Below are 72089 nucleotides of genomic sequence, written 5' to 3'. Positions count from 1 at the left end.
GAGACTGAGGTCGGAGGATTGCCTTGAGTTTGAGGCCAGCCTGGGGCTACAGAGTGAGTTCCAGGTCAGCCTGAGCTAGGGTGAGACTCTGTCTCAAAAAAAAATATATATATATATATATATATATATATATATATATATATATATATATATATATATATATATTTGGGTGAATATCCCAGGTATGTATGTTGCTTTCTGAGTAAATCCCATTTTAGATGGAGAACTTAAGTCCTTTTAAATTTATTGAAATTTCTTATGACCCCAAGGTAGATAGAACTATCTTGCTGAACATCCCATATGAATTAAGCTTTTTTCCTGTTGGCTGAAGTGATCTATGAATGCCAATTAGATAAAGTTGGTTGATAATGTCATTTAGAATGTCTGTATATGCACTGCCTTTTTGTTTGCTTGCTCTTATCACTTAAAACAGGGATAGGGGGATGAAGAAATAGCTTCGTGGTTAAGGGACTTACCTAAGGACCCATGTTCGATTGTCTAGGTCCCACATAAGCTAGATGCACATGGTGGCACATGCATTTGGCGTTCATTTGCAGTGGCTAAAGGCTCTGGTGCACCCATTCTCACTCTCTCTCTCTTTCTGTCCTGTCTGTCTCTAATAATAAATAACTAATCAGAAAAAAACAGGGCTAGGGAGCTAGAGAGACTGCTTAATGGTTGAGGTGCTTGCCTGCAATGCATAAGGACCCAGATTCGATTCCCCTGTACCCATAAAAGCTAGATGCACAAGGTGGCCCCTGTGTCTGGAGTTTGGCTAGAGGCCCTGGCATGCCCCTTTTCTCTATCTGTGCCTCTCTATCTTTCTCACCTAAATAAATAAATAACTTTTTAAAAAAGTGTTAGGGTTGGAGAGAGAGCTCCATGGTTAAGGGTGATCTCTTGCAAAGTTTCCTGGTCCAGGTTTGATTCCCCAGTACTCACATGAAGTCAGATGCACAAAGTGATACATGCAGCTGGAGTTCATTTACAAGAGGACTTGACTCACCCATTCTCTCTCTCACAAATTAATAAAAAAAAGTGATTTTTAGTATAAAACAGTTGTGCCTAAAGAGATGCTCAACATCTATACTCATCAGGGAAATGCAAATGAAACCTAATCTGAGATTCCTTCTCACTGCAGTCAGAATGGCAACCATCAAAGAATCAAATGACAGCACATGCTGGTGCAGGTGTGAGGAAAGTGGACCTCATGCACGGCTGGTGGGAGAGCAAACTTGCACAGCCACTGCGTAAGCCAGTGTGGGGAATGCTCAGAATGCTGAGCGAGAGCCACCATTAGACCCGCTGTACCTCTTCTGGGACTATACCTTAAAGAGTCTACTACATACCACAGAGACACTTACCCGCCCATTTTATTTTTATTAGTTTTGTACTCAGTGAGTACAGTCAAGTTGGTACCATCGTTAGCCTCCTCCCTGTCCTCCCCACTCCACAAGGACCCTCCTTGGGGAATATGGATAGGAGTTATTGGTAGGAGGCAATGTCTCTGTGTATCATGACCCAAAGTGTGGCTCTGACATTCTTTCCACCCCTCCATCTGCAAATTTCCCTGAGCTTCATCGGGTTCGTTTTAGGTCTGCTTCAGTGATGAGGTCTTGGGAGCCTCTGTGTCTCTGGATCTCTGGTTTGGTAGGAGTTGAGTGTTCTCTGTGTCTGTCTCCTTCACCCTTGTGCTGTTACTAGGTTCACCAAGAAAGCAGCACTCTTTCTCATTTCCCCAAATACTCTTAGTTTCAGTTGGGGCCCTTTTGAGGTATGATGGCTGGTTCTGTCCTTAGGATCTGCATCTATCTGAAAAAGAGAAGCAAATTCTCCAATGGAGAGTAAAGTCAACAGCAGATAACTGGGAAAACCATTGTTTTTTTTTGGGAGAGAATTTAATAGGTGTAGGCCCACTCATAGCCCACAATTGGTGGCAGCTTGATAATGGAGAGCGGGCTCATTTTCAGATATGGTTCTGACTTGTTTCCCAGCACCAGCTATGGGTCCCATTCCACTGAGCGGATCAGTTAGGCAAATCAAAAGCAGTTGGCTTCCCACCATGGCTGTGTACCACTATTGTATTTATGTGAGCACCCCATCAGGTTGTTTGCTGCTGAGTAGTTTATACCATGAGTTGCTTGGACAGATATTGGTCATTTCCCCCAGTCACTCATGTAGCACCTTGTGGCACTAGATGAGCTAACTGTCTGGGGATTGACAGACGCTCTTCCAGCTTTGAGCCATGTCACTCCACGTTACATGCCAATAGCCTATGGTGTCTTCAGCAGTAGGGTCTTACCACCAACCTTTGGTAGGTCATCAAGCACTCCGGGAGAAATCTGTCTTCTTTTGGAAAACCTTGTAGGTCTCTCTGATCAAGAGTTCATTGTGGATGATAGCCACATGCTGGTACTGAGAGTTATGGGTCAGTGTCCAAGAAGAGAAGGAAGAAAAAGATAAGTACTATAAAAGAGACAGAGAGAAGAAAGAGTGTGAGAGAGAAACAGAAACAGAACATTAAGGTTAGTCTTCATTGTACTCTCTCCAGGGCCTTGTGACTCAGGTGTTCCTTCTAAGCGTCTGGTGAAGGTTCAACCATTTAGTCTGTCTTTTAGAATGTAGAATTTTATGGTACCATTGCTATTTGGGCCCAGTTTTTTTGTTCACCCCTCCTTCCCCCACCTCCCCACCCACCCAATTGTCTAGTCCTCGAGATGCTTTTTAGGTATGTTGGTATCTCCGGTAGATTCAGGTTAGGTTGCTTAAACATTTTCATTGCTTCTCTATTCACAATAGCCAGGAATTAGAAGCAGCCCATATGCCCAACAACGAATGAATGGTTGATGAAGATGTGGTATATGTACACAATGGAATTCTATCCAGTGGTAAGGAAAAATGAAACAATCTAATTTGCAGGAAAATGGAGGGACTTGGAAAAAACCATGCTGAGTGAGGTCACACAGGCTCAGAAAGACAAATGCCACATGACCCCTCTCATATGCAGTTACGAACCTGGTCCAGTGTCAGTTAATTGTAAGCCATAATAAATATCTGCAATATGGACATAGTATTAGAATGAAGTTAGGAAAGGGGGGAGGTAGTGAGGGAAGGGGGAATGGGCAAATGGATAAGTCAATGATCAGCAGAAAGAAAGGAAGAAAGAAAGAAGAAAGGGCCGGGCGTGGTGGCGCACGCCTTTAATCCCAGCACTTGGGAGGCAGAGGTAGGAGGATTGCCATAAATTCAAGGCCACCCTGAGATGACAGAGTTAATTCCAGGTCAGCCTGGACCAGAGTGAGACCCTACCTTGTAAAACCAAAAAAAAAAAAAAAAAAAAAAAAAAAAAGAAAGAAGAAAGGAAATGAAGGAAGGAAGGAAAGAAGGAAGGAAGACAGGTGTATGGAAAAGCCTAGGGGGTAGAGGAGGCATTAGGGGGAATACACAAAACTAACAGCAACATAAATCAGTCCCATAGAAACTTTCTTCAGGATACCACTCTATAAGTCATTACCCTCTGTAAGTGGGGAGGAGGAGGAACTGAACAGAAGAGCTCCAAAAAAGGTGGAGAAAGCATTACCTTAAAACTATGGGAGCTGGCTGATAATGTGTAGAGCCAGAATTGGGTGGTGGACCCAACTCCACCATGAGCTGTTGGTCAGGGAGACATGAGGTCTCCAAAGTAATACAGGCAATTGCCAAGACACTTAGTTACCTGCAAGACCTGAAAGGTAAGTCCCTATTGCTGAGGACTCCACAGCCTGCAGCCATAGGACATCAAGTGACCATGCTGGGACTGAGAGGGAATCCAGTTCCCTCCTGGATGGCCCTCAGAGTGCTGAAAGTGCTGTAAGACCGGCTGGAGAACAGTTGCCAATTGATTGGTTAATCAGGAGATCCTGCCAGTTACAAAATCAACCAGCCGAGCAGGAACTCTAGGCATGTGCAGTAGTGGCACACAGCTGATAAAGGTTAGCAGCTGCCCACAGATTAGACGTGAGATCGCTCAGTCAGCGTGAACCCATGTCTAGGAACCAAGCCAGATTCCCAAGAACAGGAAACCAATAGGCTCCAGAGAGAACATCACTGCTCTCTAAATAAAGAGAATGAAAATACACATCAATATATCTTTCTAATGACTAGGCTTATCCCCTTTTATTCAAACTGTCTCACTTTTGGTTGGAGAATCTGTTTTATATTACAGATAGAGGAGAATACTGGAGAGAAGAAGGACATCACTACATCAAGAAGAGTGAGCCGACTATCCACCAGGAGATGGGTCACCTCCACCTCATCTGCCCAGGCCTAAAAGTCATTAAAGGGGAGGTGGTGACATGAATACTGCTCTCGCTGCTAGCCTGAAAGCCAGTTCCAGGAAAATGGCAATAGACACTGTGGTCACTCAAACCTCATCAAACCAGATATCCAGAGTCTACAGAGAAAACAACACTAAATCAGATCCCTATCTTACCCACCAAGGCTCAGGGAGTATTGCGGAAGAGGGGGCGGAAAGATTTCAAGAGCCTCAGGGCGTGTGGGAATGGCCCAAGACACCATGTTTCCCCTGACCCTGCAAAGACTGGCTGAGGCCTCTTGGTCCCCACAATGAATGCCAATAACCTTACTGAAGACCCTCAGCAGAATGAGATAGGGAAGAGGGGGTCTGTGGTGCAAACTTTTACAAAAAAAAAAAAAATTGGTAAATTAAACAAAAAATCAAAACAGCGTTAATATCTCAAATAGTTTTGGATTTATTTGTCTCTTTAGATGTAAGTTTTGTCATGAAGGACATGAGCTATTTTTTGATACTAACACAGCCACCATACTTATTAATATTTGCATGATAGCATTCTTTCATTTCCTAATCCAGCTTTGTCTCTGTATTTTAAATGGGTTGCATCAAGGTATGGGGTTGTGGTGGTTTGATTCAGGTGTCCCCCATAAACTTATGTGCTCAGAATGCTAGGTCCCCAGCTGATGGCAGTTTGGTAATTGAAGCCTCCTGAAGGCAGCGTATTATTGGGGGTGGTCTTATGGATGTTATAGCTAGTTTCCCCTTGCCAGTCTTTGCCACACTCTCCTGCTGCTGTTGTCCATCTGATATTGGCCAGGAGCTGATGTCTATCCTCTGCTCATGCCATCATTAACCCTGCCATCATAGAGCTTCCCCTCAAGTCTGTAAGCCAAAATCAATCCTTTCCTTCCACAGGCTACTCTTGGTCAGGTGTTTTCTGCCAGCGATATGAACCTGACTGCATCAGGGTACACACTCATCATCATCAGGGCTGAGTCAAATGCCTGCCCAAAAAAAAAAAAAAAAAAAAAAGCCCAGGAAAATGGCTTAGAGGTTAAGGTGCTTGCCTGCAAAGCCAAAGAACCCAGGTTTAACTCTCCTGAACCCATGTAAGCCAGATGCACAAGGTGGCGCATGTGTCTGGAGTTCGTTTGCAGCGGCTGGAGGCCCTGACACGCCCATTCTTTCTCTGCCTCTTTCTCCCTCCCTCTCTTTCTCAAATAAATAAATAAAAATAAAATAAATAATAGTACCTGGCATGGTGGCATATGCCTTTAATTCCAGCACTCAGGAGCAGAGGTAGGAGAATCTCTGTGAGTTTGAGGCCACCCTGAGATTACATAGTGAATTCCAGGTCAGCCTGGGCTAGGGTGAGATCCTCCCTTGAAAAACCAAAACAAAAAGTAACAACTAACAAAGTAAAACAAAATAAAATGGGTTGCATAAAGTAACCAAACTGAAGGATAGCAAAGAAGAGAACAAATCAACACAACTTCAAAAAGTGTTGAACTATGAAGTGTACTAAAGTAATAGAACGAGGAACTGTTCAGTAGTCTCAGCTTGTTGACTGCTCAGGTCAATTTTCATGTTTTCTTTAAGAAGTACTGGAAAAGACACATTTTTTCATGCAGCCGTTGAGAACAATGTCCTGTGTATTTTTAATGAACTGAGGCTAATTTGTGTTTGAAATATATATCTCAGCATTTGTTTGCTTGTTCCCTCAATGTCTGAGAAGTTTGCTAAAATCCTCAATAGTATTGTAGACTTATGCTTTCCTTTTTTTGTTTCCAGGTTTCTTTTTCTTGTTTTTTTTTTTTAATTATTTATTTTATTTATTTGAGAGCGACAGACACAGAGAGAAAGACAGATAGAGGGAGAGAGAGAGAATGGGCGCGCCAGGGCTTCCAGCCTCTGCAAACGAACTCCAGACGCGTGCGCCCCCTTGTGCATCTGGCTAACGTGGACCTGCGGAACCGAGCCTCGAACCGGGGTCCTTAGGCTTCACAGGCAAGCACTTAACCGCTAAGCCATCTCTCCAGCCCTTGTTTTATTTTTTTTTAATGTTTATTTATTTCCAAGCTGAGAGTGAGATACAGTGAAGAGAGATAGAGAGAATGGGTGTGCCAGGGCCTCTAGCCACTGCAAATGAACTCCAGGTGCATGCACCACTTTGTGGATCTAGCTTAGGTGGGTACTAGGGAATTGAACCTGGGTCCTTAGGCTTCACAAGCAACAGTCTTAACAGCTAGGCCATCTCTCTAGCCCCTCCCCCTTTGTTTTGTTTTTGAGGCAGGGTCTTACTCTAACCCAGGCTGACCTGAAATTCACTATGTATTCTCAGTCTAGCCTCAAACTCACAGCAATCCACCTACCTCTGCCTCCCAAGTGCTGGGATTAAAGGCGTGCACCACAACATCTGGCTTTTCTGTTTTTGTTGTGTGGTTCTTTTCAATTTAAGCTTTTGACCTACATATGAAAGGAATTATTTATATATATATATTATTTTTAAAACTTATTTTAAGGATTCATACTAGCATGCATTTATGCTAAGCATATTCCTCTGATTTCCTTACTCTGCCTTTTCTCATGCCTCTCCTTTGTTCCTTTTGTTCCCCTAGACAATTTCACTTACATTCTCATGTCATATGGACATATGTGATTTTATATATCTCTATAAAACCTAGGGACTAAGGCTGGGAAGCTGGCTCAGTGGTTAAAGGTACATGTGGTGATGCCTGTCAGTCCAGGTTCACCTGCCCAGTACTCACATAAAAGCACATACATTTGGAGTTCATTTGCAGTGGCAAGATGCCCTGGTGCATCCACACTTTCATTCACTCTTGAATAAACAAAAAATATATTTTTTTAAAGTAGCTAAAATGTAGGAACTACAAATGAGAAGAAGCATGCAACATTTATCTTTCTAATAACATGATTATCTCCACTTGCAATCATTTTTCTCTAAATGACATAACTTCATTCTTTACAGCTGAAAAAAAATTTATTGTATCTACACACCACATTTTATTTATCCCTCTGTTGTTAGACATCTATGTTGGTTCCATAATAGCTACTGTGAATAGTATAGCAATAACCATCAATGTGCAAGTATTTCTGAAATATGTTGACTTGGAGTTCTTTTTAAAAGATATTTATTTATTTATTTGAGACAGAGAGAGAGAGTGAGAATGAGAGCACCAGAGTCTCTAGCCACTGCAAACAAACTCCAGACACATGCACCACCATGTGCACCTGGCTTCTGTGGGACCTGGAGGATTGAACTGGGTCCTTAGGCTTCACAGGCATGAGCCTTAACCACTAAGCCATCTTTCCAGTTCGATTTGAAGTTCTTTGGGTAAATACCTAGGAGTAGTATACTGGGTCATATCATACATCGATTTTAAGTTTTTTTAATATTTATTTTTATTTATTTATTTGAGAGAGAGAAAGACACATAGAGAGGGAGAGAAAGAATGGGTGTACAAGGGCCTTCATCCACCGCAAACGAACTCCAGATGTGTGTGCCATCTTTATGCATGTGGGTACTGGGGAATGGAACCTGGATCCTTTGGCTTTGCAGGCAAGTGCCTTAACTGCTAAGCCATCTCTCCAGCCCTATTTTAAGTTTTGTTTTTTTTTTTTAATATTTTATTTGGGCTGGAGAGATGGCTTAGCAGTTAAGCACTTGCCTGTGAAGCCTAAGGACCCTGGTTCGAGGCTCGGTTCCCCATGTTCCACGTTAGCCAGATGCACAAGGGGGTGCACGCATCTGGAGTTCGTTTGCAGTGGCTGGAAGCCCTGGCAGCCCATTCTCTCTCTTTCCCTCTGTCTTTCTCTCTGTGTCTGTCACTCTCAAATAAATAAATAAAAAATGAACAAAAAAATTAAAAAAAATTTTATTTATGCTGGGTATGGTGGCACACACCTATAATCCCAGCACTTGGGAGGCAGAGGTAGGAGGACTTCCATGAGTTTGAGACCACCCTGAGGCTACATAGTGAATTCCAGGTCAGCCTAAGCTAGAGTGAGACTCTACCTCAAAAACCAAAAATAAAATAAAATAAAAAATGTTATTTACTTAATATTTATTTGAAAGAAAGAGAGAATGGACACACCAGGGCCTCTAGCTGCTGCAAATGAACTCCAAATGCATGTGCCACTTTGAACATCTGGCTTATGTGGGTATTGGAGAATTGAACCTGGGTCCTTAGGTTTTGTGGGCAAGTGCCTTAACTGCTAAGCCATCTCTCCAGCCCTATTTTAAGTTTTTTAAGGAACCTTCATACTAATTTCCTAATGGCTGGACTAGTTTACATTCCCATCATCAGTGTATAAGGATTCCCTTTTGTCAACATCCTAACCAGCGTTTGTCATGTTTCCTTAATGACTGCCATTGTGGCTAGGGTAAGATAGAATATCAACATAGTTTTGATTTGTAGTTCTATGATGGGATTTCCAGTGAAGGTGAATTATTGGCCACTCATATTCTACCTTTTGAGAACTGTCTGTTCCTTACATTTAGTGTCAGGGATATAGCTAGTAAAGATTCTCTCCCATTCTGTAGGCTCTCTTCACTTGATTACTGGTTTTTGTCCTCTATAGCCTTTTATTTTCATGAGGTTCCATGTGCCTTAATTCCTAAGTGACCAAGAGTCTTGTTCAGAAAGTCTGCCCATTTCTTCATCTTGTAGTATTTCACCTACTTTTTTCCTTATCAGTTTGAGGAATTACATTTGGGATTGAATTTTGTTCTGGGTGAGACAGAGATCTAGTTTCATTCTTCTACATGTGGACATCCAGTCTTCCCATTTGTTGAAGAAGCAGTCTTTCTCCAGTGAGTGTTTCTGACATCTTTGTCAAATATCAAGTGGCTATAGCTTTATGGGTTTATACCTGGGTCTTCCATTCCACTGACCTATGCGCCTGTTTTTGTGCCAATATCATGCTTTTATTACTCTGAACTACAACCTGACACCAGGTATAGTGGTACCTTCAGCACTATTATGCTTTTTGCCCAGTATTGCTTTGACATTCCGGGGTCTTTTGTGCTTCCACATGAATTTCAAGATTGTCTTTTCTGTGAAGAATGGCATTGGCATTTTGAAGAGGAATGCATTGAATCTGTAGAATGCTCTTGGTAAAAGACATTTTCACAGCATTAATTCTTCCAATTCATGAGGATAGGAGGTTGCTCCAACTTCTAACTAGTGTCTTCAATTTCTTTCTCCCGTGCTTTTGTTCTCGTGGCAATCTTCCACTGCTTTGATTAGGTTTATGCAAAATATTTCTCAAGGTATTTGGGAGCGGGATTATTTTTCTGATTTCTTCCTCAGCATGTTGTTATTGGCATATATGAAGGCTACTCATTTCTGCATGTTTTATATCCTACCACTTTGCTCGAAGTGTTTCTGTGAAAGTCTTGTGGTCTCAGGAGGTGCTGGAATATATAGTGTGTGGAGTGTTATGTGGGAACTCCATTTATGCAGCTGTGGGGAAACTCACCCACACTGGGAACTGTCATTATTTTGGGGATCACCCATGCTTTGGAAGTACTCACTAGCTCCCCATGGACAGGGGGTGCAGTTCACACACGTTTTGCATCAAAGTAAGGGATTTTCTTCAGACTTCCTCCGCGGGTCCTCTCCAGCTCTTCTCAGCCCTCCTTACTGCCAAGTCCACCACAACGGGAGCATTCCTGTGTTGAAGGCTGTTGACAGTTGGCAAAACCCTATCATCTGACCTAAAATGACCTGGGGAGCCTGGTGTAACCTGAAGGACCAGAACAGGGCTTCATGACTGGGACTAGAAGTGAGGGATGCTGTCACTAGCTGCAGAAGGGATCAGAACTCCCCAGAGTAGCCAGAACTTCTCAGTCCCACGTCTCACTGCTGCCTTCACCTGAGGCCCGCACTTCCTCTCACCCCAGATGCTTAAATCCACTCACCAACGGCCAATCAAGGCATGCTTCCTGCATCCTAGTCAAAAGTTGGTGCCATATTATTACTTTCTCTGGGCACCAGTCCTTACTCTTATAGTACTGCCTTCTGGGTTATCTGAGTATGCCTTTAAGTTTAAAGCATAAAAGTTCCCATCTGGGCCAGGCATGGTGATGCGTGCCTTTAATCCCAGCACTCGGGAGGCAGAGGTAGGAGGATCGCGGTGAATTCGAGGCCACTCTGAGACTGCATAGTTAATTCCAGGTCAACCTGAGCCAGACACCCTACCTCGAAGAACAAACAAACAAACAAAAAATTCCCATCTGGGGTTGGAGAGCGCTCAAGGGTTAAAGGCACTTGCTTGAAAAGCCTGCCAACCTGGATTGGGTTCCCCAGCACTCACATAGAGCCAGGTGGGTACTTGTTTGCAGCCACCAAATATCTGGCACCGCCCACTCCACACATACCAATAATTTCTCTTTTGACTTACTGAGTTCTAAATTTACCACTTGTACTTCTCATTTTCACTTTTAATGTGTGGGCATGTGTGCAGGCCAGCTGTCCACATGGGTGTGTTGCTCACTCTACCTTCGAGACTGTCTTTCACCAAACCCAAAACTCACCAGCCTGCCCCAGGGACCCATCCGTCAGTTTCCCAAACTCTGGGATTACAGGCACAGGTCACTACCTAGGTGGGTTCTGGAGATCCAAACTCAGGCTCTCATGCTTACGTGGCACTTCACTGAGCCATCTCCCTTGTCATCCCTTGCTTTCACCATTTTTTGAGAAGCAGGTCCTGCCTTGTAGTGTAGGCTAGTCTCAAATACAAGACCTTCCTGCCTTGGTTTCCCATGGACTGGGATTACAGGCCTGTGCCAACATGCACATGGATTCCTAGGCTTTTTGTTGTCTCACCTCTGTCACTTAGTTGCCATTTCTAGTGCCCTTTGTCTGGGATAGCACTGACCTTTCCATGTTTTTGAGATCACTTGCAGACGCTGGTCACAAGTGTTTGCTATCATTGTCAGGAAACATGGCAATCTTTCCAACTTTATTAATCTACAAAGCTTTCCTACAAACATTTGATTCTGCTTTTACAAGCACCCAACCTCATTCTTGATTCCAAAACATTTTCGACTAAAAATGTTTCCTGGGAACTGGATGTTTTGTTAAGTCAAAAGCACTGGATCAACAAAGGTGTGAAAATTGTGCAAGAACAGATGCCTCTTGCCAAACTATGAAGGAATTTACTACCTGATGAACAACTACCATTATGTCTAACAGGTAAAAGGTATCACTAAAGTTTGTTGAGTGAATAACTGAGCCTAAAATTAAAAGTGACAATGCAGGCTTGGCATGTGGCACACGTTTTTAATTCCAGCTCTCAGAAGGCAGAGATAGGACAGATGTGACTGTGAGGCCAGCCTGGGACTACAGAGTGAGTTTCAGGTTAGCCTGGGCTAGACTGAGACCCTACCTCAAAAAAAGTCACAATGCACTTTTTATGTATGTATGTATGTATGTATGTATGTATGTATGTATGTGTGTGTGTGTGTGTGTATGTATGTATAATCTCAATACAATGTGATTTTATCCTTACCAGGTCAAAATAATATCAGACTTAAAAAAATACATTATTTTCATAAGCATATTTTAATTTTTTGCATTTTAACAATTCAAGTAAAAGTCAGCTAGTTAACATAAATACAGAATAAATGCACATAATTTACAGCCATGTACAAAAATGCAAGAACAGCAAAACTCACATGAATGGGCAAAAGTTTAAGTTGACGCCTTAGCTATGACTGGTTGAGTTCACATACACTGGGGTACATTCAGTTTATTAGCATAAAAACTGAGAACTAGAATTTTCAATTTCAGCATAAAAATCACGGTACAGGCTAATAGGAAATATGATGGAGCAGAGGGGCAGAAAGCCATTAAAATTCCTTTTTATTTAAATCAGAACCATCTGTCTTAGGAATGTTAAAAGTCATGATCAACATCACAGGATACAACAGCTGATTGCATGGTCAGCCCACTGGGGTCCCCACACTCCGAACAGTTTGGACAGAGACGTGTAAACAAGAGGCACAAAGAGAATTCTTGGAAGTGGAAGGAATAGATCCACTTTTACCACTTGAATTCTTTAAATTTAAATCACTATTTCTTGATGATTAAAAAGAAAACCTATAAAGGCCGAAATATTTAGACTTCAGTAAAGAGTAAACATCATTTTGAACACCCCAAACCGAGCTTGTCTTAACATAACGCTACTGCTCAGCAGCATCAGGGTTTGTAGACAGGTTAAATGACCTACCGATTCTAGCATGGTTTAACTTCCCAACCAATATGGGCCCCTCTAGTCTCGTCAGGTTACATGATGAGACTCAATACAGGGGTTTGGATGGGTGTGGAGGGGTGCATCTGTAATCCCACCACCCAGCAGGCAGAGGCAGGAGTTCATGGTCATCCTGGGCTATGAGAGACCCGGCTTCAAAAACTCAAAAGGCCAAACAAAACATAGGACCTTTAGGGGTGCTTCCCCCCAAGTGGTGGTTTCTTTCTTCCAGGAACTTAAAGGACTGCATGGTATCCCACTACCACAGGGTTGGCAATTCTGCAATTCAAACTTTCAAATTTAGGAAAGTGTGTCTGGGCCCCAGAAGGCAGAGTTCCAGCTGCTGCTCTATGAGGGGGAGACCTCCAGCAGCTCCTCCTTAAGCCTACAGAAGTTCAACACAATTTTCTGAGACGACGCTGTAACAAAAATACAAACAAAACTACATGCCAAGGTCAACACTACCTCTTGGTAAGAAAAATTCAAAATGTCAAATGATATAAATCACAGTTTAAAAAAAGGCCCAATACTGACCAGGCATGTCTTTTTGAACATTAGAATTGATTTCAGAAAATTCCCAAAGAAATATTTTAGAGGCAAACTTTATAGTTTTATATGTGGTTTTCTTTTTGGGATCATCTCTGTCATAAAGTAAACTATGCAAAATTTGTGTGCGGGGATGGCAGGACAGAAAAAGACTTCACTGTCCCGTTTAGCTGCTGCTTTACAAATAAATTCTACAACTCTTAAAAACTCTTTTCCTTCCAGTACACATACACATAATTGAGGAAGCAGAAAAAAAAGCACTGAAGGTCAATGTAAGTGTTCTTTGTTAAATGCAAACAGAAGAATACAGTTCACGCTTGAAGGACACTTGTTATGACCTGGCTACAACCAAGTAATAAGATGCTCCTTACTGCTGGTTCTCCTACCTTTCTTCATTTGTGGGTGCTGATCAGTAAGATGAGGGAGAAGGTGTACTACATTCAACATGACTACGACCTATGGCTCGTCACAAAGCAAATGGCACTGTACTAGGCAGTAAAAATGGCACCTGCAAAGGCAAACAGGATAGACCGAGACCTTCTCTATAGCCTTCAGTTAAAAAAAAAAATCCGTGTGGGGGACTTGTGCATTTATTTTTGGTATATTCCTCACAATAAATGTCCAAGCTGTAATTCATATTAATTAATTCCAAAGGTAAGAAAACTGAATTTGCCTTTGGTCTCCAAATAGATTGGAATATGTTTAATTCCAACTGAGCACCTCAAAAACATCCAGTTATTGTTGATTACAAGGAAGTCAAGGTGGAGAAACTTAAGAAAGCATAACACTTCATTGGTGACAGCAAAGAAAGTTTCAATGGCATGTGACTTTTCCACAATGCTGTGGCACTACATGGTACACAGAATGCTTGAAGATAATGTCAGATCTCCAAAACAGTCTGTTTAAAACCCAGAAAAATGTTACAAACATGGTTTCTGCCCAATACATGACAATGAAAAAAACAATCTTAACATGAATTCTCTCCTAACTCCCTACTTCCCCCCAAAAGGCCACAAAGTGCACTCATGTAGAATAATTCATAAGGTAAAGCCATTGCACAAACTGTAAAGTTAAGGTATACTGAAATGAGTACCACACGAGTTTAACTGCAGAAGTTTCATATACGGGCATAGCAACACCCGTTTCCTGATAGTGTTACAGCAAACATTTACAGAGACCATACATGTAATACATTTAAGGTATTAAAAGGTGCAGCTGACTCAATAGCAAAATTTAAAAACTGTATCCTGCTAATATAACCCAAATTGGCCTGACTTTCTATCATAGATGGGGCAATGTAAGAGGGCAGATGTTTGCTGGTGACAGCAGATACCATTTAGGAAATCAGGACAAATACACTTGTCAAATGCAGCTTATTCATTTACTGACTCTAAGTCAACTAAGATTTGCTGAATCAGATAGCAGAGGCCCTTCTTCTATGTTAACATTTCCTAGATATTAATGTCACTTTTAGAAGACACTGTTAAGGGCAAAACTGAAAATTACCACTTTCTCTACAAAATAAGTGTAATCTACACAGATCTGGAAATAACTCAAAGCAGATTTTTCCACTTTAAGTAAATGATACTTAGTTATGAGAAATACGATAATCAAGTTTCATAACTAGTAAACAAAATTGCATTCACTCATTTATTATCATAAAGTAGAGAAGACTATGAGGGACATGTTCAAGTCACCGAAAGGCCAACCATCAGCATTTTACTAGTTTATTTTATAGACTCAAATTCTTAACAATGTGTATTTGGTATGTTAAAAGTCCACATTAAGACTTGTTAGTTGAGGAAACCAAAACATTTTAATGTTGAAAATATACAGGTATTTAGACACACTGCAACAACTGGTTGTCAAAAACAGTGACTACTTATACCATGTAGTTAAATTTAAAATATTGTGCCAGGTTCTCTCAAGAAAATGGGAAAATATACCAAGGATATTACCATTGCTATTATTTTATAGTATATTACAGGAAAAGCCAGGTGATAGAAATTTTAACTGTCAATATTATCTTTGGATAATTACAGTACAGTATATAACCACGGATGGCTTCATTTAAAAGACTGAAAAATGCTCATGGAATAAACACTATATTCTGAATGCCATAAATTAATAAAATACAACCACATCTGGTCAACATGGTAGAGAAAATGGCAATTTTGAGAAAGGAATGCTTCTAAAAGCATTTCCTTAGAGGTTGCCCAGAGCTTGCTCACATTACTGAAAACCTAGGTAATGTGGTACAGTCACCTTATTCCTACAACCAAACTTCACTGAAGCATGTTCCCAAGCTACTTTTCTTCTGTCCACCATGCTGGCTCTGACATTCCATGGTCCTCTGTGATCTTTTGGTCTTCCCTTGCAGTAGCACAGCAGCCCATGGTGCTATCCATTGAGTAGGTAGACCACCAATTCATAGGTGGCCATCATAATGGCTGTATTTGGAATCTGTCTCACCAGGTGAGTTGTTAGACCACGGTAGAGAGACCCATAGCCCTCTTCTTGAACAATCAAAGACAGTGTCTGAAAAAATGATCTGTATTTTGTTCCTTCTTCACGTAGTCTTGTTCTTACAACTTCTGTTTAGGAAAGGGAAAAAAAAAATTACTTAAACATTACTGATATCTTTCTACTCTCCTAAGTCTAAGTATAAGCTTAGGACAGGGAATTTTAATGTGTAGCTTACTGAAACTAGTCAATTATAGAAACTCCAAATTTCTAATATAGCCAAAGTCATGTACACTAAAGCATCAGCTGTATAGCAGATTAGGGAGTACATCCTAGATACAATATCTAGGATGAAGACAGAGGATACATTCAAATACAACTTTTGGTGTCTTGAGACAGAGTCTTGCTACGTACATACAATGTCCAAGCTGGCCTTGAACTCAAGCAATTGCCTTGCCTTGGCTACACCCAAGTGCTGAGATTATACGCAAGTATAACCACACTCAACTTCAGACAAGATGTTTTTAGAGCTAGGGAGAGGGCTCAGTAGTTAAAGGCCCTTGCTTGCAAAGCATAGCAGCTTGGTTTGATCCCCCAGTACCAAATATAGTCAGATGAACAAGTGGCATATGCATCTGGATTCCATTTGCAATGGCAGGAGGCCCTGGTACCTGTACTCTCTTGTCTCTCTATTCCTCTCAGCTTGCAGATTATACACACACACACACACACACACACACACACACACACACACAAATTTATTTTCAAAAAGAAAATACTTTTGTTAACAGTAAAAACATTAAAAAATAATTAAGACATTCACATTAGTATGCATAGAATAATGTAAAACATTAGGTGGGCAAAGGGGCTAAAAATGTTTAAAATACTAGCTACTAGTTGTAAAGTCCAGTCCGAGAATCAAGGAAGTGAAATGTCAACATATCTATGGTTTCTAATTATTATTTCGTTTCACTGTGTAGTCTTGGGCTGGACTTAAACTTACAGTGATCCACCTACCTCTGCTTCCCAAGTGCTGGAATTAACAACATGTGCTACCACATCCAGTGGTTTTTCATTAATTTTTTTAAACAATGGAACCAGCCCAGATGTCCCTCAACTGATGAGTGGATAATGAAGATATGGCACATTTATACAATGGAGTTCTACCCAGTAGTAAAGAAAAATGAAGTTATGAAATTTGCAGGAAAATGGATGGATCTGGAAAGATTATACTAAGTGAGATAACCCAGGCCCAGAAAGCCAAGTGCCACATGTTCTCTCTCATATGAGGATCCTAGCTACAGATGACTGGACTTCTGTGTGAGAAGGAAAAAACTCAGTAGCAGAGGCCAGTTAGCTAGAAGAGATACAAAGGGAAGAGAAAGGAAGGGAGGGGGGTACTTAATAGGATGGTATTGTATGTATGTAAGTAGAAGAATAGATTAATGGGGTATAAAGGCCCAAAATGAGGTCAGGGGAAGAGATTGAGTAAAGGAAAGGTGGAGGTAGGGTTAATCAAAATCTAAGAGGATAAAAATAAATCATATGGAATCCTACTTTTTTGGACAATGGAACACTCAGGAGCCATAGATTGTTGCTAGACAATTTTCAGTGCCAGGGATGGGATATCTTCCAGTGAGATCCCTGGTGCCCCCAAAACATTATAGGCCATTGCCGAGGCCCTTGGTTTCCCACCAGGAATAGATGGTAAGACCCTACTGCTGAATATACTTGGGCTCCATATACTTGGGCTGCAAGGCCACTGAAAAATCCTGCTGGAACTGAGCTGATAACCTCCTCCATGTAGACCAGCTGACAGAAATCTGGAAGAGGCCATTCTACATGCAGTTCAATGAGAGAGAGAAATCGCCAGTGAAGATACCCAACAGTGGACATTGCAAGCCTTATATTTGGCCTGCCAAATGAGCCAACAGGTACAGTAGTGGCATGTCTGTTATGGGGGAAACAAACTGCCCTCTAATTGGACTGGAGGCCTGATCCATGGGAGGGAATACATCCCTGATACTGAAAACTTAAAACAGGGACAGTCATGAGCCCTAGGCGTGTAACGTCTGCTGTTGTCTGGCTAAATGTATATACTATGCTTACCAAACTGTCCAGTAAGTAAGCACTTCTGTTAATGTCCATACCCTTATATTAATGCTACTCTCATTTTTTGTAGAGAATCTTCTCTTTTCATATGGCAGTGATCTTGGGATGATTCAGAAGGTATCACAGTGATGGAAAGAAATGACTGCAGTACTCAGTACTGCAATTTCTCTATCACACCTTTCAAGGCTCAGGGTCTAATGTGAAAAGAGGTGGTGGAAAGAATGTAAGAGCCAAAGGAAGGGTAGGACTCCATACAACATGCTCCCTCCAGACACAAAATGGCCTGGATATCCCTGGCCTCACGGTGCCTAACACTACCTGCATAAGACCATAGTAAGAGGAGGAAAAGATCATGACATCAAAATTAAAAGAGAGACTGATTGAGATGGGGAGGGAGTATGATGGAGAATGGAGTTTCAAAGGGAAAGTGGGGGGAGGGAGGGTATTACCATGGGGTATTTTATATAATCATGGAAATTGTTAATAAAAATTTGGAAGAAAAAAAAACATTTTGCGACTTCCGGCTAAGATGGCGGTGTAGGTACCATGCCAAAGCAGCCTAGGGTGGGGTGGGGGGGACCAAAAAAACTCAGCAAAATACACACTTTTACTAAAAAGCGAGGTATATAGGAAATTGAAACGGCAGCAGAGAACTAGAAGAGATCCAGAGCCCGCACAGGCTGGCAAAAGCTGCCCCGGAAGGTCCGCTGACCGCAGCAGTGGCGACGCACCAGAAAGCCGCCAGGCTTGGCTTGAGCTGCAGGAAAAGCCTGGTGTGGGGAGCTTCCACTCACACTGGCGCTCTCCACAAACTCTAGAAACGTGAAGGGAGAGCAGCAGTGAACAACAGAGGAGCAGACCACGAGGTAGAAGAACACGTGGAACAGTGAGAGAACGAGAGCAGCATTGGCTTACTCCCCTCCCCAACTGCCTGTGCCCAGCTCCAGTGAACACAGCAGCGGTCCTGGGGCATGGCAACACAAACTTAACCAACAGCAGGACCCAAGCAGGAGCAGAGGCCAGCAGCAAAATCAGCGGCTCCGGCACTGACAATAGCAGCCCCAGCGGCAGCAGATCCAGCAGTGGCAGCAGCTTCAGAGGCAGCAGTGGTGGATCCAGCAGCGGCAACTTTAGCAGCAGCAGTAGCGGTTCCAGCAGCGGGGGTGCCATTCTGCAGGGCCACAGTTGCCAGGCTCAGTTTGCCCCGCAGGAAAAGCCAGTGCCCAGCTCCAGAAATCAGAACAGTGGCCCAATGACCCAGCCAGCAACTTAACTGAGACCAAAATCATCCAAAAAGGACTGCACCAGGGAAGGGTCTCACTTGGTCACAAGCTGACTTGGATCCCTCAACAGACCAGAAATCTTAACCTCTTTGTTGATAGAGGATCTGGTTGTTATAATACCAACTGTTACATACATTGTCAGTGCTGTTTTTGATTGAATGTGTACAGTGTTTAGTTAAACTTTAGAACCTACCTATATTTTATTCCACTCAGCCTACTTGAATACTCCCATAGCAGGCAAACCCAACCCCTAGGAACACTTTTCTAGATACTCTGAGAGTGTTAAGAGCCACACCTAACATCTTAAGCTCCTACCCTGAAGATATATAACATCAGATCAATTGATACAGCTAAGAATACCCAGCTAGCTAGAAAATCCAAGCATTAACTTAAGATGCAAAAATACATACATTATAACACAAGAAACACTAAAAAGCAAGACAATATACATCCACCTAAAAGTATTGATGCATCAGAAATGACCTCCAGTGAGAACGAGTTAGAGGAAATGCCTAAGAAAGATTTCAAAAGAATGATTTTAAATATGTTCAAAGAAGTCAGAGAAGAGGGCTGGAGAGATGGCTTAGCGGTTAAGTGCTTGCCTGTGAAGCCTAAGGACCCTGGTTTGAGGCTCGGTTCCCCAGGTCCCACGTTAGCCAGATGCACAAGGGGGCGCACGCGTCTGGAGTTTGTTTGCAGAGGCTGGAAGCCCTGGCGCGCCCATTCTGTCTCTCTCCCTCTATCTGTCTTTCTCTCTGTGTCTGTCGCTCTCAAATAAATAAATAAAAATTTTAAAAAAAAAGTTTAAAAAAAAAAAAGAAGTCAGAGAACAAATCAAAGGAGTCAAAGAGGAAATCAAAGAAGACGCAGGATACCAGTTTCATGAAATAAAGAAGGCAATACAAGACATAAATAAGGAAATAGAAATAATAAAGAAAAACCAGTCAGAATTACTAGCAATGAAGACCACAGTTAATGAAATAAAAAACTCTGTAGAAAATCTCACCAGTAGAATGGATGAAGGAGAGGACAGAATATCTAAGCTAGAAGACCAGGCAGCAGATCTAATACAGTCCAACAAAGAGAAAGACAAACTTATAGATACGTGTAAGTGGGAATTTCAAGACATTTGGGACACTATGAAAAGATCAAATATAAGAATTCAGGGCATAGTAGAAGGAGAATTCCACTCCAAAGGCATAGTAGGCGTCTTCAACAAAATCATAGAAGAAAACTTCCCCCAAATTGGGAAAGAGGTGCCAATGCAGATACAGGAAGCCGTTAGAACCCCAGCCAGACAAAACCTGGAAAGAACCTCTCCTTGCCATATTATAATCAAACTACCAAACACACAAACCAAGGAAAAAATATTGAAAGCAGTTAGACAGAAAAATCAAGTTACCTACAAAGGCAAGCTCATCAGGATTACAGCAGATTATTCAACCCAAACTTTAAAAGCCAGAAGGGCTTGGAGTGATGTATTCCAAGTTCTGAAAGATAACAACTGTCAACCAAGATTACTTTATCCTGCAAAGCTATCCATTAAATAGACGGAGAAATAAAGACATTCCATGACAAAATCAGGTTAAAGGAGTATTTGAAGACAAAACCAGCTCTACAGAGAATACATAAAAGAATCCTCCATGCTGAAGAAAAGGAAAAGCGCACATATAAGGAACCTGGAAAAAACAAGCAATACTCAAGTACTAGTTAACACAAGAGAGCAAAGGTAGAACAGGAACCACAAAAAAAAAAAAAAAAAAAAAGGCAAACATAAATACACATCTTTCAATAATATCTCTTAATATCAACAGCCTCAATGCCCCAACCAAAAGACATAGGTTTGCAGACTGGGTTAAAAAGCAGGATCCTACAATTTGTTGTCTCCAAGAAACTCACCTTTCTATAAAAGATGGACATTATCTTAGGGTGAAAGGTTGGAAAACGGTGTTTCAAGCAAATGGGACTAGAAAACAAGCAGGGGTTGCTATCCTAATATCTGACAAGGTAGACCTCAGTCCAACGTTAGTCAAGAAAGATAAGGAAGGTCACTTTATATTGTAGAAGGATGAAAATAGATTCTTCTCTCTCTCCATGAAGTCCAATCCATTAGGTCCAAATGGATTAAAGACCTTAACATCAGACCTGAATGAAACTGCTAGAGGAAAAAGTAGGGAAACCCTTCAACATATTGGCCTTGGCAAAGACTTTCTGAATACAACCCCAATTGCTCAGGCAATAAAACCACAGATTAACCACTGGGACCTCATGAAATTACAAAGATTTTGCACTGTAAAGGACACAGGGAATAAAGCAAAGAGGCAACCTACAGAATGGGAAAAACATCTTCGCCAGCTATACATCTGATAAAGGATTAATATCTAGGATATACAAAGAACCCAAAAAGTTAAATAATAAGGAATCAAACAAGCCAATCAAAAACTGGACTATGGAGCTAAATAAAGAGTTCTCAAAGGAAGAAATACGAATGGCATACAAGCATCTAAAAAAATGTTCTACCTCACTAGTCATCAGGGAACTGCAGATTAAAACTACATTGAGATTCCACCTCACTCCTGTCAGATTGGCCATCATCATGAAAACAAATGATCATAAATGTTGGCGGGGATGTGGAAAAAGAACCCTTCTACACTGCTGGTGAGAATGCAATCTGGTCCAGCCATTGTGGAAATCAGTGTGGAGGTTCCTAAAACAGCTAAAGATTGATCTACCATATGACCCAGCTATAGCACTCCTAGGCATATATCCTAAGGATTCATCTCATTTCCTTAGAAGTATGTGCTCAACCATGTTTATTGTTGCTCAATTTATAATAGCTGGGAAATGGAACTAGCCTAGATGTCCCTCAACTGATAAGTGGATAACGAAGATGTGGCACATTTATACAATGGAGTTCTACTCAGCGGTAAAGAAAAATCAAGTTATGAAATTTGCAGAAAAATGGATGGATCTGGAAAGGATTATACTAGGTGAGGTAACCCAGGCCCAGAAAGCCAAGCGCCACATGTTCTCCCTCATATGTGGATCCTAGCTACAGATGATTGGGCTTCTGCGTGAGAAGGAAAACACTTAGTAGCAGAGGCCAGTAAATTAAAAAGGAGATATAAAGGGAAGAGAAAGAAATGGAGGAGGGTACTTAATAGGTTGGTATTGTATATATGTAAGTAGAATGATTGAGATAGGAAGGTAATATGATGGAGGATGGAATTTCAAAGTTGAAAGTGCGGGGGGGGGGAGGGTATTACCATGGGATATTTTTTATAATCATGGAAAATGTTAATAACAATTGTGAAAAGATTAAAAAAAAAACATTTTGCCACTGCAAACTCCAGATGCATGTGCCAGCTTTATGAAATCTAGTGTACATGGGTACTGGTGAATTGAACCCAGGTGGCAGGCTTTACAAGAAAGCCCATTTAGTTTATCAATTGTACAGACACTTTAAAAAAGTTTAACAAAGAAAACGGGGGCTGGAGAGATGGCTTAGCGGTTAAATGCTTGCCTGAGAAGCCTAAGGATCCCAGTTTGAGGCTTGATTCCCCAGGACCCACGTCAGCCATATGCACAAGCGGGTGCATGCATCTGGAGTTTGTTTGCAGTGGCTGGAGGCCCTGGCACGCCCATTCTCTTTTTCTCTGCCTCTGTCTGTCGCTCTCAAAAAAATAAATAAAAATAAAAAAACATTTAAAAAAGAAAACAGCACCAGGCATGGTGGCACATGCCTTTAATCCTAGCACTTGGGAGTCAGAGGTAGGAGGATCACTGTTTAAGGCCAGCTAGAGAATACAGAATGAATTCCAGGCCAGGCTGGGCTAGGGTGAGATCCCACCCACCCTTAAAAAAAAAAAAAACCCTAATCAAAGATGCATGACTACACTTAATAAAACAACAAAAATCCTCAGCACGTGGCAGACAAGTTCTTAGGTGATTTCTTAAACCATTAAAGAAACAAGAAATAGTGTAAAATTTAAACACAAAATAGTTATTAATGTGCTAACAAAATAGTACAAAATAGCATGGTCTTTGGAATTACTTCAAACTTCATTTCTACTTCTTATGTCACCTTGGGCAAGTTACTTATCTTTACATACATTTCTCAGTTCCTCATCTGAAAATGAGGACATACGAGGAAATGGTTATATGCTAGCATTTCTAGGTTTGAAACTCCCAAGAGCAGCATGTTGTTACACTGGGATCCTGTGAAACTTTTATTCTAGAAAGAATGTACTTCTATGATAGTCAACTCCTCTTACCATGTGGATATGCTACTGTTGTGGCACAAGTCTTTGAGGTGGCAGCAGCTAACATCATTCTCACAAAGTCGGATGCTTCCCTCACAGACTCTTCATCACTGTCTATCACAGAAGCAGTCTTCCATTCCAGGAGTTTCTGCTTTATGCTTTCATAAATAACAAAGTGGATAACAGTCTCCGATATGCCGGCATATGAAGCAGACATGCCCCTGTAAAACCCTCTCAGTCCATCTGCTTGATATACTTTACGAACACATTCAAAAGCACCCATTTGCTTTTCCCCACGGTTCCTAAAAGACAGACAGAGAAAATGTTACTGATATTTAAATAGCATAGGATTTTGTTTATTTATTTTTCTGAGGTAGGGTCTCACTCTAGCATAGCTGGCTTCCAACTCCTGGCCAGACTCCTGAGTGTTGGGATTGATTAAAGACGTTAACTACTATGCCAGGCTCTATTGTAAGACTTTAATGATATAAATGAAATATGCAATGCACATACTGCCTCTTCAGCTTCATGTCCTCTTCAATGGGGTTCAGGTATGAGGGATAAACAATAAACGACATTAGAAACACTATGCTCACAAGACAAATACCAAAGCAAAATTAAAAACAAGAGCCTTACATTGTTCTAATTCCAGTTCTAATCAAATTAAATTTCTTTTGCTTTTGACAACACCAAAACAATAAAGGCAATTTTTCTTATGACACTACACCATAAAGTAGGAAGCATGACTACCTTTAAGTGTACCTGAGGGTATCTTTCAACTCTACCCAGATCCTCTCCCAAAACATGACTTGGTGACTAAGCCCAACTCCATATGGCAATGGACCTGGTAGTGCCCTGCTGAAGAGGGCTCGAATCCCAGCAGTTACTGCCAAGTGCATTCAGCATCTTCCCAGCATTCTCCTCAGTGCTGCGCAAAGTGCGACAGTACAAGGCGTACGATATGTTTTCAGGTGTACAGAATTGTGGGTTTGTAAAAATACTTAACTATAGTACAAAATTTTAGTTGTTTTTAACTTAACCTTACTGCCATCACTTTTCAGATCTTCAACTTTAAGAAATACATTTTGACTGGTTACAACACTCAAGATTTATTGAAAAAAACTGGTCCAAATGAAAAAACTAGACATTTTTTTCCAAGCCTATAAATAGCATATAGTTTAACATGACAATATGTGGGAAATATATTGAAGATGGCATAATTAACTGTAATGATTTGTTTGGTCAGTTTTATTCACAGCCTATAGGATAAAACAGTTACTTCCCCAAATACAAAAACAGTGGAAATACACTGTTTACAGAACGTATGTCAGACTGAAAGCCTACAAGAGGTACTATCATTATAAAACACTAGAGAGAATCATCTCTGTCTAAAAAGTATTATCTTTCTTCCTCTTCTTCCTTCTCTGTTCTGAGGCCCAAAGCAACCTAGATGGCAAGACCCTAAGCTGCACTATTTTTAGCCCTGTTTCAGTTCCCAGAACATTTGTGATTTACAATTTACTGGACTGAATAAAATTCCTGGGTAAATGGGCTCAAAACAAGCACTTCCCCATCAGTCCTCACTGATTCCTGGGACATCTCTAGGATGCAGCAGGGCCTTCTCAACTTAGTTCTGTTGAATGAATGAACCTTACTATTGAGGTCAGTGGTAATAGAGTACCTGAGTGCTTTCTCCCAGCCTGAGTTTTTTATACAGGTTTCCACTGGTTTTGAGCAATGATCAGCAAAGATTCGGTCTAGACTAGGTAAACATGTGAGGAAGGCCAGTGATAAGCACCATGTAGCAGGGTGTCACTTCTTGGGCTGGGTTAATATTAAACTCCCCTAAAAAGCCCACATTTTCTCATTTGGAATACCTCATATGATCAACCATTACATCATTTTGCTTCTGAGGCAGACCCATTTCAAAATGAAAAACAAGTAGCAAAACCAACAAAAATCAACAGTAAAAAAAAGAGAAAACAAGGTGAGATTTTTGGCACTGAAGTTTTACTGATTTAAATTTATAGAAAAGTATTAGTTAAATTTCCCTCTAACTCATTTTGTTTTAAAAGGCATGATGACTCATGCCTATAACTCTTAACACTTGGAAGGCTAAGGCAGGAGGATTACTCTGAGTTCAAGACCAACTTGGGCTACATGGCGAACTCCAAGCCACCTGAACTACAGCGTGAGACTGCGTCTCAAAACTCAAACCAACCCAATCAAGCTAACAACCTAAAACAAATGCAGCACCTACCTTGCATCGAGCTGTAACCGAGTCTTAATGAGCCAAATGGGGTTGGTGGCAGTGATGGCAGTAAAACCTAAACAAATATGTTTACAATGAACGTTGGTAAAAATGAAGAACACTATCACATCAAGATTCTTTTAAAGTATATGAATCTGTATTAAAGACAATGTCTACAAATACTTAATTAACTGAAGCATTTATACTTATTGGACAAATCCATAACTCTGAACATATTTCCTCGTTTCCAATCTACATAACTGTCTACTGTCAACCTTAACTGAAAGATTCTTTTAAAAGCAAACTATGCTTGCACACAAAAAGCTCTTTTCTAGCCTGTTTAGAATATGGCGCTCTCTACACAATGAACTTACAGAGAAATTCTGTATATTCTAGAGTTAGCAAGCATGCACCTCACTGTAACTACTTAGGGGTGTGATTCTTATCACATCAGTACACTGAAATTTTACATTGATGGTAGTATTCACAAATACTTTGATATATATAACAAAAGACTTGTTTGGCCCAAAAATAATTTTGTTAAGTATTTTTTTTTTTTTTTTTTTTTTTACTAATCTTGTTAAAACAATGATATCAAGGAGGTAAGGTTTCTGTAGGGGTAATAGGACAGATTTACTTTTCATCCATTTAAACACATATGAAAACTTAAGTCCAAAAAGTTACAACTGATGAGTTTCCCTCTCCCTTTGATAAACACTGTAGAAATTCAGTCAGGGTGGAAGGTAGCTTAGCGATTTTCACACTGAAGCACTACATGGTAACCACCACTAGGAACCCTGTCTTCTAATGCTCCATTACAGAGTAAGTTATCAAGTCCCTGGAGTAGTGTGTGTCTGGGCTCATGCATTATCTTCTACCTAACATCTTCCAAGTTGTGGAAAACTAGTAGCACACGAAATGCAATCTTGACGAGAATCTACAAAGATTGCTTCAAATATGAAACAAAGTTTTTATACTTTGCTGTTACACAGACCTTATAGACCATTTACATCCAACTGTATTTATTCAGCTGGCCATTAAATTTAAAGATACTTACATGGAGAAATACTAAGGAATTTAATGGCTTTAATATTTTTCTATTAAATACTAGCAGGTCAAGCACATTATTTTTAGAAATGTACTCCAATCAGCACATTTAATACAAGTATGTTCAGGAAAAAAGTGTTGTGATGTACCTAAGAATATTCTTTTTTTTTTTTTTTTTTGAGGTAGGGTCTTACTCTAGCTCAGGCTGACCTGGAATTCACTATGTAGTCTCAGGGTGGCCTTGAACTCACAGCGATCCTCCTACCTCTGCCTCCGAGTGCTGGGATTAAAGGCATACACCACCATGCCCGGCAAGAATATTCTTTTTTATTATTAGGATCTATCATAAATCTTAGCTTTCAGAGTTTCCATGGGTATATCTAAAATCATTTCACTGAACTGTTTACAAAGCCAAATCTAGTATAACAAGGTTCTTTTCCCTTCTATGCTATTAGACAAGTAGTTAATTCAAGCTTCATTCCTTTAAACACTAAAAATGGTCAAATGTCACATAAAAGGATCCTCTGATTAAAATGATTTAGAAAAAGCAAGATAAATAGAAAATTTGGTTTAGTAACTCTTTTAATAATTTTGTGACAAGAACACAGTCTCCACTTCTATCAAATATTTAATGTTCTATACATAAACATGAAAGGGGAATTGGACCAGTAACTTTGGAAGCATTAACTGGTGTTAAGATAATAAATTTCAAGTGCTGAACCAACTGTCAAAGGAACATCTTTTCAATAACAGGATCTTTTCATGAATATATTCTTGGTGAAAGAAAAGAACAACGTGAAATTATCAGACTAGCTTAAATACTTGCCTTTCACAGCTTCCACTAAGAACTGTTCTCTTCTTCTGAACCTCATTTTTGTTAAATTACTTGAATTATATATTAAGTGGACACCAATACTACTCAAAATACCAATTTAACTGGTGCTAGAGATTGAACCCAGGACCTCACAAATGCCAGGCAAGTGCTATTTAAACAAGAATCTGATTTTTAAAATATTTACATTGCTAGATGCCTACATAGTAGGACTACAGGGTTTCTTTTTCTTGTGGGGGGGGGTACTAGAGATTGAGCTCAGGGCCTTGCATATGCTAAGCAAGTACCACCACTATGCTAAAGCACCATGACTAATGGTTTCTAAGTGAAAACTGATAACATAAATTATTCTACATCATCCACAATGACTAATCATTCTGTAGTAATTTTCAGGTAAGAAAAACAAACTTCTTTTTATTAAATTTAAAAGTCTAAGGTGAGGATCTTTGTATTGAACTTTATAAAAAAGTAAAAATTTTCAATTTACTTTTTTGAAAAATCAGTTTTTAAAAATAAATGTTTTATTCTAAAAAGTACAAACTTGGCACTCAAGTGTCTGCCCATAATATTCTTCCAAATCACAATATTTTAGCTTTAGGCTGGGAAAAAAACATAAAAATACTTATGAATAAACTAATAGGGATAAAAGAATTTTGTGACTCAAAAATGGTAATTTAAAATTATTCTCTGTACATACTACTAGCAGAGCAGATGATGATACTAGCAGATAGCATTAACAGAGCAGAGAAACAAACAGGACGTATTTCTTGGCTAAAATTTATGACTAGTCCCATTATGAAATAGGTCACCACTAAAATCAGGTAACTGAGACAATATTATCTCTTATAATAATAATTGGGACTTATTCTTAACACAGACACTAGCCTCTTAGCAAACTGCTGTGCTGGATAAAGAATCTAGGCATAATGTATAGGTCTTTAGCACTGGTCCTTCACCTGTTACAACAGTGGTTGTTTCTTGAGTTTTATGGTATGACTTTTACTTAAGACTACTATAATAAAGATATTATTAGGCTTATTAAATCTAAAAAAATATAATCTAGTAATTCAAGATAGGAAACAAATGGAATGAAACAAAAATTTACCGTTAACAGATTTATATCCAAGACAAGCACACACAAAGATATTGGGAATGGTGCTCCTGGTATTTAGAAATTGCCTACCATCTTTTAATTTGGCAGTTTAGTTTTGTGATATTTGATAATAGGCTAATTTATATTAATATTCATAACATTTAATAAAACATTAAAATGAACAGAAGAGATTAGAATGAGGGATCTGATTTGTTCATAAGAAGTTAATTAGAAGAATTTGTGATGCTCCAGTGTCAGTTAAAGCAAAGCCAATATGGCCATTCTGTTAGTAGTGTCAGTGTTTTATTAGACAACTTAAACAAAAATTAAATATAAATTAATTAAAAACTATATAGACAAGCCTGCTTATAGTATACTTGCTAAAAATGTTTTCACTCAGTGATACCTACAGTATTTCATTTTCAGTCCTCATTTCAATTATTTTCAGTAAGAACAAAGCCCATGAATGTCCTAAGAGAAATAAATGTATAAAAACGAAAACGGCCACGACCCCCATATAATGTATCTTGTATTTATTTGGAAAATGACATTAAGATCAATATTTTTACAGAAAAGTAGAAAGCCAAGTGCCAATAAACAAGGGAATGGAAGCACTGTGTTAGACTTTTAAATGTGTTACACTAAGCCAGGACAGCTACTATTTTATCCAACTGTTTAGGAAGCTATAATGCCATTTATAACTATACATAATACCATCATTCTTTGGAGCTCAAGACTGTTATGGCCAAGCTGAAGACCCCAGGCTTACATGGTGACTGAAAAGTACCCCTGTTCTTCTTTCTACAAGGATTATATAGGGATCAGATTTAAATCTTTATGAAATATTCAATAATACACACAAATTCAGGAAATAAAAATTCATTTCCCGCCTTCCATTCATTTCACAGCTATTATAAACCCCAGGGTGTGTTCTTATACTAGAGGCTGCAAGAGATGCTCAGATCAGTACTCACGAGGTTTAAGTTAGTCCATATTTCTACAGGAAGTGACCTGCGGATGGGGAGCATGAGATGACACGATCTCACTCTTTTCTCGGGAGAAATGTACAGTAAATGCCTAAAATAGACACAGGCTTTTCTGTATCATAACAACAAGCAGCGACCTCATCAGAAACATGTGTACAAACTGAATCCCATTGGAAGGGTTGAGAATATTTACTGTGAGATCTATTCTTGTTTTTTGAAATTTTAAGAAAAAGAAAGGACTAAAAGACTGGGCCATAAGGTTTTCAAAAGTGCTCAGAGTTCTGGAAATCCTATCTACAGCAGTTTTTCAGAGTCCAAATACTTACCGAAAAGGTGACCAATTTTGTCTTAAAGAAAAAAATGCTAACCTTGTCAAAGGTGAATCTAAAAAGATATTGAGGGGATTATACATACCACTTCCCTACCACTATTATCTACCAAGGTAAAGAGCGGAAAACACATTTTTTTCCTGTTTTTTAATAATCAGTCTGTTTAGTGATCTTAAAAATAAAAATAAAAGCCCCAACAGAATATTAAAGTCTGGAACTAGTTATTTTCTTAATAAAATAAAGCATATGTTGCTAACAATAGTACCTTTCACCTTTTGCATTCTAGCCAGTAATATTGCACATCCATACTTATGGAATTATTTTGTATTAATTTCTTGTGTTCTACAAAACAGAAAACAGGAAAATGTTTACAAATAAACATACAAAGCAGCTTCCAACCATCCATCAGGTTGAATTAACTTCCAGGACAAATTAAATATTGTAAGACAAAAATTTTAATTTAATGAATAAAAAACCTAATCTTAAATAACAAAGTATAAGAAAAATATATCTTGGAAAATAACAGTGTATTATGTAAGCAAACAAGACTAGGTATGTAGAAAACATTAATGATTGTTACTGCTACATTAAAAATTAAGCACTACCTATGAATATATATAGTAATAAAAAAGGATTTACTTTCTTTGCATTTATAATGTTGCATATCAAAAATTTTTGAATTGGGTATTATTGTAAACAAAGAAGAAACTTAAGCAAGTAAAATATAAAGTAAACACTGCTTAGTTTGATTAAATATCCTTGTAACTGGGAAGATATTCCAGTACACAAAAAAGTACAGTTATACTTCAGAGATGCAGTCGCCTAATACTGCAACAAATGGGAAATCCCACTTTAAATGTACTTTTAGTAAAGTTCTAGTATTTCAATTAAGTGCTTTTGTTGATATGGATAAAAATCAAACTAAACTGAGAGGTTCTTGGAATCAAAATTATGTACATGGTGTTTTACTGAATCCTTAGTAGGCACACGAGCTGGTGTGCAAAATCTTCCAGGCAACATAGCTATTTTAAGGTATTTTTGATACAAAAGTAACAAGGTTAGCATTTTTTTTGAATAGCCAGTTAAAGTATGCCTTTTTATATGACTATATTTAAGAACTTTATACCCCCAAATCATTCATATTTAGATTCCTAAAAATTACCCTGAAGAAAAAACCCAGAGCAATATGGTGCAGATTACTTTAAGAATGGAAGGGGAGGGAACAGCTACCTTAAGCCTGCACTGGACCATTAGGTCTCACCAATCAAGGAGGTATGTGTATAAAAAAATGCCAAGCTAAGTGTTAATGCTAAGGCACAGTGCAAGGATGCTCTGAAGGCATAGTTCTCAGAACAGTGTAACTGTAAACAAATGGAAGAAATATTTTCAAATTGTAATGATTTCTGAAAAGCATTAAGACTATCAGTTTACCAAAATTCAAAGAATCAAGTTGGGAAATAGCATTAATGAACAGATAAAAATAGAGTCATTGTTACATATTTCAGAAAAAATTACAAAACAACAATTTTACTGAATTACTTTGGAATGTGATAGAAATATAGGAAATTTTGATGAGATATTATAATAAAATAAGTTGTTCTAGTAAGAATTTAGATGTTTTAAACTTCTAAATTTTTTGTTGTTGTTGTTGTTTTGAGGTAGGGTCTCACTATGGAGTGTCAGCGTGGCCTTGAACTCACGGCAATCCTCCTACCTCTGCCTCCCGAGTGCTGGGATTAAAGGCGTGCACCACCACGCCCGGCTAACTTCTAAATTTTTAATATTAAACACATAATAAACATTTTCAACTTAAAATGATTGTTTCTCTAGTTTCTTGATTTTAAGTCTTTCAAAGAAGAGCACAGTAAATGTATCTTTTTCTAATTTTCTGAAGTCAAAAATAAAAACAAAAAACCCACACACTGGTAATCCATAAACATATTCTTAACCTAACAGTGGTTATTGGGTTTGTCGCTCCCTCACTTTCACCTTTTACCAACCCAAATCTGCAGGAAGAAAACCATCCATAATCAACATCTGTAAATAGTACATTAACAAAAGTTCTAGATAATTTCTATCACACTAAATGAAGAACTAGTTCTTGAAATCTATCTACATCAACCCATTTACTCCATGAATAATAAGCTAACAGAGGCTTACATAAAATTACCCAACTTGCCCAAGATCTCATGTGCAAATGAGAAGATATCCTATCTTGACTTTAAATGCTGTCTTTTCTAGCTTCAAAACTTTAAAATAATTACTAAAAGGCTTGATGAAAAATATATAAGGTATATGTGCTAAATTTATTATATGGCAAAAGTTACCATCTTTTGCAAATTTTTATTTTAAACTTACACTTAGTTGGTTAAATATGTGCTTCAAATTGATCCAATTTATTTCTAAACAGAAAATGATTAAGAGTTTAAGGCACTCATTATTAAGAACACAATTCACAATTTATTGATCAATAGCTGATGAAAGCAGCTATATATAGTTTTCTTTATAAAGCCACAGAAAATTTGGAAATGTGAGATATGGTTAAATATGTAACATATCTCTGAAAACTGGGGAGACATTCTATTAGGAAGGAAGTCCATAACTGTGTATCATGTGTGGTTGCAAATGGTTCCAGAACCAGATTGGCATCCTTAAAAACAGTGCAAAGACTGGGAAGTAGTTGTTTTAACTGGCATCACATATATTACAATCAATGGTGACAGGGAGTGAGTGGGAACATTTCTATAATAAGCATGTACACATAGCAGTGTCTAAATTTCAGGTGCTATTATGTAATATGATTTATATGGAATGAAAAATATACTTTTAAAAGTACACATATTATAATAACTGAGCTATAATACAGCACTCACAAAAATTGCAGCATTTGAGCACATGACAAAATAAATACTTTACCAAGAATTGCCGGCACATTTCAGACAGAAGCCAAAACATGCAGCAAAAAGGGGAAAGGCACTAACAGAAATTGAGGAGAAAAGAGTAAATTACAGCTTTAAAACTTACAGTAATACATGGCTGGAATTTTAAAACTTAAAAATAATCAGTAAGTATTCAGAAGATTACACAAAGCAATATAAAATATAAGTATTATATTAGTTGTATCCTGTCACCTAAACGCTTAATTACTAAAATGTCAACTGACAACAGACTTTACATTTATCTAATCAAACTTGTTTATTCAAATAAGCAAAATATCACCTTTGTAGATTCTAATTAATGAAAAGCGTATCATCTTAATTTTTTAAGTTATCATAACTCAATATTAAGTCTGAAATTTCCAGAAGTTTTATTTTTTTTCTTTTCATATTATACATTCATACCTGCCATGGCAGCTGAAATCATGTGTACCTGGGTAGACTCAGGATCAAAAATACCATTCAACTTGTCCTTGCAGTTTGAGTAAGCAGCAAAGTATATGGCTCTAAAACAAAGATTTAAACTGATTAATAAGCATGTTCCTTAAGCCACAAAATACAAACTTATCTTCATAATTTTATAATGTTGAAATCTAAAGTAAAGTCTTAGCCCACGTTCACATAAAACATCAGATCTACATAGGTCTTCACAAATATCCTGAAGTACTTTTGGTACTGACTTATTTAAAAAAGTCAAACTCAAATGAACAGTACCTAGCATCCATCCTCAAATGCCCGCTTAATACTTGGACAGCCAGTTAGCAACTAACCAAAGCTTAAGTATTTGTACAAGATTCAGATGACCTGGTTAAGTGTATCATGTTCATACAGTGCTAATGCTACAACTGGAAGATCTGACTTAAACTCCATGAGTAAGTAGGGCCATGAGGATCCTACAGTGCTAACATCAAAGTTCATAGATACTAACTAGAGTTAAGAAAATGGAGCTGGGCGCGGTGGTGCACACCTTTAATCTTAGCACTGAGGAGGCAGAGGTCGAAGGATTGCCATGAGTTCAAGGCCATCCTGCAACTACATAATTAATTCTAGGTCAGCATGGACCAGAGTGAGACCCTACCTTAAGTTAAGGAAAAAAAAAGAAAGAAAGAAAGAAAAAGAAAAAGAAAAAGAAAAGAAAATGGTCTAGGGTAAGAGCCAGAGGGTAGTGAGAAATACTCTGGGACATTATCTTTCTGACACAAAATGACTGGTATATTCATGACCTCAAATTAAGACCTGCATAATATCAAGCCCATCTACACTTTGACATAGATGACAGAGTGTGGGGGGGTATCAAAATAAAACAGAAACTACATGCTAAGAGGAGCAGGTTCAGTGGAACAGAGATGGAGGAGGGGGAGTAATGAGAGAAACAGATGATTAAATTTATGTATTAAAATTCTCGCCGGGTGTGGTGGTGTGCGCCTTTAATCCCAGGACTCAGGAAGCAGAGGTAGGAGGACTGCCGTGAGTTCAAGGCCACCCTGACACTACATAGTAAATTCCAGGTGAGCCTGGGCTACAGTGAGACCCTACCTCAGAAAACCATAAAAAATAATTAAAGAGAGAAGGCCCTAGGACAGTACTTAAATATAGAATTATGCTGATCTAGTTAATGTACATATATGCTAAACATTTAAAAATATTATTGCATCTGATACTATATGCATACACAGAACAGTTCACAATATTCTCTGTTTTTGTGTGGTGCTGGAGATCTGAAACAGTCTTCTATTAACCGCTAGCTTCACAGTATTCTTAAATACATAAAACAATTTCAAAAATGGCCCATCAGGTTAGGATAGGCTTTGCAATGTCTGTAAAATTTCCATTCAGGGGGTTGAGAAGATGTCTCAGCAGTTAAAGGCACTTTTTGCAAAGGCTTTCAACCTTGGTTCGATTCCCAAGCCACCCACACTTGGTGTTCACTTACAGCAGTAAGAGGCCGCAGCATGTGCACACGCACATACACACCTACACACACACAAGTAAAAACTTTTAAAAATTCCACTCAATTTGTAGAATTTTACCCAGCTAACTTACTGTGACTTTATATATCCCCATTACTCTTTATTGTTCAGCCTTTGAGAGGTTAAATTACTTGCATGCTGAATGAAATATCTTTCATTTCTTAACAAATGCTGATATTTACTTGTCCAGTGAGGATTAGTCGACCAACAAATGCTAATAGGATTGTTTTACTGTTGCGTCTTTTTAAATGCGTTTATGAAAAAAAGGGCTGTGCATGAGTATTCTCACTGCTGAAATCCTAACAACTGGGACACTAAGGCAAAACAATCATCAATTTGAGGACAGTCTGGTCTATAGAGTGAGACCAGTCTCAAAAAAAAAAAAAAGGCTTAGCAGTTAAGGCTCTTGCCTGTGAAGCCTAAGAATCTAGGGTTGATTCCTCAGAACCCACAAAAACCAGATGCATGTAGTGGCACATGCACTGCTCATTTGCAGTGGCTAGAAGCCCTAGTGTACCATTCTTTCTCCCCTTCCTCTCTCTGAATAATTAAATAAAAAACCAAACAAACAACAACAACAAAACCACTAGGTTGGAGAGATGGCTCAACAGCTAAAGGCTCTTGCCTGCAATCCCTGATGGTCTGAGGCAGGAACATTGACTTCAAGGTGAGTCTGGCTACATAAGCAGGACTCTGACTCAAAGAAACAAAAATATACATAAACTAGCAAACTTCTTTAAATACTCAAAGGTATACAAAGGTAAAAGTTCAGGAATGTTAAAAAAAACAACAGTTTTTAAACAGTAAGAATATAATAGTAGGGGCTAAAGAGATAGCCCTGTTGGTAGAATGCTGGCCTAGCATTCCTGAAGCACTGGGTTTGTCCCTTAGCACAAGCGCCAGTCCTTGTTAGCACCTGCTCTCCCAGTACTTGGGAAGTTGAGACAGGAGGGTCAGAAGTCCAAGGTGATCCTCAGGCTACACAGCAAGTATGAGGCCAGCTAGGGGTGCATGAATCTCTACCGCAAAAACTTATCAATGAAGAAAAGTTTACTGATGATGGGACAGTCATAATTACACAATTAAGGACCACTACATATAGTTTCAAATTAGGTTAAATATTTACTATTATTTACTAAATATAAATAATAATAAATATAAATATACATATTCTTAATTACATATATTATAACCTAAGAAATGGAGGCTTGGCATTCATGGTGATTTTTCAGGAAAAAGAATGAATGTATGTGGAAAGGTACATGAGGAAAGAGGTGCTATGTTTAAGTGTGGAGGTCAAACTTTAGACTATACAAATTTTCCACCATTTTTATAAGGACCAAAACATAGGTTAATTTCTTTCTTCTTTCTTCCTTTCATTCAGATAAAGTCTTCCTATTTAGCCCATGCTTCCCCTTGGTTGGAGGTGTATGTAAATACATGTGGTTTTGAATAATTTCTTTAAAACCCAGCACTCAGGAGGCAGAGGTAGGAGGATCACAGTGGGTTCGAGGCCACCCTGAGACTACATAGTTAATTCCAGGTTAGCCTGGGTAGAATGAGACCCTACCTTGAAAAAAACAAAATCAAACAAGAACAAAAACAAACAAGAAAAGAATTGGGTTATCTATGTTAACTCTAAATATGAATTTTTGCATTGTCCTATTATGGAAAAAAAAACTGGTATGAGAAAAATGATAATGATTTCAGGAATTCTGGGCTTAACAAAATGGAACCATTCTATCTGTTTGGCTTCTTGTTAAAGGCAAAAAAAAAAAAAAAAGGCTTAGAATTCCAGGCCTTCCCTTCTTATTGCTAAATCCTTTAATTACTCTTTGTCATTTATTCTAGATAATCACCTAGAAGTCCCTTTGTACCTCCTAATAGTGCAATCACTGGTTATTTTAGATGGCTCAGTTATATCATATTCATTCTCTTTTAACAACTCATCACTGGGCTTCCTTTATCATGGTATGTCCTATGGACATATCTTGTAGCGCTTCAGTGTTGTACAAATTTTGATGCTGTCCCTTTATTGTTCTAAGCCCTGACTCCCTAGTTCTCTGATTCTAGTTTTCTGAAGTTTATAACCATTATGGATACTTACAAAGGAACATTAACCCAAGTAGAATATAGAACAGAACAGATATTAACAACAAACATCTGAGAAGCAGATACTAATTATTATGCCTTTAGGCCCAAGGTAAATACTTGTTTTAAAAAATGCTTGTTTAGAGTTGGGTGTGATGGTAAACACTTAAAATTCCAGTACTCAAAGTGCATACAGGAAGATCATGAATTTGATGCCTGCTTGAGTTGCCTAGTGAGATCCTGTCTTAAAACAAAACAAAAACTACCACAAATTCATGAAAACTACTAAATACCTATTTTATGTGTGCCTTTAATCTCAGCACTCAGGATCCTCCCACAAGCATAAAACTTCCTCAACTAAGATCAGAAGAGAGTACAAGAATTTTCTTAGGAGGTACTAATACACAGCCATTAGCTAACTGTACGGAAATTTACAAATTTTGTAAGCATTACTAATTTAACACCTCCTATTCAATCCAACATAAAACATGCTACTTTTTCAGTTTTTAATTGTTTAAAAATATTTTTAGTTGTTTCTTTGCAAGCTGAAGGGAGTAAGCACCCCAGGGTCTCCTGCCAGAAACATACACTACCACTTTGTACATCTGGCTTTGTGCAGGTACTGGGGGCATTGGCATTGAACTGGGTCCAGAGTTTGTAAGCAAGTGCCTTTAACCCTTGAGCTATGTCTCTAGCCCTACAGTTAAAAATTTTGAATATGGGCTGGAGAGATGGCTTAGTGGTTAAGCGCTTGCCTGTGAAGCCTAAGGACCCCAGTTCGAGGCTCGGTTCCCCAGGTCCCACGTTAGCCAGATGCACAAGGGGGCGTACACGTCTGGAGTTCATTTGCAGTGGCTGGAAGCCCTGGTGTGCCCATTCTCTCTCTCCTCCTCTATCTGTCTTTCTCTCTGTGTCTGTCGCTCTCAAATAAATAAAAAATTTAAAAAAATTTGAATATAATATCACCCTCTAAAGAATCTCAGGTCCTCATAAAATTATCAAATCTGAAACTCTTATTTATAAATAAAAGTTTTTTAAACTTCTAGCTATATTAGACCATACTTCATTTTCCCAAAGTATAAGACTACTAATAGTTAATACAAACATTACACCTTCTCCTGTACAATGTGAAACATATCCCTTGCATTCAGAGTACAACGAATTTCTGTTAGTTTGCAAAATGCCCAGTCCCATTTCTAGCCACCAAGCATTACTTTACAGATTTCTAATTAGCACTGGAAACCTTAACAAGAAAATCAAGTATCTTAACTGCCCATAAACAGTGAAAGCTCCATTTACAAACTTAACAGCATATATGTAATCATCAACCAAGATTCCCTAAAGTAAAGTCTTACTTCATAATTTTACTTAGCATATTTTCATTTACCTAGAAGGGGCCACCCCTACTAAATTGGGGCCCAATCCTCTAAACAAAGAGCGAGGCCCCTCTTTTTCCAGGATCACTCTGAAAGAAAAAAAAATATACATATATTAGAGAGAAATGCTCTTCAAAGTCTGGTGTTCTATTAAAGTTCTATAGCAAAGCCACAGTCTAATCCAGCATTTGTATAGAAAAATTATGTTATTAAAATTGTTTTCATTGGTCAGATAGAAGTACTTAACTGTAACTATGAGATTTTATTTCAAAACTGCTAACAAGTTTATTTTACCTATTCATGTACTTAGGTAATTAAGTCAGATAAAGTGTGATGCAATCTTTGGTAGCTCAGGTAAACATACTGGATGAGGTTATTTGCTATTACAAAATACACACTAATGAGCAAAGTTCAAATAGATTAACTCCTGAATGAACTGATAAGGCAGACACACAGGCATCAGCTGCAATACAAGTCTGAACACATAACTGATTTTGATAAGTTTGAAATTACAATCTAATGAAGTCTAGTAATATACAAATACAAATCTCTTTCAAACAATCAGAAAGTATCAAACCTACAAGAACAGCATCTAAAAAATATTTCATTTATTTATTTGAGAGAGAAAGAGACAGAAAGAGAAATAAACTCCAGACATATGTGCCACCTTGTGCATCTGACTTTACGTGGTTAATGGGAACTTGAACCTGGGTCCTCAGGCTTCGCAGGCAAGCGCCTTAACTGTTAAGCCATCCCTCCAGCTCTGTTTTGTACATTTTTAAAGGTTCTTTGCGAACTTACTAATAGAAGTAACTATGAATTCCATTTGTTCACTGATGATAATCCAGATAAAATAAAATGTATTATTTCCAAATTGTGTATATTTAGAATATTTTTCTACCTTTACCCAATAGGTTGTAAAGCTCTGTATAGGTATTTTGTTTTGCATCACTGTATTCATTTACTTTTTACTTGAAGTGATGGCACTCACTCAAGCAATTATGTACAATTATTGACAGTATGATTTTTTTATATGTAACCTAGACATAACTGAACCTTGAAGCAAAGTTAATACATGTTTTAAAATGTTGTTTGTGGGCTGGAGAGATGGCTTAACAGTTAAGGCGCTTGTCTGTGAAGCTAAAGGACCCAGATTTGATTCCCCAGGACCCACATAAGCACAAGGGGTGCATGCGTCTGGAGTTCATATGCAGTGGCTGGAGGCCCTAGCATGCCCATTCTCTCTCTTAAATAAATAAAAATTTACAAAAAATGTACAAAATATATCAAGTGTAGTGACACATGCCTTTAGTCCTAGCACTTGGGAGGGTAACACAGGGGGACCACAGTGAGTTTGTGACCAGCCTGGGGCTACAGAGTAAGTTCCAGGTCAGTTGGGCTACTGTGACATCTAACCATAAAAACAAACCAAAAAAGTGGTGAAATATCAACATACACATATGAATCACTAAGGAAGCAAACAAAACCATCATAAATGGCTGCTCTCACTTTAGGCAGTGGAGAGGACCAGGAGATACCACTCGGTTAACACTGGCTCCAGCCATGGTGTTCAGCTGAACTTCAGAGATGTAGAGCGTCACAGATGATGACTGCAGTCGTGTTTTCACAACCTCCAGTGGACATGTCAGGATAGCTCCCACTGTGCCACCGCATCTAGAAAAAATATGAAAAGAGTAGAACAATATACCCAAACAGTGAGCTACAATGTACACACCTAAAGGTATAACTCAAGTGGCTACCTTTGTAAAATTTCAAATTTGTAATGCCTTTAGAAGAGTAATTTTTTTTTAAAGTTTGACTTACTTGACTGTATATTAATACCTTTAGTCACTTGAACAAACTAAGCTTACATCAAGTATAATGAGCTAAGAAAGATTTCAAAAGGTAGCTGTTGTTACTAACAATTATGTTATGTCACACAAGGACATTTGGTTTTCGAGGTAGGGTTTCACTGGAACCCAGGCCGACCTGGAATTCACTATGTAGTCTCAGAGTGGCCTGGGAACTCATAGCAATCCTTCTACCTCTGCCTCCCAAGTGCTGGGGTTAAAGACATGTGTCAATGTGCCCACCTTTCTCCATATTTTACATACTCAAATACCTAGAAGGAGTCTACTTAAAATACCAGGTAACTTTCAGTCAAGATCTGTTATGTTCACATGTGGAAAACTATATGACAGGTAAATTTCATGGACAAAAAATCCATAGAACAAAATAAAAGCTCTTAACAAAAGATTTAACTGTTTATAAAAAAGGAATGCAAGCAAAAGGCTAAGTATTCTATTTAAATAACAAGAGTAGAAGTGGGACATAGTGGTTCATGGGTATAATCCAAGCATGCAGGAGGATCAGTGTCTCAAAAACAACAGAAAAACAAAAATGATAAACAATTCTCTCTTAAAATATCTACCTTCACCTAGTGAAGCCCTAAGAACTGCTTTCTAAATGGAGGATAATGACTCAGCAGAGTTTCCACTGTGGAAACAAGAGCTGATGAACCAGAGGTTAATATAGAAAACAGCACTAAAAAAAGAAAAGCAGACTACCATAGGCATGTGCTGAGCAATTCCACTTCCAGAAACAAGAATCATATACATATAAACTATATGTCGTATATAATAAAAGGAAAGCAAGCACATCAACACTAGTACACTAAAATTTCAAGTAAGAAATCACTAAGTAATAAAGAATACTTCAGGAACATAATGTGACCTAGTGCTGGTGGCAGAGCACATGCCTCACATATCTGGACATAAGTCCCAGCATCATAATTAAAAAGAAAGAATAAAAGAATATTTCAGCCGGCCGTAATAGCCCAAGCCTTTAATCCCAGTACTCAGAAGGCAGAGGTAGGAGTTCAAGACCATCCTGAGACTACATAGTGAATACAGGTCAGCCTGGGCTAGAGTGAGACCCTACCTCGGAAAAAAAAAAAAAAAAAAAGAATATTTCATATTGATATAACAGTACATGCTACCAAGAAAATCAAATAGACCACAAAGAATAAAAACTTCAAGCAATAAAACTATCAAGGGGACAGTTATATTCAAAATAACAGAACTTGATCTTACCTCACACTGTATCTAAATATTAACTCAAAATGGATCATGGACTTTAAAAAATTGAGAAAAGTTATCTATTCAAAATTTAAAGTTTCCACTCTACAAAATTGTTGCAATAATAGTCCTTGCAAATGATATTTTTAACAAAGTGCTTATATTAAAAATACCATAACACTCCAACAATTCAGTAAAAATATTTAACAGACTCTTCAACAATTATGCCTGATTGAAGTAAGCAGTGTTCAAAGCATTCTCATCTAAGAAATGCAGAGTAATTCTCTAATAAGATATAAAGCTACTAATTGATAAAATTAGAAAGATTGACAATAGAAAGTATTAATAAAGGCCAACTAGGGATCTCACACATTGCTGGTGATAATGCAAAATGGTATGTCCGAGGTAGTAAATGCAATGGTAGCTTCCTTTGGGTTAAAGATATGACTGTTATATGAGCCTGCAATCCCAACAGAAATGAAGACATGGCCACCCAAGTATCTGCCCATGCATGCTTACAGCAACTTTATGTTTAGTGGCTAAAAACTGGAAACAACACAAATGTTTATCAAATAATGAAATGCAGATGAACTAAGCACATAGACATATATATGAACGATTATACAGTAAAAAGCAACAATCTGGATGCATCACAAAGCATTATGCTACCTGAAAAAAGCTGAGACGGATGGCATTTTTGTTTTATTATAGTCTGGAAAAGGCAAAACCAGAAGGACAGAAATGAGATCTGTGGTCACTGACAGGAAAAGACGGGCAAAGGAACTGACTGCAAGAGACAAGAGGTCATTCTTGGAAGAACAGAAATATTACAAGGCCTTACACACCTGCCAAAACTCAATCAACTGCACCCTTAACAAAAAGTAGATTGTACATATACGTATGAATGACATGAAAGTAGAAGAAAAACAGTCAGAGGAACAGAAGGACTAACAGAAAGGAGAGGGTGAAGAGCACATGGGGAAGAATTTGCTCCATAAAAAATATCTACTTGTAAGAAAATATTCTCGGTAACACGGTACCGTAAAAATAAGAATAAAGGAGCCGGGTGTGGTGGTGCACGCCTTTAATCCCAGCACTTGGGAGGCAGAGGTAGAAAGATCACTGTGAGTTCAAGGCTACCCTGAGACTCCATAGTGAATTCCAGCTAAGCCTGGACTAGAGTGAGACCCTACCTTGAAAAAAAAAGCAAAATAGTAGTAATACTAAAGGAGCTAGGGATGAAGCTTGGTGGGTACAGTGCATGGCTAGTACCCATTAAGTCCAAGCTTTGATACACAGCACTGTAGAACACCAGCTGTGGTGCTGCACACCTATAATCCTAGCACTTGGGAAAATGGAGCAAGGAGGAGCTGAAGTTCAAGATCATCCTCAGTCTGCTGTATATAGAAGACTCTGACTCAAAACAAAACGGAAAAGGCAAAAGGTTAGTTTTATTCTTCATGAATGCTATCTTGACAAACATGATAAAAAAGCCAGCCAAAAGCTGGTCATGGTAGCATACACCTTTAATCACAGCACTCTGGAGGCTGAGGTACAAGGATAGCTATGAGTCCAAGGCCAATCTGAGACTACAAACTGAGTTCCAGGTCAGCCTGGGCTAGAGAGAGAGACCATATCTCTAAAATTAAAAAACTAATTATTTTTTACTTCCACAGTAAAATGCCTAAAGAGGATCTTAAATAGGGGGTACTTATAAAACTAAGATTGACTACATTAGATTTTTTTTTTCATGTTCAAAAAACAATCTGACACTCTAAAGCAATACAGATTCGAATGTGGCTTGATGTTCGTGCTGGCCCAGCATGCAGTTCCTCTATACACCAGGCATAAGCAAACATCCACAGACCCAAGATTCCAACCAATGAGGCAGTGGGAGCAGCAAATGACTCAGTGGAGAAAAGCCTACACAGAGAAGAACTAAAATGAAGTCAGTTGTGATCTGTAAGGTCTAAAGATGAAGGACAGGCAGTGGGAGCAGCAAATGACTCAGTGGAGAAAAGCCTACACAGAGAAGAACTAAAATGAAGTCAGTTGTGATCTGTAAGGTCTAAAGATGAAGGACAGGTGATGCAAAGAACTAAAAATAGTAAAGAACAAAGCAGCGGCCTGGGCTCCGTGGAACAAGGACGGGGAAGAGGGAACAAAAGAAGGCACAGAGGAGGATAATGATCTAAATACATTATGTACATGTAAGAAAACTGTCAATAAAAAGTTAAAAAACCAAAAACAGGATCAGTGTAGGATGTGTGAGTGTGTGCACACACAGTAAAACTATACTCCTGGACAGGGGTCTAATTCAAGGTTGTCCACTGCTAAACGAGGAGTTTCATGCTGGCCTAGGGCATGATACCTTACCTTAATATATATATATATATATATATATATATATATATATATATATATATATATATATATATATAAATATATATATATAAAAACACAAATAAAATATATTTTAAGGGCTGGAGAGATGGTTTAGCGGTTAAGCGCTTGCCTGTGAAGCCGAAGGACCCTGGTTCGAGGCTCAGCTCCCCAGGACCCATGTTAGCCAGATGCACAAGGGGACACACGCGTCTGGAGTTCGTTTGCAGGGGCTGGAGACCCTGGAATGCCTGTTCTCTCTCTCTCTAACTGCCTCTTTTTCTCTCTGTCATTCTCAAATAAATAAATAAAAATATTAAAAAAATATATATTTTAACATCTAAAAAAGGGCTGGGAAGATGGCTCAGCAGTTAAAATGGGCTTGCTTATATGCATCTGAAGTTTGCAGTGACAGAAGGCCCTAGAGCACACCTCTAGGTGCATGCCTTGAAGGCAGAAGTAGGAGGATCACTATGTTTCTGAGGCCAGCCTGAGACTACATAGTAAATTCCAAGTCAGCCTGGGCTAGAGGAGACCTTACTTCAAAAAACCACCCCCCGCAAAAAAACAAATAAATAAACAAAAGTAAAATATTAAAATGGCACATGCATCTTGAGTTTGCTTGCACTGGCTAGAGGCCCTGGCACACCCAATTTTTTCCTTCTTCCTTCTTCCCTCCCTCTCTCTTCAAATTAATTAAAAACAATTTAAACACATGTATTTTTAAAAATACTGTAGGTTTTAAACTGGGAAGTCATGTGGTTGATGTTTCTGAGCTCCGATTAGTGACATGAGAAAATGTGCATATGTGTAGGCACATTTGATTCAAAAGGTTAAAATTTAATTCTGGGGCTGGTGATATGGCTCAGCACTTAAGGTGTTTGCTAGTAAAGCCTAGGTTTCATTCCCTAGTACCCACATAAGCCAGATATACAAGGAGGCACATGAGTCTGGAGTTTGTTTGCAGTGGCTAGAGGCCCTGGTGTTCCCATCCTATCTGCCTTTCTCTCTAATAAATAAATTAAATATTAAAAAACTTAATTCTGAATCTTGATCACTTCTAACCATTTTTATGCTTGGAAGGGTGGGGGAGGGGATTTTTGCTTTTCTGCATGATACTGCACATTTTATTCCTATGACTTGTGGGAAAGGTACAGTAATGGACTGATGGACGGTAGGCAGGATTAAAGCAGTGCGCTACTTACCCAAGGTAAGACAATGATTTATAATTAAGTGGATGAAAATACAGCTAAAATGTATTGTGTTTTTCTCACTTATGAGTCTCTAAGATGTGGATGGCACAATCATTCTAAGCTAAGAAGGTAATAGAAAAAACCAGAAATTGCTTTAAAAAACATTTAAAATGAGCTGGGTGTGGTGGCACACCTCAGTAATCACAGCATTAGGAAGGCAGAGGCAGAATTTAATTAATTTATAGTCAAGAATTTAAGGTCATCCTTGACTACAGCAAACAAAATAAAGATATATATATTTAACATTATTTGAGCCTTATTTCATCCCTCCACAAAGCAATGAACAATCATTTGAATACTTTTATAATACTTTAATAAGCCAATTTTACCAATATTAATTTGCAACCAATTTTGTCTTAAAAATTAGAAAGAGAGGCAGCCCTGTAAGCGCAGAGACCTGGGAGGCTGGAGCAGAAGGAAAGGCCTGCCTGAGTTACAGTGAGTTCCAGGACCAACCTGGTCAACTCAGCACTCTTTCTCAAAATACAAAGAGGACTGGGCACCTACTTGGTGGCAACAAGCATGAGGCCCTAAATTCAATCCCTAGCACTAGAGGGGGAAAAAAATGGCTAGTAAGAGAGAACTATGTGGAATGTACTACACTGGAAAGAATCCAGAATAAAGAAAAAGAAGAATTTGGGGTGGTGACTGGCTGAAAAAGCCTGTAAGTGCATAGGCAGGGAACAGTGCACGCAGGCTGACAATGATCAGGAAGTCCCTGGAAATGAGACCAGAGATTCAGGTTTTTAGACTTTCATCTATCCTAGAACACACAGGTAAAAGCTAAAACCAAGAGAAAGGGCTGGAGAGATGGCTTAGTGATTAAGCGTTTGCCTGTGAAGCTAAGGATCTCAGTTTGAGGCTCAATTCCCCAGGACCCACTTAAGCCAAATGCACAAGGGGGCGCACGTGTCTAGAGTTCGTTTGCAGTAGCTGGAGGCCCTGGCATGCCCATTCTCTCTCACTCTCTCTGCCTCTTTCTCTCTTTGTCTGTTGCTCTCAAATAAATAAATAAAAATTAAACAAAAACATTTTAAAAAATATTTAAAAAATAACCAAGAGAAAGATCAAAAAGAAAAATCAGCTATTCTCTGGTCTCACTGGCTGTATTCTAAACATCTCACATATTTCTCACCATTCCCACTCCATGTGCCTTAGACGAGGCCCTCATAATTTCCTTCCTTCTAGCTGGTCTCTCATCCAGTAGTGTGGCAAGAGAGTTAAGATCAATTATAAAGTATGATCAAAAGTGCTACCAAGTTGGGTGCTTTATCTTATTATTATTTTTTTAGAAAGTATGTTTTTTTATTTTTATTTTTGTTTTTTATTTATTTATTTGAGAGTGACAGAGAAAGAGGCAGAGAGAGACAGAGAGAGAGAGAGAGAGAGAGAGAGAGAGAGAGAGAGGGAGGGAGGGAGGGAGGGAGGGAGGGAGAGAGGGGGAGATAGAGATAAGAGAATGGGTGCGCCAGGGCCTCCAGCTACTGCAAACAAACTGCAGACGTGCCGGGCGGGTAGGTAGTGTGGAAGTAAGGACCAGGCCCGCTGGTTCCTCCCAAGGGTTTGAGAAGAAGGGGGGAATGAGCATCAGACGACTCAGAACCTCTCTCCTAGTCACCAGAGAAAAACCACACTGAGTTGGGAATCTTGTGGAAGCAGGAACTCATAGGAACTCGCTCTATTGTTACAAGCAGTTGCCTATATAATGTTGGAGACGAAGGCGGGGTTTCTAGGATGGGGGAAGAGGTAAGGGCCAATAGTAAACTGTGACTACTGAAATGATAATTCCAACTCCTGCACAGAAGTAGCAGGCAAGAAGCCATTAGGCATCTTGCTGAGTCCTAGCTGGCCAGAGACAGGTCACCAAACTTTAGCTAGGCTCAGGAAGTTCCACTAGGCCTCATGTCTGGGCCTCTCAAGGCGCAACACAGACGTTTGCACCCCCTTGTGCATCTGGCTCACGTGGGACCTGGGGAACCGAGCCTCGAACCAGGATCCTTAGGCTTCACAGGCAAGCGACTTGTAACTTTTTAAAAATAATAAGATAGGGCTGGAGAGATGGCTTAGCGGTTAAGCGCTTAATCCCAGCACGTGGGAGGCAGAGGTAGGAGGACTGCCATAAATTCGAGGCTACCCTGAGACTACATAGTGAATTCCAGGTCAGTCTGAGCTACAGGAAGACCCTACCTCAGAAAACCAAAATAAATAAATAAATAAAATTAAATGAATGCATTACTCCAGAAGGCACAGAATGTTACTAGAAAATTTTCGGTGCCAGAAATGGAATATCTTGCAGTGAGTTGTTGGCCAGGAAGGTCCCTTTTGCCTCCAAAACATTATAGGCTATTGCCAAGGTCCCTGGTTTCCCATGAGAAAGAGATGGTAAGATCCTATTGCTGAAGATTTCACACGCCTGAGCGGCAAAGTCACTGAGAAATCAAGCTGGTACTCAGCAGAAAACCTTTGCCCTATAGACCAGCCAACTGAAAGCTGGAAAAAGGTGTACTGTATGCAGCCTTATGGGAGCCAGAAGTCATTAGCAGTGAAAACAGTGGACTCTGGAAGCCTGAAGTTTGGCCAGACAGGCCAAATGACTGAACAAGTGCAATAGTGGCATGTCTGCTCTGGGGGAAACCAACTGCTTTTTAATTGGACTGAAGGCCCACTCTATGGGAGGGAATACATGCCTGGTACTAAAAACCTAATCAAAAGCCTATGGCAGGGAAGTTCATGAGCCTTAGGGGTATAAAACCTGCTCCTCTCTGGATAAATGCATATATTACACTCTGCATATAGACCAAATTGTCCTGCAAGCACGATACTTAATGTTCATATTCATAAGTTAATGCTACTCTCACTTTTGGTTAGAGAAGCTTCTCTTTTCACCACTGGGATAACCCAAAAGGCAACACAGTGCTGAGAAGAAGGGATGGAGATGGAGGAGTGTCCAGCATTGAAACATCTCACACCCTCCAAGGCTCAGGATCCATTGAAGAAGAGGTGGTGGAAAGAATGTAAGAGCCACAGGAAGGGTACCACTCCTTACATACAACTGTCCGGACAGAAATTGGCCTGGATATCCAAGACCTTGCAGGGCCTACCTACACAAGACCCTCATAATAGGAGAAAAAGATGATGACATGAAATTAAAAGAGAGACTAATGGTGAGGGGGAGGGGATATGATTGAGAGCAGAGTTATGAAGGGGAAAGTGGAGAAGGGGGAGGGAAATACCATGGTTTGTTGTTACGTACAGAAGTTGTCAATAAAAAATATATATTAAAAATAATCTAAAAATTAATTTAATGAAAAATTAATTATGAATCTAATATTTTTAAATATCTAGAGCACTTAGAAACTATTCCTTCTCAGCCAAACTACCTGGTTCAATACTCCTTTAAAAGGTTTACAAGTGGAGCTGGGGAGATGGCTCAATAAATTGCTTCTAAGCAAATATGAGGCCTTGACCTAGAATCCTCAGGATCCACATGAAAGTCAAGCGTGGTGGTAACCCAGCTCTGGGGAGGATGCCTGGGATTTGCTGGCTACCTAGCCTACCTGAATTGGTGAGCACTGGATTCAGTGAGAGACCCATCTCAAAAAAACAAAGTGGAAAAGCTGTTGAGAAAGACATCTGATGTTGACCTCTGGCTTCCATAGGCACAACATACCTGAGGAAAAAGTTTACAAGTAAGTGTTGGGCACAATGATGCGCAATCCTAACTGCAGTGCTCTGGAGGGGGAAGCAGGAGGACAGAGCTGCAGGGCAACTATGCTACACAGCAAAACCCTGTCACCCAATGGGGGGGAGTAAAGAGGAGGAAAAGTCAGGTAACCACTGTTGTTCATTGATTTTATAAAATAGTTCAGAATTATTACACAGGACTATCACTAAATAGCATTCTAAGACATTTAAAGCACTCTGCTTTCATGTTTGCCAAATAAGCAACCAAGCTCTGAAGAGACACTTCTACTTACTGGCATGTCAGTGCTCTAGCTACTTAAGAGTGGAATATAGTAACTAACTTGTTGTCGCTTTTAATTTAGGAGTAAATAAGAGATTCGTTAAAAACACAAAAAAAGGGCTGGAGAGATGGCTTAGCAATTAAGGCACTTGCCTGCAAAGCCAAAGGATCCAGGTTCAATTCCCCAGGACCCACACGAGCCAGATGCACAAGGTGGTGCATGCATCTGGAGTTTGTTTGCAGCAGCTAGAGGCCCTGGTGTGCCCATTCTATCTTTCTCAAAACAAATAAATAAAAAATTAAAAAGAATTAAAAAAAAAAAAAACCCTAGGCAAATAGTTCTTTTAAGTAAGAAAAAGATGCTATGCGCCTGCTGGGGCTTCCAAATGCTCATCTACGTAAGTTATTGCTGCAGTACCAGGATGAAAAATCGAGGAGAGATGGAAAGATCTGTTCACTAAGTAATACCAATGTCAGGCAGATCAACTTCAACCACCATACACCAGGCACAAAGATGTACTTATCAGTTGGACAGCCCAAAACTGCTGACCCACTAGACCAAGGACTTACTAGCCAAAGTTGGAGGAAGACCTAAGGATACCCACAATTCTCTTGAGGGAAAGAGAAGTCCATGGTAAAGAACTGAGAGTCCAAGACCAATTGTTACACATAGCTTAACACTGTAATCATAGATGGGGCTAGAACATGTGTTAAACAGGCAAGGTAATCTGTAAGTATGCACAGTATTTCCTGAATAGGTCCATAGTATTTGGTTGTGCACACAATGTAAAAGGTACTTTGGCATTCATCTTCCTTAATTTTAAGCAAAACCTATATAGACAATTGCAGTTTATCTTTGTAAAGCAAAATAAGCTTGAAACTGTTTTCAGTCTGCACACACTAGTCCACTACAATTTACTGACTAAGATATTAGTCAAATTCAGAAGTAACATTAGCCAGGTGTGGTGGCACATGCCTTTAATCCCAGAACTCAGGAGGCAGAGGTAGAAGGGTGAGTTCAAGGTCACCCAGAGACTACATAAAGAATTCCAAGTCAGCCTAGGCTAGAGTGACACCCTACCTTGGAAAACCATTTAAAAAAAAGAAGAAGTAACATTAGGCTGAGGAGATGGCACAGCCTGATGATCCAGTTCAATTCCCCAGCATCTACATGAGCATCTTCCCCCACACAAATGCAAAGTAGATAAATAAATAATTTTTAAAACAACACACAAAACGCAACATACCATGAGGAAGCTGGCTTCATGCTAGAAATACAGGGATAATGCAATATATACAAATCAATAAATGTAATACATCATATAAATTGCAATTACAGAAATCACCTGATCAATTCAATAACAGATTTTCACAAATTCAAACATCCCTTCATGGTAAAGGTCCAGAGAAGCTAGAAATAGAAGGAATAGATCTAAACATAATAAAAGATATAGGACAAAGCTGTAGAGAAATGTACTAAATAGGAAAAAAAAAACTGAAAACATTTTCACTAAAAACATCATTTTCTCCACTCTTACTAATTATAGCATTAGAAAGCTGAGCTAGAGCAATAAGGGAAGCAAACAAAAGGGATACAAATAGAAAAGAAAAAAGTCCAAGTATCCTTAATGTAAAATGATAGATTTCTATACATATAACAGACCCTATAAACTCCACCAGAAAACTTTTACAACTAATACACATTTTCAGCAAAGTGGCAGGATACAAAATTAACATATAAGAATCAGTAGCCTTTCTATATACCAATGGAAAACATGCTGAGGAAGAAATCAGAAAACAATCCCATTCACAGCTGCAGCCAAACAAAACAAAACAAACCAACCCTTGGAATTGACCTGGGAGATGCTCCTCTCAATGAAAACTAACACACGCAAGAGAAAATGCCATGAATCGGAAGAATTAATGTTGTATAAAATTGCTACCTACCAAAAGCAATCTTCGAAGTCAATACAATTCCCATCAATAGAAAGAACAGCTAAGCCATTTCCTTCCTTCTGCCCTTCCTCAGTGGTCTTATTCTAACACACTAGCCACATCTGATCTTTAGAAGCCCTACAATGACTTCTCCCCAGAAAAAGCCAAGTCTTTAACAGCCTAGTATAGCTCTACCACTTTTTTGGCTTTTCATCATAGTGCTACGGTTCATTTATGGGGAAACATGTTTCTTTGCAAATATTCTACATCAGAGTAAGAAACTCCTCTTAAGTTTCCAATCTACTAGGGAGAATGAAAATTTGACTGCATTTTTAGAAGGAAAAAAAGGGAAAGACATCTGAATATTTATATCCCTTACAAATTTGTAAGCTCAAATTCTAAGGCCACAGTATGGGGAAGAGAGGCTGGGCCTTTGGGAAGAGACTGGACACAGATTGCAAAGCCTTTAGATTTGGGTTAATGTCGTAAGAGTGCTAGCTAGCACGTCTATCATGTGAGAATAGACCAAGAAAATCTGAGGAAGCAGGCCTTCACCAGACACAGAACCTGCCAATACCTCACCTGGACTTGTAAGGTCCAGAACTTGAGAAATCCATGTTTACTTTGTTACAGTGGTCTCGATGGTCAGAGACCTGGTAAAGGATAGAAAAAACCATGGACACAATAGAGAAAAATAAACCACATTAAATAGATTTTTAGGTATTCTACTTTAGCTCTAATCTTTTTTTTTTTTTTTTTTTTTGGTTTTTCGAGGTAGGGTCTCACTCTGGCTCAGGCTGACCTGGAATTCACTATGTAGTCTCAGGGTGGCCTTGAACTCACGGTGATCCTCCTACCTCTGCCTCCCGAGTGCTGGGATTAAAGGCATGCGCCACCACACCTGGCCAGCTCTAATCTTGTTACAAGGAAGCAGGTGAAATAATTTAGAAAAAGAAAAAAAATCATTACAACATGAATTTCTCAATGAGTTTACCAGTAAGATATTCAATAAAGAAATGAGCTTTTATTTTTTTAATTTTTAAAAAATTTTTATTATCATTTTCCATGATTATAAAAAAAATCCCATGGTAATTCCCTCCCCTCCACTTTCCCCTTTGAAATTAAATGACTTTTAAATCAAAGCTGTTAAGTAAGTTGCAATATTATGTATTAAGTCCTCTTTCTGTATAAGAACCAGAGAAGAAGTACATTTATGTACAAGTCTGAAGACTTATGGCTCCTATTTGAGATCTTTACAAGAACAAAAGAAGAAAATAGCCTGTTGGTAGACATATGCATAATTCAAATTATTCAAAAATACACTTCATATTGCATATGTCTATATACAGATATACAGTGTTACCAGAAGTACAGCTAAAATTAAACTGTATTTAAATTCTTTTTTTTTTTTGCGCAGGCTTCCAGAACATGCCTCTAACTCAATTAACCAATGACCTTACAAACTGAATATTAACTCTGGCAAAGGCATAATGGGATCAAAGGGTACCTTAAAGAAAGCACGGGTTATGCATGTGAGTATGTCACCCAGACTCAAGGTCCAGCGCCGCTGTAAATGTTCTTATTTAATAATGCAGCCCCAGGGTATTAAAATAAACTTTGGGGGCTGGAGGGATGGCTTAGTGGTTAAGGTGCTTGCCTGCAAAGCCAACAGACCTAGGTTCAATTCCCCAGGACCCACATAAACCAGGTACACAAGGTGGCACATACACCTGGAGTTCGTTTGTAGTGAGTGGCTGGAGGTTCTGTCATGCCAATTCTCCCTCCCTCCCTTTTTCCTAAATAGTAAACTAAACTAAACTTTGGGATCTTGATGAAGTACTTAAACAGAGACAATTTTAATCACCAGGAAAGCAACCCAAAGGCTGCTCTATGTTAAGAAAATCCTTGCCTAAGAATAATCTAAAACCGGGCGAGGTGGTGCACACCTTTAATCCCAGCACAGGAGCCAGAGGTAGAAGATCAGCCACCCTGAGACTACATAGTGAATTCCAGGTCAACCTGAGCCAGAGTGAGACACTCCCTCAAAAAAAAAAAATCAAAAAGAAATCAATCTAGTATTTTATAAAATGCATTCTAAAAATTATTGTCTAAGTAACCACCTTTGATGTATTTAAGATAGACATTTTCAATAAGTAAGGACATTACCAACATAATTTGCTTTGCATTTCTACAATATTTCTTATAGATAATACGTCCAGAATATTCTACAGAATTGAATTTATACAACGTAGAGTTGGAAGGACCTTTAAAGATTATTTACCCCTCAACTTACATGTACGAAAATGTTTGACCTTAGGCAAGGGAACTTTATACCTCTATTATATTTTACAGATTTTGATTCAGACGTCTTTGCTATCACCCCTTATTCTTATGTTTTTCTAAAAAGATATTAAAACCACCTATGCAACCACTCAAACAGAAAATCAAAATGAAATGCAAAGGTAATTTACAAGTTTGAGCACCTATCTTGCATCAGAATCTACAACCTGACACCTCATTAGCACTCTCCCCTGCCTATGTTAGGGGTCTTAAGGTGAGGGAATTTACCAATAAAAAAATCCTCCATCCTTATTTCTTCATCAAGATATGAGCCTGGGTCTGTGGTCCCCTAGTTTTCTCAGATGTTACCAGAAGATCCAATTACAGGAAGGAGCCTAATTACTTGCTTGACAAGACACCTTTACTTTTCCACAGCATAGTGAGAGCTCAAGCCCTCCAGTTTAAAAAAAGACTTATGGCCGGGTGTGGTGGTGCAAACCTTCAATCCCAGCCCTTGGGAGGCAGGTATAGGTGGATGGTAGTGAGTTCGAGGTCACCCTGAAACTACATATGAATTCTAGATTTAGCCTGGGCTTAAGGGAGACCCTACCTTGAAAAACAAACAACAACGACAAAAACCAAAACAAAACAAAACAAAAAACCCACCAAGCCGAGCGTGGTGGCACACAGCTTTAATCCCAGCACTTGGGAGGAAGAGGTAGGAGAATCGCTGTGAGTTCAAGGCCAACCTGAGACTACATAGTGAATTCCAGGTCAGCCTGAGCTAGAGTGAAACCGTACCTCGAAAACCCAAAATAAATAATTAAATTTTTATTTTTTATTTATCTATTTTTTTTTACAGAGCTAGGAACGTAGCTCAGTGGTAGTGAGCTTGCCTAGCTAGCATGTGAAAGGCCTAGGTTCTGTCCCAGCATAGGCAGATGGATGGATGGATGGACGGACAGACAAATGGACCTTGAGACAGATATACAGATTTAATTTGCCTGTTTACTACCAGTAAACGTTTCCGATATATAGGAGGTAAACTGGGTTTCAGAATTAGTACAAAATGTTGATTTTTGACAGAATAGTGACTGGCCCAGGATTGGTATGCAATAAATGTTAGATTAATGTGTGTCAACCAAGAAAAATTATTGCCATTATTAGCAATAAAGTCCCTACCTCTAACTCAAAGGAAGACACCAGTACATATGTATAATGTTCTTAAAGTTTGACTGATCCTAAACCAAACCATTTATACGGGCCCCAAAATGTATTAACTCGCCAGCAACTCTTTACAATCCTACAGATAAAAAAGTAACTCTTAAGCTCCCAAGAACTGGGAAGGGACACATCCCAAGGAGAAACTAATGTGGCTCGGCAAAATGGCTGTAGCACTCCTGGGGGACGTAAGGGACCAAGACTCCGGGTTCAAGCCTAATCCCGCGCGCGTGCACACACCAACACACACACACACACACACACACACACACACACACACACACACACACACACTCACGACTTCTCTCCACCCCACTGTCTCCAAGACAGCGAGCGGGCAAGAAGGCTGTTTTTCCTCAAAATAAAAATCCGCCTCCGAAGGCAGGGCTGCTTGCTTTGTACCACATCTTGCGCCCGGGGAAAGCTCGGGAAGGATAATAAGGGAGCTGGACACAACCTATGGTCAAGCGGGCCTCGAGAGCGCCTTCCCTGTTCCGACCCCCGGCGGCCGGAAGCGGCCTCCGAGGTCCGCGGCGGGCGTGGGCTACGTGAGGCCGAGGCGCAGGCGCCCATTTTGTCCCGGTTCCATCCCCCCCCCCGCCACCCCCACCCGAGGCAGGGCCACCTACGCGAGGCCGGGGTGTGAGCTCCTCTCCGGGCCCAGCATCCCCGACACGCTAGGCCGCAACGCGGGGCCTGGCCGCGGCCGGCCTCCGCCCCCGCCCCGCTCCGCAGCCCCACGGCTCGGGACACTGCCCGCGACGCACCCCGCGCCGGGCCGCACCCCGCCGGAACGTACCCCCCGGCAAACAGATGCACCAGCGTGTCCCTCTGGCTCATCCTCTCTGCTGCATGTCCCCCGGGCGCTGAGGCGGGGCGCGGGTCCAGCTAGCCGCCACGGCCAGCAGCGTCGGCGCTCGGGGCAGACGCGGCTGCGGACGGCAACCGGCTGCGCACCCTCCCCTCGGCGGCGTTCGCGCCGCGCCGCCCGTCCTGCCTCAGCGACCTCCGCGGAGCTGCGGCGCGGAGGCGGCCGGGGGCGGGAGGAGTCGCCGCCCTCCCTCCTCACCCCTCCCCCACATAAACAGAGGCTCCCATTGGCCTGCGCCGCGTGACGTCACGAGCCCGCACGCCTCGTTCACGTGATCGCTGAGCCGCTTCTCAATGAAAGGCCGCCCGGAGCGCGTGCCCGCGGGGGAGGCGGTGGCCGCGCCCTCGCACCTGATCCGCTAACCCGGAAGGCAGGCCGCGAGCGGATCTACTCTGAAAAAAGGGTGGGTTAACCATTGTGCGGCGTGCTGTCCACCTCAGCACGTAAAATGCCTGAAAAAGTGTGTGCAGAGCTGTTTGTGTGCATTATCACAAACAGTACAATAGCAAACGTGAGCCTTGCAGTAGCAGAAAATTGGGGTCTCTAGGGGAAGTGGAGAGAGAAGTTGTGAGCAGTCCTACCACGGACTCCTGAGTAAGGTGGAAAGAAAAAGACAAAACTTCAGTCAGTAAAAGGCAAATAGATTAAAACACGAAGTTTTAATGTAGAAAGAAAAACTGGCTACTTTAAGACGTAGCAAATGTTTATTTTTAAGTTTTAGTTCTACAAAATACGGTGGTTTTTCAGTTTTGTTAACCAGTAATTATTTCTAAGATTTAGACAAGTCAAGAACATAATAGGTACCATATGTGTCATCACTCAGAATGAACACATTTTATTTCCTCTTTGCTCATATAACTTTTCCTTCCATCTTCAGGGCCCCCTCACAATCCTTTCTAGACCTTCTCGATTTCTCCAGGGCCCATTTTTTTCTTTCCCTCCAGCCACTTCCATCATGAAATCTCTGCCTCAGCCCTCAGCTCAGCTCTTTATCTGCCCTTAATTTCCTAAAGAAGTATGGACTGAAAAAAAAAAAAAAGCCAACCAAAAACAAAAGAAAAAAGAAAAATAAACCTGGTCGTGGTGGCACGTGCCTTTAAATCCCAGCACTCAGGAGGCAGAGGTAAGAGGATCTCAGTGAGTTCAAGGCCACCCTGTGACTACATAGTGAATTCCAGGTCAGCCTGGGCTAGAGTGAGACCCTACCACCAAAAAACAAAAAAACAAAAACAAACAAAACAACAACAACAACTAAATAAAAAAGAGTGGAGTGCAAGCATTCACACAGAACAAGTGTGTAAATGCTTCAAACGCTTACAACAGTACCAACTCAGTGCACACTATATTGTCAGTATTCTTTTGCTGCTGTACTGACTTCTTCGTGTGTGTTTTAAGAAATGGCCTTTCTGTGTTGCCCAAGATGATCTGAACTCTTCTCCCACTTCTTCCTCCCTCGTAGCTAAAACTATACACACCTGCTTTCTATTTTTAATTAAAAAATTATGGCCCATATTTCTTGAGTGCTAATGTTTCAGGCTCAGAGCTAAACTCTTTATAACATTCATTCATTGACCTCTCAAAGGTAATCCGTATGCTATAAAATCACCCTATTTCATACGAGGAAACAAGTTTAGAATAATGAAGTATCTTGCCCAAGGTTACCAAGTTCATCCTGAAGAAGTTCAGACCTGAATCCCATAGAATCTGACCCCAGAGCTCCATTTAGTAAAGAAATAGCCATCAGATCAGAAAAAGGTAGCAAAAAAGAGGACTGGGGTCATGGATTACCAGTTAAAGGTGCTTGCGAAGTCCACTGACCTGGGTTCAATTACCCAGATGCAAAGTGGCACAAGCACCTGTGATTCCAAAGCGACTGTGGCGGTGGGAGGTGGACCAGGAGAATCTGAAGCTGGGGACAGCTAGTCTGATGTTCCTTTGCAGTCTGGAAGTTCATTTCCAGGGGCAAGAGACCCTGTCTCAGAGAAGGTAGAACACAGACAGCATTGTTCCCTGATCTCCACATGGGTACTGTAGCACGTTGGTTGCCCACAACCAACCCACACAAATTATATGTTTAAAGAGTCTTTAAAACAAAACAGAGAAAAGTAGAATAAAACGATGTACATGCTTGGCCAGTTGCCAAAAACTTTGCCATTGACACCATAGGGGCTTATCCTTCTCTCCAATAGTAGCTTTGTTGAGATACAACCATACCATAAAGTTGTTAAAACGTGTGGTTAGCGGGCTTTAGTATGTTTCCCTGGCTTACAATCCTCACCACTACCTAATTTTAGAACAACTTCCTCGCCCCCATAGCAAACATGTTCTTGTTAGCGTCACCCCTATTTCCTACTCCTCTTACTCCCTGGAAACCACTCATCTATTTTCTCTAATTTTGCCCATTCTGGACATTACATATACATGCATCATTCCATGTGTAGCCTTTTGTGTAGGGTTCCTTTAATTAACAATGTCTTCAAAATTCATTCCTGATATAGTACCTATCACGTCATTTCCTTTCGTGACTATTTCCTTGTGCGGGTATGTCACGTTATGATCCATTCTCAGTAAGTGGACATTAGGGTTGTTAATACTCTGGGGCTGTTAGGTATAATGCTGTTTGGAACAAGTCTGACATGGCATATATTTTCGATGCTCATGAGTCTATAAACTAGAAGTGTAGTTTCTGGGCCAGATAACTCTGTGTTTAACCTTTTGAGGAGCTGTCAAACCCAAAGCAGTTGCAGCATTTTAAGTATATTATTTATTGCTGAAATTTGTTTATTTATTATTTATTGATTTAAGCTTGAGAGAGAGAAAATGTACACCAGGGCCTGCTGCCTCTGGAAACAGACTCCAGACTCGTGCGCTACACCGTGTAAGATAATAGCCATAGCTCCATTAAAAAATATATACATTTGAGAGAAAGATGCGGATAGAGAGGATGGGCATATCAGGGCCTCTGGCCGCTGCAAACGAACTCCAGACTCATGCACCATCTTGTGCAGCTGGGTTACGTGGGTCCTGGGGAATTGAACATGGTTCCTTAGGCTTCAAAGGCAAGTGCCTTAACCGCTAAGCCATCTCTCCAGCCCTAGGTCCATGTTTTTGACACTGTGGCTGCCTCGGTAATTGCAGTTTAGGAAACATCTGGAACAGGCGAGGGAGCCAGAGTTCTGGACAGTAGGTTATTCTTTCAAGCCATGACAACTTCTTTGAAGCCACTTCCCCTTGAACCTCGTGGGGACGCCACAGTGGAAGCGGACTCTGTCCCCGCACGATACCGCGGCGGAGTCACGGGAGCCGCCACCGGGCACGCCTGCCGCACGCCTGCCCCCTGGAGCCGGTCCAGCGCCGAGCGGGCCGCCCACCTTCTGGTCACCTGCCGGCTCCTTTACCTTCACTATTCCTCTACCCAGCACAGGTCTTCAAGGACTCACGCCCTTCCGGGCAGCTCGGGCCCCTCCCACAACAAGCTCCAAGAAGATCCTTAGGAGCGTCCTATCAGACACGTCCTCGCTTACCCCGCCTCTTATTTCTGCCAAGATGGCTTCTGGGAGCTGTAGTTTCCTAGTGAATAAAAAAGTGATCTTCCCTGTTAGTCTTAACTTCTGAGTCATGACTCCACCCCAACTTTTTGGTTTTTGTTTAGCTCTCTCACACCCTTTTTCTCTGAAAGGGTCGGGTGTACACCAAACTGTCCTGGAACTTGCTGTGTAGCTGAGAATGGGCTTGTACTCCTGATTCTTCTGCCTCCCCAGTGCTGGGATCACAGGACTACATCAACATACCCAGATCCAATTTTTTTTTTCTTCTTTTTATGATGCTTTTCAAGATTTATTAGTTTCAGACACTGTCTGTGGTCACTAGCCATGGGAGACAAAATCCGATAGAGTAGGCTGTAGCCTAAGGAGTTTTTCCCTTGGGGCCTTCACTCAGGTGAAGCTAAAATTTTGACTTTAACCAAAGGAAAAGATTTCAAGAAGAGTGAGTCTTAAGCAGAGTGTGGGAAAGAGATAGTTACATGCTTTAGATTTAAAGCTGAGGGGTGCAGGCAGGTTTAAGTGGAAAAAATACACACACACACACACACACACACATATATGTATATATTCTTTTGTGACTTTTGAAGTTACACTGGCTAAAGCATATAATTTATTTCTCTTATTACAGACAAATTTGCTTTTGTAAATGAAGTCAGTTTATGAGGTTTGAGGTTATGAGGTAGGTACATTGTTCAGGTTTACAGATGAGAGAGAAGTACTGATAAGGGCTGGAGAGATAGCTTAGTGGTCAAGGCGCTTGCCTGCAAAGTACCCCGGTTCGGGACTCGATTCCTCAGGACCCACGTTAGCCAGATGCACAAGGGAGCACAGGCATCTGGAGTTCATTTGCAGTGGCTGGAGGCCCTGGCGCGCCCATTCTCTCTCTAAAATAAATGAATAGATAAAATATATTAACTTTTTTTTGTTCATTTTTATTTGTTTATTTGAGAGTGACAGAGAAAGAGGCAGATAGAGAGAGAAAGAGAGAGAAAGAGAGAATGTACATGCCAGGGCCTCCAGCCACAGCCAGTGAACTCCAGATGTGTGTGCCCCCTTGTGCATCTTGCTAACGTGGGTCCTGGGGAATTGAGCCTGGAACTGGGGTCCTTAGGTTTCGCAGGCAAGGGCTTAACCACTAAGCCATCTCTCCAGCCCACAAATAAAATATATTTTAAATAAAAGATTGACTCAAAGGTCACATACATACTTTTTGTGTTTAAGCCTGGTTCATTTTCTGTTTTCACACTCTTGTTTAAGTTATTTACCCCCAAAGATATTATTATGTCTATAGACAATCTTCACAATCTTCACACTTTTTTTTTTTATCGAGGTAGGGTCTAACTCTGTTCCAGGCTGACCTGGAATTCACTATGGAGTCTCAGGGTGGCCTCGAACTCACGGCGATCTTCCTATCTCTGCCTCCCGAGTGCTGGGATTAAAGGTGTGTGTCACCATGCCCAGCTTCACACTGTTTTTTATTTCAACTGTAGATTCTTAACTGTCAGCCAATGAGAAATGCAAACCAGATCCTTGGGAGAGAGGCTTCTTTCTCATCCCAGATCCTCTTAATATTTCCTATTATTTTCTTCTTCCTTATTTTCTACATTTCTAGTTATAGTAGATACAGATTGAGCTCTCTTACTCCAATCTCGATCCATCTTTTAAAACCTTTGGATGGGGAGGGTTGGGGAGATAGATCATTGGTTAAAGGCACTTGCTTGCAAAGCCTATTGGCTTGGGTTCAAGTCCCCAGTATCCACAGAAAGCTGGATGCAAATTGGCACATGCATCTCTTATTCCAACATGCCGTTGCTGTCTGGCAGTTTGTTTGTAGCAGCAGGAGACCCCGTCTCAAAGAAGGTGGAGCACAGACACCTTAAAGTTGCTCTCTCACCTTAACATGTGCACTCACCCCCACACACAGAGATAAATTTTAAAAATTAAACAAGCCAGGTATGGTGGCGCACTCCTTTAATCCCAGCACTTGGGAGGCAGAGGTAGGAGGATCGCCATGAGTTCAAGGCCACCCTGAGACTACAGAGTTAATTCCAGGTCAGCCTGGGCCAGAGTGAGACCCTACCTCAAAAAACCAAAAAATAAAAAATAAAAAAATAAAAATAAAAAGAAGATAAAAAAGAAAGCTTAGCTGGGAAATGGAACCAGCCTAGATGTCCCTCAACTGATGATGAAGATATGGCATATTTATACAATGGAGTTCTACTCAGCAGTAAAGAAAAATGAAGTTATGAAATTTGCAGGAAAATGGATGGATCTAGAAAGATTATACTAAGTGATGTAACCCAGGCCCAGAAAGCCAAGTGACACATGTTCTCTCTCATGTGTGGATCCTAGCTACAGATGACTGGGCTTCTGTGTGAGAAGGAAAAATCTCAGTAACAGAGGCCAGTAAGTTAGAAAATAGATATAAAGGGAAGAGAAAGGAAGGGAGGAGGGCACTTAATAGGTTGGTATTGTATATATGTAAGTAGAAGAATAGATTAACAGGGGTGAAAAGGCCCAAAGTGATATCAGGGGAAGAGAATGAGTAAAGGAAAGGTGGAGGGAGGGCTAATCAAAATCTAAGAGTATGCAAATAAATCATATGGAATCCTCCAATTTTGGACCGTGGAAAACTCAGGAGCCATCGATCATTGTTTGAAAAATTTCAGTGCCAGGGATGGGATACCTCCAGTGAGTTGTTGGCCAGGGTGGCCCCTGATGCCCCCAAAACATTATAGGCCATTGCTTAGGCCCTTGGTTTCCCACCAGAAATAGATGGTAAGACCCTATTGCTGAAGACTCCACATACTTGGACTGCAAGGCCACTGAGAACTCCTGCTAGAACTGAGCTGATAACCTCCTCCATGTAGACCAGCTGACAGAAAGCTGGAAGAAGCCATTCTACATGTAGTTCAATGGGAGAAAGAGAAACCACCAGTGAAGATACTCAACAGTGGACACTGCAAGCCTTATAATTGGCCAGCCAGGCCAAATGAGCCAACAGGTGCAATAGTGGCAGGTCTGTCATGGTGGAAACCAACTGCCCTCTAACTGGACTGGAGGCCCGCTCCATGGGGGGAACACATCCCTGATACTGAAAACTTAAAACAGGGGTAGTCATGAGCCCTAGGGGTGTAACATCTGCTGATGTCTGGATAAATGTATATACTATGCTTATCAAAATGCCCAGTAAGCACTTCTCTTAATATTCATACCCTTATATTAATGCTACTCTCACTTTTGGTAGAGAATCTCCTCTTTTCAGATGGCAGTGACCTTGGGATGACTCAGAAGGTATCATAGTGCTGGAAAGAAGTGACTGGATTACTGAGTAACATCTCAATCACATCTTCCAAGGCTCAGGGTCTAATGTGGAAGAGGTGGTGGAAAGAATGTAAGAGCCAAAGAAAGGGTACAACTCCTCACAACGTGCTCCCTCCAGACATAAAAAGTCCTGGGTATCCATGACCCCATAGTGCCTGACACTACCTACATAAGACTATCATAGAAGAGGAAAAGATCATGACATCAAAATAAAAGAGATACTGATTGAAATGGGGAGGGGACATGATGGAGAATGGAATTTCAAAGGGGAAAGTGGGGGATGGGAGGGTATTACCATGGGATATTTTTTATAATCCTGGAAAATGTTAATAAAAATTGAGAAAAAATAAAAGTAAAAATAAAATAAAATTTTTAAAGAAGTGAATAACTCCTTCAGCAAAGTAGTGGGATAAAAAAATCAATGTCTAAAAATCAGCTGCTTTTCTATATGCAAAAGAAAAAGATACAGAGAAAGAAATTAGCTACATTGTCCCATAAAAAAACAGAAAGCTTAGAGCAAGGCATAAAGTTTATCTCTAAACACTGAAAAACACTCTAGCAAAAGGAAATGCTTTAATATTTTTAAACATTTATTTGCAAGCACAGAGATTTAGAGAGGAAGAAAGAGAGAGAGAGAGATAGAGGAAGTGAGAGGAAATGGGCATGCCAGTCTCTTGCCCCTATAAATAAACTCCAGATTCACGCACCACTTTGTGTATCTGGCTTTATGTGGGTATTGCGGAATTGAACCTCAGGTCATCAGACTTTGCTAGCAAGTGCCTTTAATTACTGAGTCATCTCTCTAGCCAGAAAAAGAAAGCTTTTTTTTTTGTTTGTTTGTTTTTGTTTTTGGAGGTAGCGTTTTGCTCTAGTCCAGGCTGATCTGGAATTCACTCTGTAGTCACAGGGTGGCCTCAAACTCTTGGCAATCCTCCTACCTCAGCCTCCTAAGTGCTGGGATTAAAGTATACACCATCATGCCTGGCAAAGAAAAATTTTCTCTTTTTGTTTAGATTTATTTTTATTTGTTTACTAGAGACATAGAGAAAGGGAGAGAGAGAGAGAGAGAGAATGGGCATGCCAGGGCCTCTAGCTACTGCAAACGAACTCCAGACACATGCGCCACCCTGTGCATCTGGTTCATGTGGGACATGGAGAATTGAACCTGGGTCCTTAGATTTCATAGGCATGTGCCGTAACCGCTAAGCCATCTCTCCAGCCCAAAGAAAACTTTTAAGATCATTCTTTTATTCTAGGTTTGGGGAAATTCCCTGACATATGTGGGTGGGGTCTTTTTACTTATTGTGCTTGGTACTTAGTGGACCTTTTTGGTGTGGAAATGAAGATCTGATAACTGCTTTTAGATTGCCTTCATTGAGTTCACAGTGCCAGCTTAGACCTTTCAGCTCCCAAAAGTATATTTAGTATTTTCTTTCCCTACAGTACCTGGCACCATGACAGCACCCAGGGTCAGGGGTCACAGGTTATGAGGCTGTATACTACTGGTTTAGCAGCAATGCTGTGAGAAGCAGCATGGACAAATATTTGGTAAAGAATGCGATAAGAACTTTGGTTGAAAAGAAGCCAGTTCCTCTGGGCTTGGGTTAGGACAACAGGTCCATCAGCTTTTCACCTTCTAGGCTTCCACTCCAGCCCAATGCCTCCTAACCCACTTAACAGCTGGGACAGTTCCTGGTAAATGAGATGAGAACTGCAGAATTTTACTGCTGGGGGTAGGGTCAAAGATTAGAGGGCTGGAGAGATGGCTCAGTGAGTAAGGCACTTGCCTGCAAAGCCTAATGACCTGGAGTTCAGTTCCCCAGTACCCACATAAAGCCAGATGCACAAAGCAGTACATACATCTGGAGTTTGTTTGTAGTAACTAGAGGGCCTGGAGCACCCAAAATCCCTGCCTCCCACCTCTCTCTGCTTGCAAATATATATATATATATGTGTGTATGTGTGTTTTGCTTTTAAAGATCCGTGTATTTTCCCTTCAGGCAAAGTGGGAAATGTCACAAAGCAGAGTGAATTGAACCAAGTACTCATACGGGTCTTTCCTCCACAGGGGTAGAATTAACCTTGAATAAGCACTCATCTGGTCCTGCCTAATAAACCCTAAAAGCAAAATGTGACATGTTTAAACTGTGTGCAATTTAAATGCATTTCAGAACAGAGTTCAGAAACATTTATGGAAGGTAGGCTAGGCATGTCACCATACACCCATAAGCCCAGCATTTTGGAAGCTAGTTCATGAAGATCATGAGTTCAAGTCCAGTCTGGATCATATAGCCAATTTCAGGCCAGACTGAACTTCACATCAAGAGCTTGTTCAAGAACTTTAAACTAAAAACCAAACCAAACCAAAACAAAACAAAAAACAAAAACAAAAACAAAAACAAAAAACCCCCAGCCAGGTGTGGTTTGGTGTCTTATGCCTGTAATCTCAGTACCTGAGAGGGTAAAGCAGAAGGAATTGCTGTGAATTTTGGGACTACAGGCGTTCAAAAAAAACTCTATTCAAAAATAAAAATATAGGGCTGGAGAGATGGCTTAGCGGTTAAGGTGCTTGCTTGCAAAGCCAAAGGATCCCGGTTCAATTCCCCAGGACCTATGTAAGCCAGATGCACAAGGTGGCACATGCATCATTTGAAGTTTGCAGCAGCTGGAGGCCCTGGGCACCCATTCTCTCTCTCTCTCTCTCTCTCTCTCTCTCTCTCTCTCTCTATATATATATATATATATATATATACATATATATATATATGCACATATATACATACATATATATGACCCTCTATCTTTCAAATACAAATAAAATATTCAAAAATACAGAGAGTTATAAAATATCTCTCATCTGACAAGGTAAAATGCATAGTATGTGATGACCAGTAGCTCATCAGGCATGAAAAGATGCAGGAACTGATAGAAGTTCTACTAAGTTCTACAAAGTGTGATGTTTCTGGAAAATAAACTGTGGTAAGTTGAGTGTGCATATTATAAAATCACTACTCACTAATAGCAAAATAGCAAATAAGGCAAAAAGGCAATAATGAATCATGAGAAATATAGAAAAGCAGTGAAGTAGGCAAAAGATCACAGAAGCAGGAAGATGCTGTGACAAATAGGACCTAAAAGCAACTCTGTCTATATATATATATATATATATATATATATATATGTGTGTGTGTGTGTGTGTGTGTGTGTGTGTGTGTGTATATATATATGTGTGTATATATATATATATATATATATATATATATATATATATATATATATGTCTTTTAAGGTAAGGTCTCACTCTAGCTCAGGCTGACCTGGAATTCACTATGTAATCCCAGGGTGGTCTCGAACTCATGGTGATCCTCCTACCTCTGCCACCCGAGTGCTGGGATTAAAGGCATGTGCCACTACGCCTGGCTCCTGTCCACATATTTTAAATTAGCAAACACTTTCTCTTTTCACCCAGTGCTAACAAAGCTTGTAAAGAACCAAACCAAAGTTTTTGATGTTCATTTTGCTTTCATAAGCAGAGTATACTTTAACCATGGCCCAGATGGAACATGTGGGCAACCAACCAGGTTTTGGCCACCCAAGCCTTGGGGAACACGAGGAGGGACTGTCTGCTGTGCTGTCCTTTGAAAATATCTGAAGCAGGTAGAGAGCACATGGCACAGGCTCCCTTCTCACAACCATCTTTAAAAAGGCTTTTCAGAATTTCCAAACGCACAGTTGACTCTGTTCTTGTCCAGTGGAGATGTCTCTGAGCCTGGATGTGCTGGGGAGGCTCTGACAGAAGGAGCTCATGCAAAGCATTCAACCAACCCCTGCTCTCGGAGCACTTTTCAAAAGGTGCCATCCGGTGTCACTGGATGACTAACTACATGGGCATTTGGGGGCTGACTTTTGTGATTATTCCAGTTTGGGGGTTGAAGTAGCAAAAGAATTATTTTCAGCTTTGTGAGTGTTAAATCCATAAATGTGTCATTTTAGCACAAGAATCACTCATTTAAAATATGGCATCATAGGAGTATCAGCTCTTCATAGGTTGTCTGGTTTTGCTCAAGTTACACTGGTACCTCTGTACTTGGGATGTTTCATTATGCCCATTAAAACGATCAAATTGGAAGGCCAACAAAGATTCATTTACTAGCTGAAAAGCGGTTTTTAAGTAGCATAGGATGACTTTAACATTGAATAATGGGTTTTCTGGGGAATTTGTATATAGAGCTGATATACTGTATTTAGGGAGAATTTTATATAAATGAGACAAAAGTATGTTTTAACTGTGAAAAATTCAAGACTTGGAGCTATCCACAACCTTTATGTGCAATGAGGACAGACAACAGTAGGCCCCAAGAGGGGTATTCCTCTAGCCTTTTACCTAATGTTTGCTTTGTGTAGACGTTTAGGTTGTTATTGTAAAGCTAGCCATATATTTTTCTGTTCTTTACTGACATTTAAACATTTTTATCAAAGCCTTTTTAAAAAAATAAAATTCAAAAGAAAAAAACAAAAAAAAAGATCACAGAACAGATGAGACAAATAGAAAATAAGTATCAAAATGAAAAGCTTAGACCTAGCTAAGTCAATAATTATATTAAATGGAAATGTCCTGAACATCTCAGTTCACAGGAAGAGATAAACAAGTTTTTCATAAAAGCAAGATCCAAGTGCATATTGCTTATAAAAAGCCAACTTTGGGGCTGGAGAGATGGCTTAGCGGTTAAGCGCTTGCCTGTGAAGCCTAAGGACCCCGGTTTGAGGCTCAATTCCCCAGGACCCACGTTAGCCAGATGCACAAGGGGGCACACATGTCTAGAGTTCGTTTGCAGTGCCTGGAGACCCTGGCATGCCCCTTCCCTCTCTCTATGTCCCTCTTAAAAAAAAAAAGATAAAGGATCCTGATTTGATTATCCAGGACCCACATAAGCCAGATACACAAGGAGGCACAGGCCTGATGCCCTGGAGCACCCATTCTCTCTCTCTCAAATTAATAAAAAATTTAATTTAAAAAAGCCAACTTTAAGCATTAAAATCTGTTAAAAAAGTAAAAAGAGGGCTGGGGATAGGCAGTTAAAGGTATGCTGCTTACTAAGCCTGCTATCTTGGATTCAGTTCCCCAGTACCCATGTAAAGCCACATGCACAAAGTGGCACATGCACCTGGAGTTCATTTTTAGAGGCAAGAGACCCTGGCATGCCCATAGTGTTTCTCTCTCTCTATCTCTCAAATAAATAATTTTTCTTAAGTAAAAAGAGGGCTGGAGAGATGGCTCAGTGGGCAAAATGCCCCGCCCAAGCCTGAGCATTTGAGTTTGACCCTCGCATAAAAAGCCAGGAGCTCCGGTAGGTTTCTCAAAAGTAATGTAAGAGAACTGCACTTGATCTTAGCCAAAAGGCTGAGAAGTGATAATGTAAGAGAACTGAACTGATAAGAATGTGTTCTCTGAGCCCAGTGGAATTGAAATTAGAAATCAGAGGCTTTAAAAATACTTTTATTTATTTATTTGCAAGAACAGTGAGATACAGAGAAGAGACAAAGAAAATGGGTGCACCAGGGCCTCCAACCACTGCAAACTCCATATGTATGTGCCACCTTGTGCATCTGGCTTTTTGCATGGGTACTGGGGAATCAAACCCAGGTTGCTGGGCTTTGCCAGAAAGTGCCTTAATTGCTGAGCTGTTTCTCCAGCTCTGGAAATCAGAGTTTTGATCTGAATTGTAGGATTGTTTCAGGCTTGAGTTCATCTAGTACTTATGTAATTTCTTTTAATAATTTTTTTTTACACAACTCCACTTTGATTTAGGCAAATATATGTCAGTGGTACAGAGTAAGTTAACAGATGTGTTTAGGAAAGAGATAGGAAGCAGAACTGATAAATTGTCAAAACTAGGCTGGAGAAATGTTTTAGCAGTTAAGGTGCATGCTCGTGAAGCCAAAGGACCCAGGTTTGATTCTTCAGGTCCCACATAAGCCAGATGCACATGGTGGCACTTGCATCTGGAGTTCATTTGCAGTGGCTAGAGGCCCTGTAGTGCCCATTCTTTCTCTATCTCTCTTTCCCTAATAAATAAATAAATAAGTAAATAAATAAATTGTCAAAACTGTGAGTGTGAGTGAAAAACAGTGCACAATACATTTGGGCCAGTGGATGAAATAAAACATGCATAGACACTTATGCAACCAAGTTTATTTCACTGATTTATATCAACTATGGATCTGTAAATATATCAGTAAATACTTTCATTTATATACAATCTAATTCCACAACAAATCTATGAGGTGGATTTTCTTCCCTACTTACAAGGCAGAGAGGCATGAGTGGGGAGAGAGAAAAAAGTTCAGCTTCCTTAGCTTGGCTCTCGGCCTTTCATGGTGACACATCGACTTGGCTCTCCTTCCCAACCCTCCCACCTTTCCTGTGAGCACAGGTTACTGGAGGTCAGTGGCAGTACTGGCACTGCCCACAGTCACACAGTTGTTTTGGACACTCAAGTCCTCTGGAGCCTCCCTCCCCTCCTCTGTGCTTGCATGGTTTTGTCCTGACTTCTCCAGACCACCTTCCATCTGCAGCCTGGGTGTGCGCACTCCCTGAGTACCCGGATTCCTTGTTTACAACAGACAGCATGCTTTCCCAGGCTGGAAACATCTTGTATTTGCCTTTGTAACCTCTTTGGCCCTTGGCAGTGTGGACATTCAATACACAGTTTCCATTTACCTACCCTGTGCCAGGCGCCACCCTAGCAGAGCTTTGAGACAGCCAGCTCTTACTAAAGTTAGACAGACAAGAGCTGGAGAGATGATGGCTCAGTGGTTAAGAGCACTTCCTGTGCAAACATGATGTCCTGAACTTTAGTTTGACTCCCCAGGACTCACATAAATAGCTAAGAATGGCCATTCATGTCTGTAATCTCAGTCTTATAGGGGAGCAAAGATCCAAGAATCACTACAGCTCCCCTAAAATTGGTAAGCTCCAGGATCAGTAAGAGATATAGTTCAAGTAAGAACTGGTTCAAGCAAGAATGGGTACAAGTGGGAACCAGTGGGAGAGCAATGGAACAGGACTGGACCTCCTCCTCTGGTCTTGGCAGGTGAGTATATCCTGCTGAAGGCGAGTGTGTGGGCACATACACCACACACACACACACACACACACACACACACACACACACACGCAGTATGTTGAACACCAGACAAGATAAATTCATATTGTGAAGGAAACAAATGAGGGCAGGGTATTGTTTAGAATGAGTGTTCAGGGACATCTTCTCTGAGGATAGGACATTTGTGCTGAAAACATAGAATTATGAGGAAGCAACTATGTAAAGACGGAGGTTGTACTTGTTTACTAGGAAGGCCCTGACAAAGTGCCACAATCCAGAGGCTTAAACAGAAATAACTCCATCGTCCTGGAGGCCAGAGTCCAAAGCCATCCGGTTCCATTTCTTCTGAGGCCGCTTTCCTTGGCTTGCAGAGAGCTTCCTTCTCACCGTGGTCTCTCATGGTTGTTCTTCAGTGCATCTCTGTGTCAAGATGTCCTCTTAAAAAGATATAAATCTTATTGTATTACATCTCACTACCTAAACTCCCTGTTGAAAGGCCTGGTTAGCAAATGTGGTCACAGTGCTACAGAAACTGGAGGTTAGGATTTCATGTAAAGGTTTTTGGTGGGAGAAATAATTCACAAGAACAGATCAAGTTCATGTTCAAGAGCACGTGGAAAGGCTCTGAGCTTGAGAAACAAAGTCAAGCTATGGGGTTGAAGCAGAAAGAGCCTGAAGGGCTAGCCAGGGGCTAGCGCATGTAGATACCTGAATGTCATGGCAAGGACTTTATTCTAAGAGACATGGAAAACCACCAGAGGCTTTCATGGGATAGTCTGAGAACCTAGCTTTGGCTTTCCAAACGTTACTCCTAATACACGGAAATTGGATAGAATGAAGGCAGGGGAGGAAACAGGATACCCAACAGGGGACTACAGCAGGTGTCAGCTTGAACAGTGATCTCTAAGGAAAGAACTCTTTCTGCTGGTTGATGGGAGAGGCAAAAGCAGGGGAGAGTGGGGGTGGGCCAAAGCAGAAGGTGCGTGGCATGTTTTATAACACTATAACTGAAACTGGTCGTCATAGTAGAGGTGCTAATCCACAAGGCTTTCCACAACCAGAGCAAGGCCACTCTAGTAAACCTTGGATGAAGCGACTGAAACAGTCATGTATGTGCCATGTACTTGCTGTGCATGCAGTTTCATTGAAGCCTTATGACAATCTCAAAGGGAAATTGCCACCATCACTGTCGATGAGGAAAAAATGTAGGTGTCAGAAATACACCTCTAATCCCACACCCCGTCTGACACCTCTCCATGCCTGCATTATCCCCGTCCCAGGCACTCCCACCTGACGCCTTAATAAGATGGAGTTGCTACAAGGGACCTTTAACTGTAGGTATCATGAACTTGTTCTCTGTGAGGCCTTAGTCACAAATTCTTGCAGTTATCAAGTCTGGGAAGACCTGAGTGACTTTGATTTATGTCACTCTTCTGATTTATAATTAGACACATTATCTATTGCACCACTGGCCCACTTCATTCATGCCGTTTCTTATTTTTCCCTTTCTTTCTTTTTAAACTTTTATGCCATTCTTTTCCTTCCTTCCTTCCTTCCTTCCTTCCTTCCTTCCTTCCTTCCTTCCTTCCTTCCTTCCTTCCTTCCCCCCCCTTTCTTTCTTTTCTTTCCTTTTTTTTCTGGTAGAGTTTCACTCTAGTTCAGGCTGACCTGAAATTAACTATGTAGTCTCAGGGTGACCTCGAACTCATGGTGATCCTCCAACCTTTGTCTCCCGAGTGCTGGGATTAAAGGCATGCGCCACCATGCCAGGCTCTTTTATGCCATTCTTTAAAAAAAATTTTTTTTGTTTATTTTTATTTATTTATTTGAGGCCAACAGACAGAGAGAAGGAGGCAGAGAGAGAGAGAGAATGGGCACGCCAGAGCTTCCAGCCACTGCAAATGAACTCCTGATGTGTGCGCCCCCTTGTGCATCTGGCTAACGTGGGCCCTGGGAAATCGAGCTTTGAACCGGGGTCCTTAGGTTTCACAGGCAAGCGCTTAACCTCTAAGCCATGTCTCTAGCCCTTTTATGCCATTCTTGAAAGTCCAGCAAGTCCCTTAATTCTGTTTTCTGAGTTAGAGCCTATTTCATGATCCTCTTCTCTGTCCCATGAGAGATAACCACAACACCCCAAGGACTCTGCTCAACTCTGTTCTCTGCTCTTCTGGTTAAAGGTGCAAACGTATTTTTATGAGAAGGAAAACAAAATAGCAAGTGAAGAGGAAAGAAAGGGAGGGAGGAACCCAGGGTGTGGAGGACAGCTGGTAATGCTGGGAAAAGAAAGATGGCTCAGAAGGAGGTGAGGTGTGCTGCAGGCAGAGATCAGCAACTGGGCTTCTCAGGATGTGGAGTTGACCTTCAGAGATGCCTGGAAGAAGGGTGAGAAAAAGCCACCCTCCACCCCAAGTGGTTTTCTCCTGGCCAGGGGGAATGTTAGTGTTGGACCCCAAACATTGATGGCCATTATTTTACTTGTCCCACAACACACACTACCATTCTCTCTCCATGGAGCTTTAGGGCCAGGAACAGTTTTAAAGTCCAGACAGAGGGTCAGTATGGAGGAGGGAGTAGCTACTATTCTAGGCAGGTGTCCAGTAATTTATGAAAGTAGTACATTCTCTGACCCAGGGCAGTCCTATCTTCATAGGTGTAAAAGGGCCCTTTTGTCTAATGGAGGAAGAACATCTTTTTCTAATAGAGGTGATTCTATTCCTGCATTTAGTTTGAGAGGGCAGAGAAGTACACAGAGCTTAATGGCATCTGTTCTCAGAGAACCTTAAGTAGATCATTGGGAAAGTTCCTGCTTGATATGGTGGTTCCATAAGAGTTGAGAATAAACTCCAGGGTAGGATGAACTCATGCATGAAAAGGATTTGATTTTGTCTTTTTTTTCCCCTGGTGCTGAGGACTGAACCCAGGGCCTTGTGCTTGCTAGGCAAGTGCTCATCCACTGAGCTAAATCCCCAGCCCTATAAAAATG

At 40.3% G+C, this 72089-nt stretch overlaps 1 protein-coding gene across 1 annotated transcript; it reads right to left on the bottom strand.

The window, feature by feature from the left end:
• Positions 1-11860: 11860 nt before the first annotated feature.
• Positions 11861-55211, bottom strand: Slc25a36 (solute carrier family 25 member 36). Its single transcript, XM_045136260.1, has 7 exons — positions 55060-55211; positions 39658-39822; positions 38160-38237; positions 33117-33217; positions 25498-25564; positions 23250-23539; positions 11861-15711 (listed from the first exon to the last, which is right to left on the bottom strand). Exons 1-7 carry the CDS (start codon positions 55098-55100, stop codon positions 15518-15520), a joined length of 936 nt encoding a protein of 311 aa, XP_044992195.1. The 5' UTR covers positions 55101-55211; the 3' UTR covers positions 11861-15517.
• Between the last annotated feature and the right edge of the window lie 16878 nt (positions 55212-72089).

The sequence above is a fragment of the Jaculus jaculus genome, chromosome 17 (assembly GCF_020740685.1).
Source record: "Jaculus jaculus isolate mJacJac1 chromosome 17, mJacJac1.mat.Y.cur, whole genome shotgun sequence".
In the NCBI taxonomy this organism is placed as follows: Eukaryota; Metazoa; Chordata; class Mammalia; order Rodentia; family Dipodidae; genus Jaculus; species Jaculus jaculus.
This window is presented reverse-complemented; position numbering and strand designations above follow the sequence as displayed.

What these genes read in the sequence shown, in the direction of transcription:
- Slc25a36 (XM_045136260.1), bottom strand. Translation starts at nt 55,100, where the DNA reads ATGAGCCAGAGGGACACGCTGGTGCATCTGTTTGCCGGGGG. An exon ending in GATTTCAGCTGCCATGGCAG is followed by an intron (nt 25,565 to 33,116) that starts GTATGAATGTAT and finishes ATATTTGTTTAG; the next exon opens with GTTTTACTGCCATCACTGCC. An exon ending in CGGTTACAGCTCGATGCAAG is followed by an intron (nt 23,540 to 25,497) that starts GTAGGTGCTGCA and finishes TCTGTCTTTTAG; the next exon opens with GAACCGTGGGGAAAAGCAAA.